Source organism: Malania oleifera, chromosome 8 (genome assembly GCF_029873635.1).
Source record: "Malania oleifera isolate guangnan ecotype guangnan chromosome 8, ASM2987363v1, whole genome shotgun sequence".
NCBI classification, from domain to species: domain Eukaryota; kingdom Viridiplantae; phylum Streptophyta; class Magnoliopsida; order Santalales; family Ximeniaceae; genus Malania; species Malania oleifera.
The window spans coordinates 15,212,528-15,284,616 of record NC_080424.1 but is presented as its reverse complement, the minus strand read 5'-3'; the positions used below and the strand labels follow the sequence as shown (position 1 = coordinate 15,284,616).

Here is a 72,089-nt window from a genome sequence, read left to right as displayed (position 1 = left end):
AGGTGAGGGCATTTTAGGGAATGGCTATGTATGCATATTCTGGAAAATTCTAACACTCTGGTATTGTATATATTGACGTGGTTATATGTATTTTGCTTTCCGCTGCATAGGTAGTTTATTGAGTTCCAGATTCCATAGTCCCTATCTGGTCCGTGATGATGGTTTGATTTATATTAGAAGGTATCAAAGCAGTGAAATTTTACATTTTATATATGTGGGGGGAAAAAGCATGAAAATCAGGTTGTTACACATTTACCATACCTCCATTATTTTGTGGTGTCAATTGCACCACCTAAAAAATTAGGATGAGCATATTTTTAAAATCAATGGATTGGAGAGTCTGGCAGGTGACTAATAGAAGAATTTGTATGCCTATAGATAAAAATGACGTTAGTTTTATGCATGCAAATTCACATGCCATGGATTTATTGTTTTGTGCTTTAGATTCTAAATATTTTTGTCCATGGCATGTATATATGCGAGGGTATTTTGGGAAGAGTTAGAGAGGAGGTATGGAGGATCTAAGGAAGAGGTATATGATTCTATCTCTACTTCTATTGATGATTCTTGTGTTGAATGCTAATAATGATGCATGCAATGATTCATGTGATTATTATGATATATCATGTAATGAATTTGATGTTGAGAGCATGCCTTCCTCCAAAAAACTAGAAAGAGTTTTGTTTAAAATGCATAAATTTCTAGTTAGGATATCTAAGTAGAAAACAATCTTAAAAGGTGAGAATAAAAAGTTTCCAAAGCAATTAGAAAATCTAAAAGATTATCTCACCACATTAGAAAAGAGAAAGATTAAGAAAATTATCTGCTTAGAGGAAGAAATGGATGATTATTCTAGAGTTACTCTCAAAATTAAAATATGAAAAGAATAATCATGCCAAACACTTAGAAGTAAAAAGAATCTTCTCTTTCAAAAAGGGTTCATCATTTAAGTCTTATAGCCATCGGCGAGCCTCATCTAGAGTAAATAAGCATAACCCTTCCTATGCACTTAAAGCTTGCTTATTTTGTAAAATGATGTGGCACTTTTAGTTTACTTGTCTATCTAGGAGTGTCAGAGGCTTAGATAAGGAAATGATATGGGTAATCATAGAAGCTAGTCTCTTAGGACCTAAGGAAGATTGGAATCCAATAGTAATTACATAATCACTTTATCTTTCTTTTGTTCTTAGGTTTAGTTATTAGAAGTTGTGATGACTACAGGCTCGGGAAGTGATGTGTGCTCAAAATGATTAATCTTATACTATACATTCATTATACATATTTTGTTATACTAAGGATCTAAATCCACTTCTAAATGGACAAGGCATCTTTGCTGGTAAATAATTCTAAATGCTTAACTCATGCTTAAATATAAACACCTTAAGTTAAGTCACTACCATCCATTGCACAAAGTTGAGTTTTAGGGATCCATCTTATACTATACATCATTTTACCCTAAACTCATTTTTCAATTACAAAAGCCTTAATCAAAGTTTAGTCATCACTTCAGGCTTAAGCACTAAGGATCACAAATGCCTATTCTACTAGTGCTAATTATAGTCATCCTTCTTGTAATCAAAATTAAAGGCATCCACTAAGGGATTCATGTTTTATTGTTAAATCAAATTATTCCCTTTGAATTTAATATACAAATCCTCTAATCTTGATTCACCTATCACCTCCATAGGAAATAGTTACCACACCATGATCACATCTAGTAAAGATTCATTTATTCATTAGTTCGTATCCTGCTCCAAATTATAATCATAGCAACAGGGTACCTTCCATCCTCCAAAGAGCTTTGTTCTAAAAATAATCATATACTCGTAAATGCTCTTTGCCAAAATAGTTAGGACATATTCACTAACACGAAAACATCTTAAATAATGTCCTGCTTCTCCAAAATACTCTTCTGAACTCAATAGAGATTAAATCTTTAAGAGTATTTATCCTATTTCGCTTCATAAGCTCTCAAATAATTTCCCAATCAATTAAAGCTTTTGAATGTGCTAAATGGCTAAGTTGATTGCTATAGGTTTCAATCTAGATGATGAAATAAAATTTATATAAACCTATGCACGAACAGTAAAACTTCAAAGCCATTATTAATTTGTGCCTCTCACACATGAAATTCATAAGAAAAGTGGCAAACGTAAGCTTATAACCCTGAAGAAGTATTGCTTGTGACTTTTTGGTCCTCTAAGCCGAAGCATTCAATGTTAAGTCTAAATCATTGAAAATCTTAGAACACTTGGTTAAAGAATTTGAAAAAAATAAGAAAAGGCATAAGTTGGATAAGTACTTAACTAAAGGGGAGCATCTTTCTCTGATAGTTATATAAATTAAAATGCTCTCATAATCATATTATATGTTTATATGCCTTTATGAATAGCACTGTAAATTACTGTCCATGTTATATTGAATGGTTAAATATATTTGATGGATGGATTGCATTTTATGAATTGTTATTTGAGCTATCTGATTGCATGCTTGTATTGAATGTCTTCTGCATGACGGATGCAGTGATGTGAATTGCATGCTGGTAGTGGATCTAGGTTGTTGATTTCTTTATATGAACTATTTATTGAAAACAACCATGTTTCAGGTACATGGTAAAATGGAAAATTATTCAATTTACAGACGGCATCCTGCCAAAATTTCGTTAGAATTTCCCAAAATAAAACCATGTGCTAAGGATGATTATGATAAAATAAATGTTAAAATGTTTTTGAAATGATGAGTGAAAGCTTAAATAGATAATCAAACTTCATCCTTACATAATCATTAAATATTTAGGGAAAGCTTACTCTAGTCTTAGAGAAAGAGCATAAAATATTCATTTGCATCACATTTAGCTTTTTGAATATTGAGGTTCTTCTGAAAACCCTGAACATCATATCTAGCTCTTAAAGACTTTATGAATAGATATGGATTGTTCTTGGGTTATGAGCATTATTTCATGCCTTAATATCTATCTCCCGATGCACCTATGCTCCCTAAGGACAACTATATTGATTAGGTAATAAACATAGTTAATAAATATTTAGTATAGTTGGTTTAAGAAATTCAAAATGATTGCTTATACTGCTTGACACTCTTAGTGAAATTAATCCTTGATCAATAAAAGCAGTTCATTGTATCTAAGCTTGAATTCAAATCTAAAAGGGGAGATTTTATAAAAATCCTAGTTCTTATGCTCACCTTACTTACAACTTAGACTCATAGATTACTGTGGCACGTATGTTTAGTATGATGAATTTCTTTCTATCCACAGTAAATCTCTAACTCACGGTATCTAGGCTCGTTTTAAAATTCATAGGAGGAGCTCTTGAAATATAAATTTCCATCTTATTGCGCTCACCCATCCTTAGTCTTAGATGTGCATTGAGTTATATTGTGGCATGGGCTTATTATAATGTTTTTATTGAATACTTCAAATGAAAATTATAATACTTTCCCACATATTCTTTAGATTTAACCATATGATTCCTACTTTAAATATTTTTTTTTTTTTTGTTTCTTTGGATCCGTATGGTTGTGATTTTGGTTTTATTATAAAATTGTATTTAAATGCTAAACCAGAAAAACATTACTTGCTTAATCCTCTTTATTAAAATTTCTTTTTCAGCAAGCATCCCCCCAGTATTTCTTTATAATATCAAAAACGGGATATATATCTTGGTGAGAAATTATTTTACATGAGACATATTTTGTTTCTTACTTGTATGCTTGAATGATGAATGTGTTGTTAAAATTGTTGTACAAATTTTGGTGTCATGAAATTTATATATTATTTCTTTTATTGCATAACTGGTTCGATAATTAAATATAAAAATGCATGCTAACTAGTTAGACCGAATTTTATGCTCAAACCTACATTTGCCATCATATGTCGTACATTTTAAACTCTAATCTTTTACAGGTCTTATGATGTGTTTTGAATCGCAAAAGTTTGTGGATATTTCTGGTCCAACAATGATTAACATGTGTTTTTATTTTATTATTTTTTTTATGAACAGTTATACTGTTGTATGTGTTTTTCTTGCAAATTTTTCAAACCAATAGTAAAATTTTTTAATGCCCATGTTTTAACTTAAAAAAGGGGAGAATTTTTAATGCTCAAATGGTTTTATAACTTAGCCTTTTTACTGATGACAAAAGGGGGAGAATTTTTATAAGTAAAATGAACAATTTTTTAATTGCCAAAAAGGGGAAAATTTTTAAATGGAAAAACATCTGAGTTGCATGCATTATGTATTTGTGTTTTATTTCTAACACAAAATGCATTGTTTTAATGTCTTCTTAATATGCTTGTGCTATATTGTCTATATTTTTAAATTATGCATATTGTAAGGAGAAGCCTTTCTGGCTGAATCCATTTTGCTCATGAGTGTTTGTCATTATCAAAAAAGGGAAGATTATTGACTTTTTGAGTCCGATTGCTGTTTAGATATTGACAACACACTTGTTACGTATGTGTGTATTCAGTATATGAATAGGTTCAGAATTCAACACACACATAAGGGGTCTGGAAATGGAAATGTGATGACCTTAAATATCATTCTTATCCGGCGTATTCCATAAAAGTTAGAAGAGTAAAGAAGAAAGAAGACATATGTATTTCATTTGTAATTGTATTTTGTTTAGATTGGTCTGTAATAATGCATTGCATGCATGATGTGATTTACTGTTCAGGATGACTATAGAAAGACCTTAGGGCACCTTAACTTTAATCAAAAATCCTTTTCATAAAAAGTTAAAATCAAACAAAGATTTTTGGAAAAAAAAACTTTGGGTCAAAATTGGGGCCAAAACAGGGCTAAAATTATTTTTACAAAGACTTCGGTTGACATTTTTAGGCTTAATTAAAAAGTCTAGGTCAACTAAACCTTCATGTTTAAATTATCTCGGTCGACCGAACTCGTCTTAAGGTCAAAATTGTAATTTCGATAAAGTTCGGGCTACCAGTCCCTAAACAATCCAAACCCTTAGCCGACCGACTTTGTATTTTGGCCTGCTTATTATACCTCAACTGACTGGCTCTGTAGTTCAAATAAGTCTTAGCCGACCGGTTACCTTGGTTCGGCAGACCGATTTTGAGCCCAGTCGACTGAACCTACGAAGGGTTTAAAATCGCCTTCAAGTGGCCGACCATCACCCTCCTTAGTTGATCGAACTCAATTGAAAATTTAAATGTTTGGCTTAGGAAGGTTGACCGGTGACACCATGGGTCAACCAAACCTCTCGGGTTGCCAAAATTTTAAGCGCTAATTGTCATTAATTTTTTACTTAATCTTTTTCCAAAATGACAAAAGTGTCCCCAACGGTCATATTTTTTTCAACTCTATAAATAGCCCCTACATAAACATAATCAGTAAGATGATTAGTTGAAAAATTCTCTCAAATATTTTTTTCATCTTCAAACTTTATTTTTCACACTCTCTTACTCTTATTCATTTCAAAATCATTTTTTAAGAGAGTTTTTGATTGTCTCCCTTACTCTCTTCATTAGCAAGTTCTTTGCTCTTGAGGATTGTTTGAGGAGTTATTTATTTGGGCATTTAGTTTACATTCAAAGCATAAATACTCTCATTTTATTTTCACTTTGAAAATATTTTTGAGAGTAAGCTTTGGGATTTCTCCACATATTTCCTTGGTAAATATTTTGTTGGAGAAATACATTCTTGCTTAGAAACCTTGTTGCACATAGAATTTTAAATGCTTGTATTTTGTTTTGTGCAAAATTATTTGAAAGCAAAACCCTAGGTTTTCCTGCACTTTACTTGAAAAAACGTTTTTGGAGAAAAATATTATTTGGGTTTAAATCTTTGAGCACTTATCATATATACTTTATTCAAAGATTAGATTGAGAAAAATACACACTCTCACTTGAGCTCAAATTCATATCATATGTAAGTGCATTGTGCTTTAAATTTGTGCACATCTGCTTTTGTAGAAGCATTCATAGTTGTTGACTTGATTGGTCATATCCCGTTTTGATAATAACAAATACACTTGGTACTGATGCTTCTACTAAGCTTGCATGCTGGTTCACTCTACGCATTGAATTGAAAAGAATGCTATATCATGATGGCGTATAATGACCTCATAGAAGATTGAAGAATGTTGTGTTTTAGTTGTACTTATATTTGTATATTCTTCATTCTGGGTTGTAATTCATAATTGGACTGTAACGCTATATGGTTTATACTAATCTACATCATGCATGATAGGACTGTATGCTCAAATGATCTTAGTTTGACCTTAGCTTCCCACACTTAGTGCACAAGAGCCCACTATAATTCATATGTCATCAGGGTTAAAATTAAAATTAAGTAATGGACCTTAGGGAAAAATCATAAGGACTTCGAGCGACCGAACCTGGCAAGTCAAATTGCCTTGGTCGACCGAACTACTGCCCAGTCAAAAAGTTGACGTGGATTTGGGCTATCGAACTCAAATGACTTGAGTGTCCACGGTCGACTGAATTTGTACTCTGTACTTTTTCATCGTCCCCGTGCGCTCGAACTTATAGTTCATTTTATCTTCGGGCGAACAAACTTGGAAGTTCAGTAAGCTGAACTCTGATTCAGACAACCGAATCTCGGACAGAATGGAAAATTGCTTTGGTCAACAAATCGAACCCTCATGCAGGCACCCGAACTTCAAAAATTACTTTTTTTGTTGTGTCTGTTCAGGTGACTGAACCCATAGCTCGGTCAAGCGAAACTCTCGGGTTGGCCAAATTTTTACCACAGTTAATTAGGGTGAAATAGGATTAATTTCTTAAACACATTTAAAACTTTTTAAATAATTTTTTGTATGTCCCAAATGGTTATAATTTTGGCCCCCTCTATATATATGAGTTCATTTGCAAAAATTAAGGATGATTAGCATTTACAACTAGGAAAAAATCTGCTCAATTTTCAAAAAGCATATTTTTTATACAAATCCCAAACACTCTTTGCTTGTTATTCCTTTGAGAAATCCAACTTCCTAAGAGTGTTATTGAGTGATTCAAATTGCTAAAACTCTCCTTATTATAGATTGATTGTTGTTTTTATTGAGAGTTGTTAGCTAGGGCTTTTCCCCTAATTTAATAAATAAATACTTGTGTGGGAAAACCCTTTTAGCTAGTGAGCCTTTGCATCTTTGTTGTAAGATTCAGCAGGCTTGTGGTTTTTGATTTGCAAAATATTTTTCACAAGCTTACATATTTTTCAAATTTCTCTTGAGCTATTATTTTGAAAAAATCCTATTTGAGATATTTTGAATACTCTAATTGGAACACTTTGAAACTTGTGGTGATTGATTTACATTGATACTTTGTTTCAAAGGATGTTTGGAAATACACTCTAGGACTTGATTGCACATCTATATCAGATTGTGTGTTTAGCACACGTGATTCACACTGAGCATATTTACTATCATCTGTGCATGCATAATTATTTGGACTTTATTGTGGTACATATCTGCTTGATTAGAAGCACTTTATTTGTATGCAAAAAATTATACCGATTGTTGTATTCCAGGCATGGGCCTGAAGAGGGAGACTTGCCTTTATAAAAGTCTTGGACTGGCTTCGACTCAATTAGGAAAGCTCGGTGCACCATCCTGGTAAGGTGTAGTTGTAGGTTGAGATCAGCCCCGTTAATTGACCTAGTTGTAATCGGTGTCACTCCACCTATGAAGTGAGCCTTAGTGGAATCCTTGTGCTTGTGAGCCAAGGCGAGGACGTAGGCAGTATTGGCTGAACCCCAATATCATATTCGGTGTCACTTTTACATTTCCTGCATTATATTCTACTTTGTGGTTGATTTAATTTTCCTGTTTAATATACTGCATATCAAATTGACACAGTATTGTAACTGGTTGAGAAATACTAAAATTGTGGTGCATGTACTGAAAATTGTTTAATATATCATATATGTAGTTTCATACATACTTAGACTGCCCCTATGTTGTGTAGTACTATTGTTGGATTAGATGAACCTAGGAAGAATTTTTAAATCTCCAATTCGCACCCCTCTTGGGATTTCACCAAAGTCAACAATAGCTGTACAAAAATATTTATATCTTTGTATTCTCGACATGTGGTCGAAAGAGGATTGCACTGGCCTGTAATATGCACCGGATATACTTAGATCCGGTTAAGAAAGTCCCGGACTGGTTTAGACCCAGTTAAGAGAACTAGGAGTACCTGTCCTGTAAACTGTAGTTTTAAAGGTTAGGGTCAGCTCTGTAATGTGACCTGGGGTATTCCCTTACCCAGTAAGGAGAGGGTGTTGTATTCGGTGTCACTTCACCCGTTCAGCGAGCCTTAGTGGAATCCTTTTGCTTGTTAGCTTGAGGCGGGGACGTAGGCAAAATTGGCCAAACCCCGATAACAAATTTTGTGTCGGCTCTTTATTTTTTGCACTTTATATTTCTGCACATGTATGTTTAGTTTTTATTGTCTTGATTGCTTTACATACATGCTTTAAATATCTGCGATATCGATATATGCTTAGAAAGACCCTAAGTTGTGTAATACTAATTATGATTTGAACTTAACCTAGGAAGAAAATTTTAAATACCCAATTCACCCCCTTCTTGGGATTACAACAATTACATTAGAGTTATCTCGATTCACCCCATATTTTGTTCCGGATGAATCAAAGAAGGCTCGGAGATTTGAGAAAGACTTGAGTCTGAGGATTTACGAGTAGGTGGGGGCATTTCAAGTCCAGAACTTCTCTAAGTTTGAATTAAATTAATCTGCGGGGATTTGATCATATCGGGTTTTTGGAAATATATTGGAATTAAATTAAACTGCGAGCATTTGATCATATCGGGTTTTTGGGAATATATTGGAATTAAATTAAATAGGTGAAATTGATCATACCTATGTTTTTATTTAAATTTACTGCGTATATATTTATGAGAATTTCTTAGGTAATTTATGAAATTATAATTATAATTATAATTATTATGCAAATCATGTGACATGAGTTTATTTTATTGCATAATTAAGCAAATTTGGAATTTTTGTCGTGTGATGTTTATTACGTGTTTGATTGGGAATAATGATGAAATTTTTCACAAGTTTTATGTGTGATGTTTATTACGTGTTTGGTTGGGAATAATGATTAGATTTATCACAAATTTTACATCAGAAAAATGATGAGATTATTAGACTGTTGTATTGTATAAATTGCAATTATATGTTTTAAGAACTCTGATGGGCCGGATGTGGTGAATGTTCGGTACCGTAACTATGGATGAATATTAGTACAACCACATTGTTATGGAAGTGTTGGTGGTGGATAGTAGATTTGCCCTGAGTAGGGGAGTACACACATGTTTCTGGACCAGGATGTGATAGGCAAATCCACTTATAGACATAATGTTTTGATTTAGCTTTGCTCGACTAACCAAGCTAAGTCCAGTTTTCGGACCGCACAACTCGGTCATGAGGGTTAAACATGACATGCATCGGCTAAAAGGAGTTTATTATACATATTTTGGTATTTATGTGATTATGGCCTTAAATAGACATAAATGATGTTTTGGAGGAAAGTACGGATATTTATTTATATATGCGATTGACCGATTACAAATGAAATTTTTATTAAAGTAAAATTATTATTAAATTATTTTTTTACACTAAAGCTCATTTTAGTCACACACTGTTAATAATCTAGTCCTTACTTACTGAGAGTTGTCTCACCCTAGTATTTAATTCATATTTCAGGACGTACCAGAGATCAAACTTAGCAAGCTTCTGGGTGGGGTTAGAAAATATAGTTTAGGGTAAGTGTTTGTGTAATATCAGTTAAATATGTTTTTATGTTTGATATGATGTAAATATTGTTACTTGGTGATACTTATGTAAATATGGTGGTTTAGTCCTCACGTATTATAATATTTGAGGTTTTAGATTATTTCTGCTGCTTGCATAGAATTTATTTATGGAAAATCGTACCCTGGACCCCACTAGGTTTAGGGCATCACAAAATTGATTCAATTGATTTGAATAGAGTCAACATGTCAACATAAGTTAACTCGAGTCAAACTAGGTTGACCCGATTCAGGGAAAGGCTACCACGTGTCAACCACTAGAAGGAACACGTGGCGGTATTTCCCTTTTCTTTTTCTTTTTCTTTTTCTTTTTTTTTGAAAATTTGAAAGTGGTACATGGTAGGATGATGTCAACATGATGTCACCCGCCACATGGTAAGAGCTAGTTGGTGCATAGATCTTAACATGGATCGTTGACGTAGTAGAAGCAATCTAGCCGTCTAGAAAAAACACACATTAGACGACTAGGGTTGTGCTATGTCACCCCTAAACGCATGGTCATGGTTACACCATGTGTCACTGTCTGTAAGTGGCATGTGTCCCACTATCTTTTTTAAAAAAAATTAATTATACTATTTTTCTTTTCTTTTCTTTTCTATTTCCCTGAATTCTCTCTCTCTCTCTCTCACAACCCACTCCCCCTTTGTCTCACTTCGTTCTCTTCGTCATTGGCCATCACAACCACGCCCATCACTAGCAGCCTCTGTCACCTCGTAAGCCTCTCCTTTTCTGATTCTTTCATCTCACCCTCTCTCATTGTTCTATCTTTCTAACTCGATCTCTCCCTCAATCCTTTTGATCTCTCCCTCAAACTCTAACTCTCTAACCCCTTTTGATTTCTTTTTTTTTATAGGTCAACTGAAAGTTCGAGGGCAGAGAGCCTCCAACTCTCTACCTCATTCCCTGAATCCAAGTTTGGATTAATCAAAGGTAAAGAAACCCCCCTTTCTCTTTCTCATGCATTTTGTTTTTGTTTTCCTTGTTTTCTTCTGTATTTTGGTGCTTTGAGGCATTTTATCATGATCCAAAATAGGGGGCTAAGACTAACCAAAGTTTGACTATGGTTGGGTTTGGGCTTGATGGTTGGGTTAGGTTAAGAGCCCAATTGGGCCAGGCTGGTTAGGTTAAGGTTATAAATTAGATGGGTTAGAACTATTTTGATTAGGATAGGCTGTTAAATTGGGCTCAAGGTATGGGTCGGGTTTGTTTTAGGATTTTGGGCTTTAAGTAGTTAGGCCTAACTTAGAGTTGGGCTTTAGATTGGGTTGAGTCCAATTTGGCTTTGGGTATTGGTTTTGGGTTTTTAGTCTAGGTGGGTTTGGGTCAAGGTCTAAGGTTAATGGACCCAAGTCAAAGATGACCTAAGTCTTGGGTAAAAGGGTTAGTTAACCTGGACTTGGATCAAGTTGACCCGAGTCCTCAGGTCAAATTTGGGTTATTAGACATAGATTTGGATATGGGTATTCGGGTTTTGGGTTAAAATTTCAATTTAGGTCAAATACCTAGGTCTGGTGTTGAGGATTTCTATAAAATATTCATCCAAAATTTTAAGAATCCAATTTGAATTTTTAGCCTTGGAAATTACTGATTTTTTCAAATTTTGAATTTGCTAAACTATTTGAACCTATTCTTTAATTATTCATAAACAATTTAATCACAAGCTTAGAACAAAAAAAATTAAAAGAAAAGGGTAATAACCTTTTAAACCTCTAGAAGCTTTTCCACTTTGTTGTCTTTACCCAATATTCTTTTCTTGCTCGTCACCCTGAAATTCAAAGCCTAGCAAACTCCCAATGTACCAACCTTCCACCTCCACCTTCAAATTTTAATCTCTCAACCTCTTTCTGCTCTCTTTTCAGTACCTAATTCTTCTCCAAGTCTCATCCTCCTCAATTTTCTAAAGATCACTATTTATAGGCTTAGAGGAAAGCAACCCAATTAACTTTTATTGATCAATCAAATTTAAAATAGATTAATTGATCTTTTTTGTTTTAACTTGAATTTTATTTACAATTACCAATCTATTTCTAACTAAAATCTCTTCTTGTGTGTGTAGGTGCAAACATGAAGAAGCTTATCCACAATATTTTTTATTTTTTTTTAAATATTTTATTTTTTTTAATTCTATAAATAAATATTTATAAAATAATATATGAATTTGAATTGAATGATAAGAGTGATAAAATGATAAATCTAATTTTTGATATAATAGAGTCTTTGACAAAATGGAATGTTTGCCATTATTATTTCCGAATTTGATTGATTAAAAAAACTATTTAAATAGTTCAAATTGGACTTGAACTCAAATAGAAGTGAATTGACCTAGAAGCATGGTCTTAAATTTCCACAAAATTATTGAAATTTGTTGAAATTTGTGTATTCCCAAGAGGGGATGAATTGGAATTTTAAAACTTCTTCCTAGGTTAAACCAGATATTAACAGTATTTCGCAACCTAGGGTCTTTCTAAAAACAGACTCAATTCCCCAAGCAATTAACTAATCAAATATTTAAGGCATATAAAGCAGGCTCAGTAATTCACAATCATACACAATGATAAACCATAAACATTCAAGTGCAGGAATTAAATTGCAGAAATTAAAATCAGACACAAGAAATGTTATCGGGGTTCGGCCAATACTACCTACGTCCCCGCCTTAAGCCGAAGCTCAAGGATTCTATTAATTGCTCACTTAATGGGTGGAGCGACACCAATTATAACACCTTACCAGGATGGTGCACCTAATTCTCTTAACCAGGTCTAAACTAGTCCGCTGTTCACCTAACCGAGTCTAAGCAATTCAGGACTATTCACAGGGCTAGTCTCCCTCTTCTAACCATCCGTTGGTAATACAACAAATAATCAAATATTTGTGTACAATAAAAGTGGTTCTTACACTAAGCAAATATGTACCACAATAAACACAATGTAATCAATGCACTCACAAATGATAAGGAATGAAGCTCAATATGAGTTTGGGTATTTTCTCAATGTAATCTTTGAGAATGATGTATATGATAATGCACTTCAGAGATTTAAAGCCTAATACGATTTTTCTCTCCAAAAAATATTTTTTCAATAAAAGTGTAGGAGACCTTAGGGTTTTGCTTTCAAACGATTTATGCCCAAAAATATATGTATATGATCTTCGATTTAAAAACAGAGTATGCAATAAATATGTTCAAAGATCTTGAACCCTTAAAATATTCCCAACAATGATATTCAAATATTATAACTCAAGGAAGACAAGGGTTAAGCTCAACAAGATTTTTGCAATAAAACAAATATGAGCTTTCAAATATTTGCAATAAATGTGCAAGATTCACAAGCAAATAATATTAACTCTTACGAATATTTATCAAATGAAATATGTGGGAGAAACAAAAATAATACTCTCAAAATAAGATGTAAAAAATATATGCAAGATGAGAGTAAAAACAATCTTGATTCGTAAGATGAATGTGCCCAAAACAAAGTTTAAAACTATGCTCTCTTGAAAGATTTATCAAAGAAATAATGAAAGAAGAAAAAAAAAAAAGAATAGCTTAAAATAATTTTTGGAAAATTTTTCTCTCTAATCTTGTTTTTAATTTTGAGTAATGAAGGGGTATATATAGAGTTGGATAAAAAAATAATCTTTGGGAACACGGAGGTCATTTTGGAAAAAAGATTAATGATCTTTAATTAAAAATAGCCTCAATTACTTGTGGTAAAAAATTGACCAACCCAGGAGGTTCGGTTGACTAAGGACAAGGTTCAGTCGACCACTTTTATAAGTTAGGTCGACCGAGGCAAATTTGAATTACAGGTTTGGTCAATCATATCAGGGTGTTTCTGAACCCTTCATGTAAAAACCCAAACCGTAGTATGTGGATTTAATATTTGAAAGAAGGGTAAAGTGGTAATTTGGGCAAGCTTCGTCGACGAAGCTAGAGTTCGTCGACGTAGTCCCTTCTGTTCTCGTCGACGAAATTCAGAGGCTCGTCGATGAGGAGAAGCCGAGAGATTTTAGGAAACCGGGGATCCTAGGCTCGTCGACGAGGCCACTGCTTCGTCAACGAAGGTAATGGCAGACCTGTCGACGAGGACGCCAATTCGTCGACAGGGGCGGCCGAGTCAAGGGCTATAAATATCAATTTCCATTGCTTCTAAGTTAAGTAATCTCAAAATATCCTCTCCCTCTCTCTCTAGAACTTGAAGAACTCTCTCTCTCTTGATTTCTTCACCGTTCATCGCCTGATTTTTAAATCCAACGTTACTACGAGGATCAGGGAAGGATTCTCTACATTTCTAGCGAATCGGAATCTTGTTTTGAGCGTTTTCGGGTTTCGGGCTAAAATCAAGGTAAGACTCGATTTTCGTTTCTGATTTAGAATATGTGTAGTAGTACGAATTGTAAGCATGTATTATACGGTGGTTTATAGGTTTTGGAGTCTCGGTTCGTAGTTTTAGGGAGCGTAGAGTTCGTAGTTGGAATTCGGGTTAAGGTAAGGGAATTCAGTTTTTATCGGTTTATTTTTTAAATTAGGATTGGTAAGCTTGTAGGCTACGATCGTATGTATGTTTTGGTAATTTATTTGGGAAAATCTATTGGGTAAAAATACGGGATTTTCGAGTTACGATTTTCGGAAAAAGTTGGGGATTTCATGTATCATCTCTGCTTTGTTTGAAAAATTGTTCGTTTTGTTTAAACTGTATTATCGAGATGACTGTTATCCATATTTGCATAAACTGTATACTTGAAATGGAAAACGATATGATTTGTCGTAAATCAAATAAGTGTGGTATGTATGGTTGTATGTAATTGTTCCAGGTATGTTGTAAAACAGTTATGTGGCGGCTTATTACCATACGCTGATATGTATAGGAGTATAAGCTCCAAAATGATTCCAGGTTTTGAGAAATCGGCTAGTGGTGACTAATTACCATACGCCGAAACAGCTATGTGGCGGCTAATTACCGTACGTTGCGCCATGTACCAGTGTGAAAACTGTGGGCAAGAGTGTCCAGCTCTATATCCGAGGGTGTGAAATATCACTATGTATCCCGGATGGTCACCAAGGGGTGTGAGCTATACGGCATTGGCAATGTAATCACTGTGAAGTTTGGGTTTCAAGGAGTAGTTGCGTATTGGCAATGTAATCACTGTGGAACTTTGGATTCATGGAGTAGTTGCGTACTGTTGTGAGCTACATCGTATTGGCAATGTAATCGCTTGAAGCTTCGGGTTTCATAACGTAGTTGCGTATTAGTGTGACGACACTGACCGTATGTTTTGGTATTGTATGTACTGGAATGCATTTGTGAAAATAATGGAACTGTGTGGAAATGTTTTTGAACTGTATCGTATTGTATAGTGTTATATTTTGCGTAAAATAACACTGGTATGCCACACACTGATATAACCTACTTTCTTCCTTACTGAGAGGTGTCTCACCCTCAGGTAGTCGTATTTAGCATCCTAGCAATCGGAACCGGGGGTGTCATTAGCTACTGTTAGTACCTATTTAGGTACGAGATTTTGTATCCAGGTTGTCGTGATGATTTTTGTAGACACCCGGAGTATGTACGGTAATTATGGGATTGTATACCTTAGTATTGTATAGGTTCGTGTATCCTAGCTTTGTACAGACTCTGGTATGATATGTTATATAGACAGATGAAGCATTTTTCGCTGCGTAACTGATGAGTATGGATGTATATGTGTATGTGTATAGGGCATTTGTGTACCCCACAGGGTCGGACCTTCTTTTTGTATTGTATCATGTATGGTTGAATTGATACAAAGACTGGTTAAGTTATTATATTCACACCTGGGATCCATCTGCGGGTTTAGGGCATGACAGCTTGGTATCAGAGCTAACCAGGTTACTAGGTCTTATAGACTTGGTTAGGAGTGTTGATGTGTACATACCAGAGTATAGGATGTAGGAAATGAATAGTGTTGGTCGAGGGTTGTTTTGTTGCGAGATCGAGATTTGTTGGCGGTATTCCATGTTTTTCTTGGGATGACAATTCCAGTAAAGGCAGGGCAAACCATTGATAGATTCATGTCGATGTGACGGGGCAGGTTTAGAACTGTGAGAGTAATAGTTGACATAATTAGGTCTATAATTGTGTTAACTGTGTACGATAGAGGAATTCTAATCGATTCCTATTCTGTTTTCATAGTGGAGCCCAAGGATAATAACTTAGAGAGTGGCTCTGAGGAGACGGCAAGCGATGAGTCTCCTTCTGTGTCTCGTGGTTTGGCGAGACAGGTGATCCGAGAGATTAGGAGAAGTGTTAGGAGACACGAGAGCTCTCCTACTAATGCGGGATGTACCATTGAAAGGTTCACACGTATGCACCCTCCGAAATTTATGGGAGGACCTGATCTGATAGTGGCAGAGGACTGGGTTGAGAAGACCGAGAGAATTTTGGAAGTCCTGATCTGATAGTGGCAGAGGACTGGGTTGAGAAGACCGAGAGAATTTTGGAAGTCCTCCACTGCACTGAGAAGCAGAAGGTCTTGTACGCTACCTTCCAGCTGACTGGGGAGGCAGGGCATTGGTGGACTGCGGTGAGTCTGCTCGAGAGGTAGAGAGCTAGTCCATCTAGTATGACATGGGGCCGCTTCAAGGAGGTATTTTTCGAGAGATACTTTCCAGTCTCCACTTGGTATGCGAAGGCCGATGAGTTCTCGGGCCTGACACAGGGAACTCTGACGATGTAAAGGTATGCTTCCAGCTTTATCGAGTTGTCTCGATTTGCGTCGTACTTCGTTGTGAATGAGCACGAGAAGGCTTAGAGGTTTGAGAGGGGTCTGAGGAAAGACATCCGCCATCTTGTGGGGATACAGCAGATCCGTGAGTTCTCTGTCCTGGTGGATAAAGCCACCATAGTTGAGACCGACCTTCAGGTGTAGGATAAGGGGAAGAGGCCAGTATCTTCTGGTCCTCAGGGTGGTCCTCAGAAGGGACAGTGGAAAAAGAAGAAGAGTTTCAGTTCCGGTTATTGACAGAACACCGAGCAGCAGAGTTATCAGGGGGATCCGTCCCCTGCACCATGCGCCAAGTGCCGTAAAAAGCACGATGACGAATGTCAGCCGTTCTAGGGAAACTGCTACAATTGTGGCTAGTCGAGTCACATGTCATGGAGTTGCCAGGCATCGAGGAGAGATACGCCTGCACAGAACCAAAATCGTGGGAGTAATCAGATGCCTCGGGGAAATTACCAGGCAACCATGGCTCCGACGAGGGTTTATTCACTGACTCCAGCAGACGCGGAACACGCTGGGAACGTGGTGACAGGTACCATGTTATTGCTTTCGAATAGAGCTGTTGTTTTATTTGATTCAGGGGCAAACCATTCGTTCATATCTGTTAGTTTTGTGAAGTGTGGAGCTGAAACCAATATGATGAATGAGAGGTTGTCTGTGGTTACGCCGATTAGGAGTGTAACGATCTGTTGTAAGACGTTAGGGAACTGCCCAGTGGAAATCCAAGGGAGACTGCTACCAGCGAACCTTGTAGTATACGACATGTATGGTTTTGATGTCATACTAGGGATGGATTGGCTATTCTCCAGTTTTTGCGGTGATTGATTTTCGTAGGAAGGTTGTAGTGTTCATTCCTCCTAGAGAGCAAGAGTACGAGTTTGTAGGATCGTGTGTGCGTTCGACGCCACAGGTTCTATCTGCGTTATAGACGAGGAGGTTACTCTTGGACGGATGTTAGGGGTACCTAACTTGTGTGGAAGATTTGCCACGGGATGAGTTGAGACTCTAGGATATGCGGGTAGTCAATGAGTTTCTGGATGTGTTTCCTGATGATTTACCCGGTTTACCTCCAGATCAGGAGGTGGAGTTTGCGATAGAGTTGTTGCCTGATAAGGCACCGATCTCTAAAGCTCCGTACCAGATGGCTCCAGCAGAACTTCGAGAGTTAAAGGAGCAGTTGTAGGAATTATTGGATCAGGGTTTTATTCGACAGAGTGTTTCACCTTGGGGAGCTCCAGTTTTGTTTATGATGAAGAAGGATGAGACGATGCGTATGTGCATTGATTACCGTGAGATTAACAAGGTGACGGTGAAGAACCGTCATCCGTTGCCTCGTATAGATGATCTCTTTGACCAGCTGCAGGGAACGCAAGTCTTTTTAAAGATCGACCTATGGTCAGGGTATCATCAGGTGAGGGTTAGATCTGAGGATGTAGCAAAGACTGCTTTCCGAACCAAACACGACCACTATGAGTTTTTGGTTATGCCATTTGGGTTTACCAATGCATCAACTGTGTTCATGGATCTGATGAATAGAGTGTTTCATGAGTACCTGGATCAATTTGTAGTGGTGTTTATCAATGACATTCTAGTATACTTGAGGAGTTCGGAATAGTATGAGAATCATCTGAGGTTGGTGCTACAGAATTTACGAGAGAGGAAGTTGTATGCTAAGCTGAAGAAGTGTGAGTTCTAGTTGAATCATGTCGCGTTCTTAGGTCATGTGGTGTCTAAGGGCGGTATCTTAGTTGATCCTAGCAAGGTTGAAGCTGTAGTCGACTGGGCGAGGCCAAAGAGTGTGCAGGAGGTTCGAAGTTTTCTAGGACTGGCGAGTTACTATCGTCAGTTCGTAAAGGGTTTCTCTACATTGTCTAGACCTCTGACACAATTGACTAGGAAGGGGGTGAAGTTTGACTGGACTAGTGATTGCGAGCAGTGCTTTCTCGAGTTGAAGCACCGGCTGATTACTGCCCCAGTATTAACCATTCCTTCGGGGATGGGGGTTTTGTGATCTATAGCGACGCGTCCCTAAAGGGTTTGGGATGTGTGCTTATGCAGCAGGGTAAGATAGTAGCTTATACTTCTCGACAACTTAAGGAGTATAAGAAGAATTATCCTACGCATGATCTGGAATTGGCTGCGGTAGTTTATGCCCTAAAGATCTGGCGACACTACCTGTACGGTGTTCAGTGTGAGATTTTCACCGACCATAAAAGCCTGAAGTACCTTTTCACTAAGAAAGAGCTGAATATGAGGCAGAAGCGGTGGCTAGAGTTGATCAAGGACTATGATTGCACGATCAATTATCACCCGGGGAAGGCTAATGTGGTAGCAGATGCATTGAGTCGGAAGTCAGAACATGTAGCAGTATCTGTAGTTGTAGCTTAGCACCATATCAGACAAGATTTGGAAAGCCTTGGCGTGGAGTTGGTGTTTGGTGATCATCATGCTTCCATGGCTAGCTTGGTGATCCAGTCGACCTTGTTTGAACGTATTAAAACCGCGCAGGCTAGTGATGCGAAGTTAAATGATATTATGGAGAAAGTGCAACAGGGTTTGGCTGTGGAATTTGACATCTCTAGCAAAGGTGTGTTGAGGTTTGGGATTAGGCTGTGTGTTCCAAACAACGATGAGATCAAAAGGACGATTCTGGAGGAAGCGCATCGTTCTTTGTATCAGTACATCCGGGAAGTACGAAGATGTATTGGGATTTGCGCGAGTCCTTTTGGTGGAGAGGTATGAAGAGGGATATTGTTCGATTCGTGGAGTAGTGTCTGACGTGTCAACAGGTGAAAGCTGAACATCAGAGGTTGGTAGGGCCATTGCAGCCTTTGCCTATTCAGGTGTGGAAATGAGAGCACATTTCTATGAACTTTGTTACCAAATTGCCACCAGCACTTCACGGGCAGAATGCTATTTGGGTAATTGTGGACAGGTTTTTGTAATTTGCTCACTTTGTACCGATGAAAGTTAGCTACCCTTTGAGTAGGCTAGCGGACCTGTATGTGCATGAGATAGTAAGAATGCACGGCGTACCGGTGTCCATTTTTTCAGATTGGGATTCAAGGTTTACTTCTCGATTTTGGAAGAGCTTATAGGAAACATTGGGGACAAAGCTTACTTTTAGTACAACATTCCACCCCCATACTAATGGACAGTCGGAGAGGATGATACAGATCTTGGAGGATATGTTACGGGCTTGTGTATTAGACTTCGGTGGTAGTTGGATTCAGTTTTTGCCACTAGTGGAGCCTATAACAATAGCTTCCAGGCTAGTATTGGGATGGTACCGTTCGAGGCTCTATATGGTCGGAGGTGTTGATCTCCTTTGTATTGGGATGAGGTTGGTAAGCTCCTGAACTCGTGCAACAGGCATCTGAGAAGGTAGGTTTGATTCGGGAGAGGATTAGATCGGCTCAGAGTCGACAGAAGAGTTACGTGGATGTTCACCGCCGTGAGTTGGAGTTCGAAGTAGGGGGTAAGGTATTCCTTAGAATTGCTCTGATGAAGGGAGTGATGAGATTCGGGAAGAAGGGCTAGTTGAGCCCGAGGTATATCAGGCCATTCAAGGTTATTGAGCGAGTGGGTCCGGTAGCCTATAGAGTTGCACTACCCCCAGCACTCTCAAGGGTCCATGATGTGTTTCACGTATCCACGTTGAGAAGGTACGTGTTGGATCTATCACATGTTATCAGTTATGATGAGTTGGAAATTGAGGGTACTTTAGCATATGAGGAAGTTCCTGTTCAAATTCTGGACTGGAAGGTTCAGAAGTTGTGTACCAAGGAAATACCGTTAGCAATGGTATTGTAGCGAAATCACGCGGTTGAGGAAGCTTCTTGGAAACTGGAAACAGAAATACGTCGGAAGTATTCACAGTTATTCTGAGTAGTAGTTGGATAGTAAGGTGGTATGAGTATATATGTATGTATGTATGTATGTAATACTCTGTTATCGTATTAGTATGGGTGGTTAGTCTCTGGGAGAGTTTTGTAGTATTGTGAGGTCCCGAGACCGTGTATGTATGTAACCACGGTATTCCTTCGCCATAAGTGAGGGAACGTATGTATGTATGTATTGTATTGGAGCCGCGTATAAATGGCCGCCGTTTTCTCTGGAGTATGTATGTATGTATCATGACGGGGCTACGTATAAATGACCGCCGTTTTCTCTAGAGTATGTATGTATGTATCATGACGGGGCTGCGTATAAATGACCATCGTTTTCTCTAAAGTATGTATGTATGTATCATGACGGGACTGCGTATAAATGGTCGTCGTTTTCTTTAGAGTATGTATGTATCGTAATGAGGCTGCGTATAAATGACCGCCGTTTTCCTTAGAGTATGTATGTATCGTAATGGGGCTGCGTATAACTGGCCGCCATTTTCTTTAGAGTATGTATGTATCGTAGAGGGGCTGCGTATAAATGGCCACCATTTCACCTCAGAGTGTGTATGTATGTAGTAGTATGAAAGTGTTCGTAATGAGAGATTGCAAATTTTGAGGACGAAATTTTTGTAAGAAAGGGAGGTTGTAAGAACCCGAACCGTGGTATGTGGATTTAATATTTGAAAGAAGGCTAAAGTGGTAATTTGGGTAAGCTTCGTCGACGAAGTCCTTTCTGTTCTCGTCGACGAAATTCAGAGGCTTGTCGACAAGGAGAAGCCGAGAGATTTCAGGAAATCGGGATCTCAAGCTCATCGACGAGGCCACCGCTTCGTCGACGAAGGTAATGGCAGACTTGTTGACGAGGACACCAATTCGTCAATGAGGGCGGCCGAGTCAATGGCTATAAATATCAGTTTCCATTACTTTTAAGTTAAGTAATCTCAAAATATCCTCTCCCTCTCTCTCTAAAACTTGAATAACCCTCTCTCTCTCTTGATTTCTTCGCCGTTCGCCGCCTGATTCGTAAATCCAACATTACTGCGAGGATCAGGGAAGGATTCTCTACATTTTTAGCGGATCAGAATCTCATTTTGAGCATTTTCGGGTTTCGGGCTAAAATAGAGGTAAGGCTCGGTTTTCGTTTCTGATTTAGAATATGTGTAGTAGTATGAATTGTAAGCATGTATTGTACAGTGGTTTGTAGGTTTTGGAGTCTCGGTTTGTAGTTTTGGGGACCACAGAGTTCGTAGTTGGAATTCGGGTTAAGGTAAGGGGATTCGGTTTATATCAGTTTATTTTTGAAATCAGGATCGGTAAGCTTGTAGGCTATGATCGTATGTATGTTTTGGTAACTTATTTGGGAAAATCTATCGGATAAAAATACGGGATTTTCGAGTTACGATTTTTGGGAAAATTGGGGATTTCGTGTATCATCTCTGCTTTGTTTGGAAAACCATTCGTTTTGTTTAAACTGTATTATTGAGATGACTGTTATCCATATATAAATTGTATACTTGAAATGGAAAACGATATAATTTTCCGTAAACCAAATAAGTGTGGTATGTACGGTTGTATGTAATTGTTCTAGGTATATTGTAAAATAGCTATGTGGCGGCTTATTACTGTACGCTGATATGTATAGGAGTATGAGCTCTAAAATGATTCTAAGTTTTGAGAAATCGGCTAGTGGCGGCTAATTACCGTACGCCAAAACAGCTATGTGGCGGCTAATTACCGTACGCTGCGCCATGTACCGGTGTGAAAACCGTGGGCGAGAGTGTCCGGATCTATATCTGAGGGTGTGAAATATCACTACATATCCCGGCTGGTCACCGAGGGGTGTAAGCTACACGGTATTGGCAATGTAATCACTGTGAAGTTTGGGTTTCATGGAGTAGTTGCTTGTTGGCAATGTAATCGCTGTAGAACTTTGGGTTCATGGAGTAGTTGCATACTGTTGTTAGCTACATCGTATTGGCAATGTTATTGCTTGAAATTTCGGGTTTCATAGCATAGTTGCGTATTAGTGTGATGACACTGACCGTATGTTTTGGTATCGTATGTACTAGAATGTATTTGTGAAAATACTAGAACTGTATGGAACTATATGGAAATGTCTTCGAACTGTATCGTATTGTATAGTGTTATGTTTTGCGTAAAATAACACTGATATGCCACACACTGATATAACTTGCTTTCTTCCTTATTGAGAGGTGTCTCACCTCGAATGTACGTACAATGTTTTCAGGTCCATCAGGTAGCCGTGTTTAGCATCATAGCAATCGAAAGCAGGGGTGTCATTAGCTGCTGTTAGTACCTATTTAGGTACAAGATTTTGTATCCAAGTTGTCGTGATGGTTTTTGTAGACACCCGTAGTATGTACAGTAATTATGGGATTGTATACCTTAGTATTGTATGGGTTTGTATATCCTAACTTTGTACAAACTCTGGTATGGTATGTTATATAGACAAATGAAACATTTTCCGCTGCGTAACTGATGAGTATGGATGTATATGTGTATGTGTATAGGGCATTCGTGTACCCCACGGGGTCAGACCTCTTTTTGTATTGTATCATATATGGTTAAATTGATACAAAGACAGGTTAGGTTATTATATTCACACCTAGGACTCATCTGCGGGTTCGAGGCGTGACACTTCGTGGGTTCAGTCGACCAAGGCAAAGGCTGGTTAAATTATATATATTGATTCGGTCAATTAAGGCCAATTTGAACTACAAGGTTTGGTTGATCAAGTAGTTGGGGTGTCAGAGGTTACTGGTTTGGTCAACTGAGAACGGTGTGTTCAATTCAGTATGGTCAACTGAGCGAAATCAACATGTTGACTTCTGACCTTTTCGATCGACCGAAGCGTTTATAACGCAAATCGGTCGGTCGACAGAGCTTAGTCAAACTTTTGACTTTCTAGTCTACGGTGGGTTCGGTCGACTAAGCTAATTAATGCTGGAAGGGTTCAGTCGACCAGACTTTTAACTTAAGCCCAAAAATCCAATATTGGTTTACCGAAGTCTTTGCAAAGCCTATTTTGACCTTAAGTTATTTTAAAAACCTTTGTATGAGTTTTAACTTTTAAGAAAAAGGTTTTGAGTTTAGGTTGAGTCCCCTAGGGTCAGGTTTGGATTCCTATGGTCAGACTATGGTCATTCTGAGCTTGCCAATCCATATTATGCATGACATGCAATTATTACATACCAAAACCAAAGATGCATTTACAATAGAAATTAAATGTCTTCAATCTTCTTACTTGTGTGTCTTCATGGAATGTATCAGATACATATGATCGTGGGTTTTCTTCTGACTTCTAAGTCCCTTGATCTTATGTGTGCTGAAATTTAGACTTGTTCACATACTTAAACACACATAAGATACTTGTGTTTTGTCAATATCAAAACAGGGATCGGACTCAAAAAGTCAACAAAATACTTGTCAAAATTTTCGATTTCTATCACCCTTGAAATTGAAATGACAATCAATTTCCATCTAGTATCATTTTTGCCGAAATTTCAACAAGTCATTCGAAATTTATCGAAATCTCAAAACTTTAGCAAAACTCGTTAAAATTTTAACCATATAATAAAATTTTCTCAGAATTCGAATAAGATTTGGGAGTGAAGTGAAATTTCTCTTTTAATTTATTTTTATTTATTTTTATTGAAATAAGAAATTATTGCAAACTTATTTTTATCGAAACAATAAATTATTACAATTACTTTTGAAATTACATGAAAAAAAACTTACAATAACATTTTATTTAATTATTCATGTGTAAATTATCACTAATATTTAAATGATTTATGAATTTCATTTGTATTACTTGAATATACTATAATTATATTTAATTTTTCCATCTCATACACGACAATGAATGTATTTAATTGTAATATATTAGTCCTACAATTTACATTTTTAATCATTTTTAAAATTTCTCAAAGAATTTTATGCTTTACAACTTATTTTTATTATTTTTTCAAATCAAAATGAAATTAAATTTTTTGTTGAACATTTTGGAATTTTTTCCCGTTTTATTATTAAAAAGAAATAAAATATTAAATAATACTCCTATTGAGAAAAAATTTCCCAAATTGATGCTCACGTAATCTCGCAACTTGGTGTTGCGAGATTTAAAAGCCTAGCGAGTGACAAGCTAACGCGTGGCATGGTGGCAAAGTAAATCTCGCAGCAAGATTTAAACGTCCTTATTTTCCTTTCTTTTTCTTTTTCTCAAATAAAATCCTTCCAAAAAAGTAACATTAACATATTATATATATATATATATATATATATATATATATATAGAAAGAAGAAAAAAAATGTCAAAAAATTATGAAACACTAAAACTAGATTCAAAAATAAAAAGAAAAAAATAAAATCAATATTTTAAATAATATTTATAAAATTAATACAAGTAAAATTTTAATCGAATAAATGCTCATTTTTATCCTTGAATAAAAAAATAATCCTTAATATAACCCAAAAGATAAAAACTAAAATTTTTAATAGAATATAAATTATTTAATTTCAAAACTTTCTTTTTAATTAGTGATATAGGAACAATCTTATTGTACATGCACATTGATAAATAGTAAATAAAATTTTTAAATGACTTTTTTTTTTCTCAAATAATATATATATATATATATATATATAGATAATCATTTTTAAAAATCTAACAATATTTTTTAAATCTATAAAATGAACCTTTGATTATAAAATTAATAGTTTTGTTTAGATGGTAATCTATAAGTAGGTTGTTCCATTAGAGTAAATGAAATGAGTTTAATTTTTTGATCTAAAAAAAATAGTAATACAACATTTAGATTTTTTTTAAATGTATGGGGAGTCTTTAATTTGGTTAAACGGTTTCAGCCCGAATTACTAATTAATTAATAATTAAATATAAATTAGTAATTTTAATATATGATATATGCTAAATCTTAAATGTTTAATCTTAAAAATATCTCTTTTATTAATAAATCCTTTTATTATTAAGTTGGAATTAAATTTAATACAATAAGATTATCTATATATATATTATTTGAAAAAAAAGTCATTTAAAAATTATATTTATTATTTGTCAATGTGCATGTACAATAAGATTGTTCCTATGTCATTAATTAAAAAGCAAGTTTTGAAATTAAATAATTTATATTCTATTAAAAATTTTATTTTTTATCTTTTGGGTTATATTAACGATTATTTTTTTTATTCAAGGATAAAAATGAGCATTTATTCGATTAAAATTTTAACTTGTATTAATTTTATAAATATGATTTAAAATACTAATTTTATTTTTTTATTTTTATTTTTGAATCTAGTTTTAGTGTTTCATAATTTTTTGACATTTTTTTTCTTCTTTCTCTCTCTCTCTCTATATATATATATATATATATATATATATATAATATTAACATATTACGTGGAAGGATTTTATTTGAGAAAAGGAAAAAAAAGGAAAATAAAAACGCTTAAATCTCGCAGCATGATGTTGCGAGATTTACTCTACCACTGTGCTACGCGTTAGCTTCTTATTCGTTGGGCCTTTAAATCTTGTAGCACCAAACTGTGAGATTACGTAAGCATCATTTTGAGAAATTTTTTTTCAATAAGAGTATTATTTAATATTTTATTTTTTTTAATAATAAAACGGAAAAAAAACTCGAAAAATTTGGAGCTTCCAACGAAATTTAAGACGTTGCCTAGGAGACGAAAAGAGAAGGCCTTCATTTCATGACAATAGGACGCCCGAACAGCTAAATTCCAAAAGCAAAGTCTGCTGCAGTGGCTGCAAATGGAGATGAGAGCTCGGGAAGACGTAGGCATAAGCCAGGACATCACTCCTCTCCTCTCGCCCCTCGCTCACTCTCTCTACGATTCCTTCCTTCTCTCTCACTGCTCTTCTTGCTTCTCCCCTCTTTGCCCAACCTTTTCCCCTAATGTCCATCGTGATGCTCCCTCCCCTTCCTTTCTATACTGCTCTCACGGTTGCTCCGCCGCCGCGGCCCCCCTCCACGTTCCCACTGCCGAGCGCCACCTTCTCCTTCTCCATCCCCACCGCCTACCTCGCTGCTATGCCTCCGACACTTCTGACCTCCGCGCTGCCCTCCGTCTCCTCTACCTCTTCCAGAGCCTTGGCCTCCTTCTCGCCGGCGACAGGATCGGCGGTCTCCTCACCAACCGCAATAAATTTATTTGTCCCGAGAACTCAGATTTCGACGGTGACGAGATTGTCGCGAGAATTCGGGAGGGCGGGAAGGCTATGGCGCTCGCGAGAAGCATGCGAGACGGCGTGGAATTCTCGGGGGAGCCCGTACTGGAGGAGGCGGTACTGTGCATCGTGGTAACAAACGCCGTGGAGGTGCAGGTTAATGGAGGTCGCCCCCTCGGCATTGCTGTCTACGACGTTGCCTTCTCTTGGATCAATCACAGCTGTTCCCCCAATGCTTGTTACCGGTTCTTGTTTTCTTCGCCGGTGGCAGAGCCTCAGCAGTTATCCGGAGAGCCCCGGTTGCAGATTATCTCCAGCGGCCAGGACATTGAAAATGCTGTTTGCAGCTGTGGCGAATTAAGAAAAGGTGATATTTGTTTCCTTTATTTGGGGATTTGTTTCTTTCAATTTTAAATTTGCGGATTTTTTAAGTTCGTCTTGTCTTTCTGATTTAATATTGCGTTTTTTTTTTAAATTATCTCTACTGCATGGTTAGATGGATATGGCCCGAGAATTGTTGTTCGGAGCATTAAGGCAATTAAGAAAGACGAGGAGGTTACTATTGCTTACACAGACTTGTTACAGCCTAAGGTGTATATGCATTTCACTTTTTGTATGTTTATAATGTTGTTCATGCTACTTTTGATTTGAGTTTAACTCTACCCCGACTCATATATCCTGCAAACAAGAGAAGCAACATGGCTCGAGTCTGAGCTCCAAGAAAACCCTTTTATGCACAAGTAAGAAAAGGGTTATGAGATTGTTTGAAACTTGAGTCTAGTGAGTTGGGATTTACTTAGGAGTCCCCTTTCCTTTAAATAGACATGTTGTCAATGATGGTTGAGTAGTTGGACCCTGGAGTGTCATTATTGGGTTTCTTGTTGGGACACTTCTTATTTCGTCATGGAGAGGTTCCACCCAGACTACACAAATACCCTAAATCAATCGCCACCCACTCCTAGTTTAGTTGTTTGTCTAGATTTAAGGATGAGAAATCTTTGGATCTTTAAGCCAGACTTTTTTGGTTATTTTTGTGATGTGGGACAGCTAATGGAATTCAGGAATCAAAGAAAGAATTGAGATAACTGTCGGAGAGAATTTGAGAGAATTGTAGGAGGGAAATAGACAGAAGAAGAGAAGAATGGGGAAGAAAGAAGCTGCTAAGCAGGACAGAACAGAGGATAGGGACAGCAGTGAACAGATTATAAGCAGAACAGGGAGAGAGCATAAGGGAAAGGGAAGGAGGAAGAAGAAAGGAGGAGGAGAGAAGAGAAGAGAAGAGAGAGAACTTAATGAGAGAGAGGGAAAGATCGTCTACAATCTGATTCAAGAATGATAACTGTTTATTGTTGCATGCAAAACATGGAATAGAGATGTTTTTTATGATATATAAGAGAAAAAAAAAATGCGATTCTTGATGGAATTGAATGCTTGGATAGATGGGAGGAGTGTTGTTTTGCCATTGGTGAGGATGTGGTTAGAAGGGGTCACCTCAATAATGACTTGGAGTTGATCCTTTTTTGAGAAGGTATTAGTTGGAGACAGAAGTCTTGGATTAAGTGGATGAAGGAGGGGGATTGTAATTCCAAGTTGTTTTATAGGGTGGCTAATAAGAGAGAGGGAAAAGTTTATCAAAGAATTGGAGATAAAAAATTCAGGAGATATGGTGTGTGACTCCAAAAATATTGGAGAGGAGATTATGGACATATACTAGAGTTTGTATATTGAGATCTATGAACATAGATTGATTATAGAGGGCTTTGATTGGAGCATTGTTGGGGCGAACCTTGCTTTGTGGTTGGAGAAACCTTTTGACTTAGAGTAGGCGAGGGGGGCAGTGTTTGAGATGGAAAGAAATAAGGCTTTAGGCCCTTTGGTTTTATTGTGGCTTCCTTCATGATAGTTCGGAGGCGATTTGGGAGGAGATTATGGAGTTCTTTCACAAGTTTCATAGAATGAGGTGGTGGGGAAGAGCGTTAATTCTTCCTTTATTGCTCTTGTTCCTAAGAAAGAGTGGTCCAAGGAAGTGAAAGATTTTAGGCATGTTAGGCCAATCAGCTTGGATACTAGCCTTTAAAAAATCTTGGCTAAGGTTTTCTCTAAGAGGCTTAGAGAGGTGTTAGGGAATTACGATTGCCTTGGAATAGTCTGCTTTTATCAAGGATAAATAGATTTCAGAATTCAGATAGTGTTTTGGTCGCTAATGAAGTAGTGGAGGACGTGAAGAGGGGGGGGGGGGGGGGAAGGAGGGATGTTTTGTTTAAGCTGGATTTTGAAAAAGCCTATGACATGGTGAGTTGTGATTACTTGGATGATGTGATGGCTAGGAAGGTTTTTGGAGGAGATGGATTAAAGGGTGCTTATCCTCCATGACTATCTGTGATTGTGATTGGTCAATTGAGGGAGTGGTTTAATGCTTTACTGTGATTGAGATAGGGGGATACCTTTTCCTCTTTTCTTTTCACTCTAGTTGTTGATGTGTTGAATCATATCTTGTGACATGCTCAAAGCCTTCATGTGATTTAGAATTGTAATGTTAGTAGGGAAGAGGTAGCGGTTTCCCATCTTTATTTTGCTAGTGGCATCCTTCTCTTTCTTGAGGATAATGTTACCAAATTCGGAAAAGTTTTAACCTTAGTATTTTAAAGAAAATTTTGGGATTAAAGATCAGCGTTTCTAAAAGTGGGGTTTCCGGTTATCGGAAGGGGTGGAATTGAGTATTTCACTAATTTAGCTAATTGTATTATTCTAGAGTGGCCTCTTACTTATTTGGATCTTCCTTTTGGTGGTAATCTCAAATCTTATACTCTTTTAGGATTTGGTGGTGGAGAGAGTGGGGAAACTAGAAAGTTGGAAGAGAGTGCATTTATCTTTTGGGGGTCGCATTACTCTCGTCACTACTGTCCTTTCTTATATCTCGTTTTATTTTCTTTCCCTTTTTAGAATTCTGGTGGCGGATGGCTGCTGCCTTGGAGAGGATTATAAGAGATTTCTTGTGGTTGGGTATTTAGGGAAGAGAAGAGAGATTATTTTGTCAGTTGGGAGAAGGTTAGAAGACCTAAAAGGGGTTGGGCCTAAGGATTTTGGTGTCTGAAAACATCTCACTTGTTGAAAAGTGTTGTGCAGGTTCCCCTAGAAGGTTGGTTCCTTATGGCACATGGTTATTAAAAGCAAATATGGATTGCATCAGAATGGTTGGGATGCTAAAGGGAGTGGAAATTTTTCTCACACAAGCCCTTGGAAGTTTGTTTCTTGGGTTGCTCACTTCTTTTACCCTCCTCTTACCTATTTATGTGTTTCGAATGGGAATCTTGTTTTGTCTAGGAGGATGTTTGGGTTGGTGAAATTTCATTGGAGTGTTTGGTCCCTCGCCTCTTTAGACTGTCATCCATGCATAATGCATTGATTAATGCTCTCTATTCTTTTGAGGGACGCTCTCTCTTGCGATTTTCATTTTTTTAAAAAAATCTCAATGAGAGAGAGAGGTTGATGATTTAATCACTGAATCCTTTGTACCTTGAATGAGGAGTGACTTGAGGATTTGGTTCAGCAATTCTTGCTCTTCTCCACAAAATCCTTTCTTTCCCAATTTGAAAATTCTGTGCTCTTCTTATTTTTCCCTAAATCATTTTATCTAGAAGGATAAGGTTCCTCTGAAAATGAGGGCTTTTATATTTAAGGCTCTTAATAGGCTAATACCAACAATTTGTTGCAGATCAGAAGGCCTTTCAAGGTTATCGGTCCCAATATTTGTATTATGTGTTTGGAGGTGAATGAAACTAGTGACACTTGTTTCTTCATTTTCAAGTGGCTAAGCAGCTTTGGGTTAATCTATTTTTGGTTTTTGAGGAAAATTGGGTGATATTGCAGGCTGTTGAAGCTTTTTTATTTTGGTGCAATACAAGCTTTTGGAGGAGTAAGAAAGGAATAGTTCTTTGGAGATGTTGGTTTTTGCTCTATTTTGACTGGGTGGATTGAAAGAATGCAAGGATTTTTTGAGTAGCCTGCCCAATTCTTTTTGGTATTTACAGCACCTGACCTCCTAATCGTTTAGTGTGAGTATGACAATGAAATGGGCGTGGAAGCAAGTTCCATCTTGCAAAGACAATGAGGGCGTAAAGCATCTTCTCCATGTGGCAATATCATTTCTTTGGTCCTTTTAATAGATGAGTAATATAGTAGATTGGTAAGTACTGTCATTCTTTGTCTCTAACTAAAATTGAACTAATAGAATAATTGAAAAGGATAACGTGTAATGAAAAGCACTCTTGGGGTCGAATTCAAATAGTAGAGGCCTAGTGGCAGTGATATGAGGAACATCTTGAGTTCCTCTAAGTTACTTCGATATTGATTTTCACTTAAACTCTAGAACTATTTTGTGTACAATGAAGAAGGGAGCCATCCCTCCCCTACTCAAGATATGAGTCAGTGTAAAGCTACAACTCCGCTAGATAGCTTTTGTTCCTCGGGAACATTTTGTGGCATAGATATTTTTTTCTCCATGTTTGCTTCAATTCTTTTTTTTTTTGTAACCATGAAGGTTAGGAATTTACCAAAGGATACCTTAAAGGCACATTTGGTCAGATGAAGTCATGAAGCTTCATTTGGTGCTTCAGTAGCACCTCAAATGCTTTATCTAAGTTTGAGATGTGCCAACAACTCTTATAAGCTTGTCAAGGGTGTGTGCCTCCATGTTCCTTCTGATTTTTTCTTTAAAAATTCAATTTATAAGTTTGTAGTCCCTGATTTTAAATCTAGATGGCATAACGTGGTAGTAGTATGTTCTTTTTGTGATGAAAAAGATACTCTCTTTGTCCTTAAGGCACATGATGGTTTAGTTTTAGCCTAAAGATGCATCCTTGAAAGTTAACAAATCATGCCCAGAGCTAATATCAACCAAATCAATCTGGGGAAGAGGAAGCTGTCTTTTGGGCAAGCTTTGTTGAGGTTTTGAAATCTATGCAAGCTTGCCATTTTCTATTGGCTTTTCCCCACCACGCAGACAACATTGGAGTGCTAGTTCAAGTAGCTTATCTCCCTTTGAAGTCAACTTTGAGGGGCTTTCAGACTTCATCAATTGCCTTGATGCATTTAGGAGTGAATGTTTGCATCTTTTGTGTCACTAACCAATGCATATGACACTTGGATCAATATCGAGCATGTCCTATGAGGTCCATGTGAATACATTAACATTCTTTTAAAAGAAATTCACCAGCTCTTCCTTTTTGAGTGTTGATATCTTGGACAAAGGATGTTGGTTCTTATTCAATTTGCTCTTATTCTTTTCATGGGGAGCTTCTCTTCTTTACTGTTCAAGCTCTTGTCATTTCAAGATTTTCAATTTTTAGGGCTTTGCTTTTGATCTTGTTCTTCTTTAGGGTGTCAAGGTATCATTGCCTAGCAATCAATTGTGTCCATTGATCTCTCTAATACCGTGCCTCGTGGCAACTTGATGACAATATGATATATTGAAGTAACTACCCTAAGGTTGGGCTGACCTAAATGATATTGTATGCTGAGAGGGTTCTATTACTTAGAAATCCACCATTTCGTTGTCATTTCTTTGGAAGGTTCCCATGATACTAGTGAAGAGATCATTCCTTGATGTTGTACTACTTTCCCTGTAAATTTGAGGAGCAAGGTTGTTGCTGAATGGGCTCATGTGTTTTGAAGGTATTCCAGTATAACATGTTTGTTAAATTGCGATATGGATAAGTACCCTCTTTACTCCATGCTTTGCTTTTATTAAGGTTACAACTAGAGTATCATTACAAGATAGTTGTAGTTCTTTACTAGGGAATGATTTGACTGGTCCTTGTGGAAAGCTAGGGAGGTGTTCTTTCTTCATTTTCATGACAAGCTCATTGGTTTGTAGATGTGGGAATAGAGCCCTCCTCCTAGATGTAGTGTCTTAGCCCTCCTGATGTCATGTTACATCAATGGTTTCCATCAAATTTTTTCTTCATCATCACCATGGTCTAAATTAGACCACGAAATTGTTGAAATTTCGATAGTGTCTTAGCCCTCCTAATGTCATGTTACATCAATGGTTTCCATCAAATTTTTTCTTCATCATCACCATGGTCTAAATTAGACCACGAAATTGTTGAAATTTTGATTGAAATTTCTGATTCACGTCACCCTTGAAATCATGGTTGTCAAATCAAGATTTAGATCGTGAATCGAAATTCCAATTTTGGGAATCAAGAATCGAGAATCGACTTGAATCATAAGATTCAATGAAAATTTCCAAAATCAATTAAACTGACATGCATATATTGATATACAAACAAGAAGCAAAATAGTAAAATATATTTACATTTTGACAATAAAAAAAATCATATTTCATGTGTATGCTTTCCCTAAACCAATGAAAACATCGGAATAAGTCAAGAATGTTTTTTAAAAAAATGAACTTTTGTGCTATTTGAGGGAAGGAATCAAGAAAAAATAATACAAAACTGAACTTCCAGGTTTTATTAACAATAAAAAAAATAGATTTCATGCATATTCTTTCTCGAATTAAAAAGAAAAATACAATCAACCTAAAAAATAATAATTGAACAAACTACTTGAAAAACCAACTTTTGAATCTTCAAAACACAATGAAACATGAGTATCGCCTGTACCACCATAGCCAATGAGTCTACTCCTTCTAAGTGGAGAACATCACACCTCTCTAAGAGTGAAGAAATGGTTTTGTGAGGGCAACATTAGACCTAAAGTTTTATTTTCTCCTCTTTCCTAGCACAAAACTGGCGTAGACAAGGGATGGAGTGTAATAGTATAAAAATGAAAGAATCGTGTGAAACGATAGATTCAGACCGATTAGTTAAATTCACAAGGCGAATCAATAGATTCGGCAACGATTCGGTAGCAAGATTTGAATCAATTTGGTGTGGAATTGATACAAATTGTATGGAATCATAAGATTCTAACAATTGTGCTCTAAGTTGAAATGGCAGTCAATTTCCATCTTGCATAATTTCCATCAAAATTATGTGTTATGAGAGGATACATGGAGGATATGTATATGGAGACATGTATGAGTTTGGGGAGATGATCTTAGACTTCGCTATGTCATATGATTTTATTACAATGAATACTTGCTTTAAGAAGAAAGAACACTTACTAACCTTTAAAAGTGGACAAAATAAAAGTCAAATATATTTTTTCTTAACTAGGAGGATAGATAATTTATTATGCAAAGATTGTAAAGTTATCCCGGGTGAAAGCTTAACCAAACAACATAGAATCTTAGTGTTAGATATATGTATTAAAAAATGGAAGAGAAAATATAAAATAAACCAGTGTAAGAGAATTAGGTGGTGGAACCTAAATAATGGAGAAAATATGATAAAATTTAAAGATAAAATGATCAAAGATGGTGATTGGACTATAGTGGATGGGATATATACAAATACTCTTTGGAGTAAGATAGCTAACTATATTAAAAAGATAGCAAAAAAGATTTTAGGTGAATCAAGGGGAAGAGTCTCAAATAGCAAAGAAAGTTGGTGGTGGGATAAAGATGTCTAAAAAGCCATAAAGACAAAAATAATTTGGTATAAAATGCGGCAAAACTATAGAAACATGGACAACTTTGAAAAGTATAAAAAGATGAGAAAATATGCAAATAGACCGTAAGTGAAGCTAAACATAGATTATTTAATAACTTGTATGATAGATTAAATACAAAAGAAGGGGAAAGAGATATATTTAAACTTGTTAAAACTAGAGAAAGAAAGAGTAAGGACTTAGGTAATGTAGAATATATAAAAAGTGAGTATGATATTGTCTTGGTTAAGGAAGAAGACATAAAAGAAAGATGGCAAAGTTATTTTAGTAAGCTGTTTGATGAAAACCAAATAGAAGGCTTAAACTTAGAATTGACAAATGAGGAAAAGATTGAAAATATGAGGTTTATTTGCAAAATTAGAGTTAACGTAGTTAAGTTTGCACAAGATGAAAAATGAAAAAGCTATAGGACCGGATAACATCCCAATTGAAGTTTGGAAATGTTTAGGTGAAAACGGAATTATATGGTCAACTAATTTATTTAAAAAAATTATGAAAACTGAGAAAATTCCAGATGAATGGAGGAAAAACACTTTAATACCTATATACATAAATAAAGAAGATATTCAAAATTGTAATAACTATCGTGGAATTAAACTTGTAAGTCATATGATGAAGTTGTGGGAAAAGATAGTTGAACAAAGGTTAAGACTAGAAATGAAGGTCTTAGAAAATAAATTTGGTTTTATGCTTGGGAGATCTACTACAAAAGCTATATATCTTTTAAGAAGATTGATGGAAACGTTTAGTGAAAAGAAGAGGGACTTGCATATGGTATTTATTGACTTAGAGAAAGCATATGATTGGGTACCTAGGAAAGTTCTATGGTGAGTTTTAGAAAAAAAAAAGGGTGTATGTAGTAGGTGTACTGATATCATTAATGATATGTATGATGAAATATTGACTAGTGTGAGGACTATAGATGGAGAGACTAGAGAGTTTTCAATCACAATAGGTGTACATCAAGGATCTGCCTTGAACTCTTTATCTTTTTGCTTTAGTGATGGATCAACTGACTAAAAGTATCCAAAATGAAGTTTCATGGTGTATGTTATTTGCAAATGATATTGTACTGGTTAATGAAACTAGGGGCTGAGTAGAGGCTAAGTTAGAATTATGGAGAGAAGCTTTGGAATCTAGAGCATTTAAGATAAGTAGAAATAAGACGGAATATATGAAATTTAATTTCAATAATAGTAGGAAGAACATTGGAGACAAAGTTAAATTTGACGATGAAAAAATAAATAGCACTTTTAGATTTCGATACCTTGAATGTATCATGCAAGCTGAAGGAGAAATTGAAGAGGATGTAACACATAGAGTTAGAGATGGTTGGGTAAAATGGAGAAGTGCTTCTAGTGTGTTGTGTGATCGGAGAATACCCTCAAAATTAAAAGAGAAGTTTTATAGGACGACTATAGACCAGTTATGTTATATGGATAAGAATGTTGGGCTATGAAGAAACAAAATATCCAAAAAGTAAAAGCTGCCAAGATGAGAATGCTTAGATGGATGAGTGGTATAACACTCAAAGATAAATTAAGAAATGAACATATTCGCGGTAAGTTAGGTGTAGCTCCTATAAAAGATAAGATAAAGGAGGGACAACTTAGATGGTTTGGACACTTGTAACGTAGGTCATATAGTGCACCACCGAGGAAGAGTGAGTTAGTTACTGTGAGGGGTAGTAGAATGGGTAGGGGTAGACCTTATATAACTTGGAATGAGATATTAAAGATTTAATAGCCTTGACTTTGTCAAAAGAAATGGACTATGACCGCATAAATTGGTGAAAAAGGATTCATGTAGCCAATACCACCTAGTGGGACTTAGGGCTTGGTTTTTTGTTGTTGTTGTTATAATTTCCATCAACATCTAAAAGAATCATCTGAAATTTATCAAAATGTTGAAATTTTAGCGAAAATTTTCGAAATTTTAACTATGCTGTAAGATTTCCTCGGAATTCAAATGTGAAAAGTAAGGTGTAGTCTCAAGAGAGGGGGAGGGGGGGTGAATTGGATTATAAAAAATTTTTTTAATTCCTTTTGAGATTCCTTAACCTTCTTTTATTTCTTTGAGCTAATTTTTGACTTGTTTGTTTAATTCTTTAATCACTCAAGAACTTAGTTCTTTTAATTCAATTAATCAACACAACTATGTAAACAACCAAGCAACCAAACCAATCATTCACAATTTGAAAACAAACAACCAAATGATTTGCCAAGCACAAGTTACCTGCAGCACAATTTAGATTGATGGAAATTTGCAAGATTCAACACTCTTTGAAATATAAACACAAACTACTCAATATCAAATTTTAAAACATTCAATCATAACATAGCTTTTGTTGTCAGCCCTGGATATAAATTTGAATTAAGTCCTGTAGTGAATGATAATTTGTGTTTGCTGATGTGAAGCCTTATATTAATTGATTTGCTTAATATGATATGTAATATAAAATCCAACACAATATTCACACTCTTCCCTATTCAAAATTCAAATAAACTCTCAGTTAATTTATCTTTGGGATGTTTAATCAAATAACGTACTCCCGTATGATTTCCGCAAGATATGGTTTAACCAACGTACTCCCTTTCGGTTTCTGTAACCCAAATCAAAATTAAACTTTAAGTTTACTTGATTCCCAAATATACGTAGTATATATGATTTTCAATTTAAACCATCCACGCAATTTAAATATGTACTGAAAATGAAAAGTATGGGAAAGAAAGAGTGAGACGGAGATTTTTACGAGGTTCGGCTTATACCTAGCCTATGTCATCGTCTTTGGAAAACCACTAAATGATTCACTAAACCTGTTCCTTTGACGGGCGGAACAATACCTTTATAACACTCCTTGATTAAGGCTAGAGCCCGCCTTCTCCAAACGATGTCCCCTCGTTCGGTCACTCCTTACTTAGGTTAGAGCTCGCCTCTCTAAGCAATATTCCTTTGCTTAGCCAACGATCTAAACAATTCTTGGAATCGTCAATCTACAAGAAACACAAACAAAAGATGTGTACAAGAATTTGCTCCTACAAAGAGCTGATTAGTACAACTGTTATAGCACAATAATATACTTCAATAAAATTCAGAATATGGAATTCAGATTGAAGCTCTAGAGTTGTATCACCGTATGATTCTTTTAATAGATGAAAGAAGTAGTAATTAAAGCACAATCTCAGTGAGAATCAACAAGACTTTTAGCAACTTCGTGCAAGATGTGAGCAATAGAGCACTTTCAAAATTTCAGAATGCTTTAAGAGAGTATGAGAGCTGCATTGATTTCTTGGTGTCTAAATTGATGAACCTTGAGGGTATTTATAGATGAAGAAAGACTTCTTGCTTGTTCCCAAAGTTTACTTGGAGTAGGGTCCAAGTTGTAAATTAATGTGGGTTTCAATTAATTTAAATTTCAAAAATATACCCGTTGAGAATTTTGAAAATTTCCGCGAGCCAGACGACTGTGAAGTCACTGGCAGTCGTCTGTCCATGTATAACGTTCATATTTTTCCAGACAGAAAGGTGGCAGTCGGCTGTCCTTATATTGGCAGGTCGTCTATCACTAGAATAATTCAATTTTAAAACAACTCAGTTGGGTGGCAGTCGTCTGGCGGAACACACACAGATGACTCATTTGTTTCTAGCAGGTGTCTATCAATTACTTGACAGTCGTTTGTCGGGCTTCTGACTTCAGTTAAAATCATCTAAATTTGCCAATCGTCTGTCCATAAACAGACAGTCGTTTGTCAGTTGGCTGTAAGTCATTTTTTTATTTCTCTCTCTTTTGTTTAATTAACCTTGAAATTTTAACTTCATTTAACTTTTGAAAAACATGTTCCAAGGTTCTAAAAACTTCAGATTTCTAAGTGTCTTTGCCTAATGAGCTTCAAAATGAAAAATTCATATTTGAATTAACTTGAAGTACTTACAAAGACTTGTCCTAAAGACCCATTTGACTTTTCGCTGCTTTGAGTTCTCTTTGTCTTCTTTGCTGAGCCTCAATGATCCTGAAATATATGTGAGCTTTCATCAGGTTCTCTTTAATCCTCATGCTTTCATGATCTTATCTTTAAATCCATATTTCAAGCTTGATATAATCATTCTTCTTTGAAGTACAAACTTTCATGAATTCTTCTGAACACTTGAACTTGCATTCATTATTGAATCCTGAAATAACATCACTTGACCAAATATGTTAAGTTCTACTTATTTGTTAGCATCAAAATAAGATGTTAAACCTTGTAAGGGCAACAATCTCCCCTTTTTTGATGATGACAAACAAGAAGCAAAAATTGGAGTGAGCCTTAAAAAGACTCCCCCTTTCAATAAGCATATTCTCATCAATATTTGCAATATCAAAATTAATTTCAAAAACTCTTTTAAAATTATACTCATCACTTCATAAATTGGAGTTTATCAGTCAATAACAAATACTTCTCCTCCTTTTGATATATATTATGTTCATGCTCAATTTTTGCTATATCATGCTATCATGGTTAATTTTTTCTTAAACACTTCTCCCCCTTTTAACATCAATCAAAATAGAAAAAAAATAATTAAGTTCATGTAAAATCACATTTTGAGCATATCATCAAACATGCGTATCAAACATATGAACACACTCAATTTATTATTTTTCAATGTAGCATGTGTAGTGTGTTATAACATTCAAGTATATGAGTTGTAATTTCATTACTAGCAGCTTTTTCCTTTAGACAATATTCAAGATTTCAATTGTTGATTTTATGATACCGATTTAAAATTGAATTCATGATATCTATTTAAAATTCACGATACCAATTGAGAATTGATACCAATTGAAAATTTAATTCATGATACCAATTGAAAATTCTCTGAATTGATTAAAGGGAAACAATCATAATATAAGCAATATAACATAACGCTCCCCCTGAATTCAATACATTCAGTTTTGTTGTCAATTTTGCTTTCATTATCCTATATTTCAAAACATTGATTCACATAATGTATCAAATATCAATATAATGCTAATATCATCAATGTCACTCCATGCTCATAGATATAATCATACTTGTCATGCTTAAAAAAAACAATTGATCTTTTAGATTGTGATACCAAATGAGCTTTTTTTTTTTTTTTTTTTTTAATTTAAAAATTGTGATACCAATTAAAATTTTAAAAATGTGGTACCAAAAATATTCATGGATACCAAAGACTTTATACATACCAAAGTCATTATCACATTATACACAGCTCATGGATACCAATATAACCATTATCTCTCATAGCTCATGGATATCAATATAAAAAGCAGTAAGTCTATCAATGTAATTCATCAATAGCATGCATGACCAAGAATTAATCTCATATCAAAATTCATGCTTATACTCAATAATCTCATGCTCAAATTTTCAATATAGTGAGCCATAAATTTTCAATATAAGTCAAGCATATCATGTAGCATATCATATAGGCATGTAAGCATATAGCATCTCATATAGGCATTCATTCTCAAACTTATCTTAAACTCATCTTTAAGTTTTTCTATTTTAACTAGTTTGTTTGTTGATCATGAATTAAGTTACTTTCTCAATTTTTAAAGGGAATGACTTAATCAATGGAGTTTTTCATTTATGAACTATTCTATCATCTTGCTACCCATACTTTCTTGGGTCTGGTAGGTTTCATAAAGGATGTTTCTTTTACTCTCCATATTTGTTTAGTTTTCACACATTTTCTCTTAAATGGACATTCAAACTTTATATGCCCCTTTTTCTTACATTGATAGCATATGGTGTTAGTGTAAGCATTAAAGGATGTGCTTGCATTATCTTTGGAGGCTTTTGAGAAATAACATATGTAAAGATTCCTTTTTTTTATATTTTCAATTCCATTAAATCTAATCCCTTCTTTGTTTAGAGACATTCTTTGGGAGCCTACCATTTTGTCCAAGTTTGTTTTTCCTTTTGTAAGGTTATAAATGATCATTCCTTTATCTTCAATTTGATTCTTGAGCTCATTTATCTCTTTATCTTTCTTGTCATCAACCTTCTTTTGTGATTTCTCTAATTCTAGAGATAATTTTTGATTTTATCCTCTAATTCAGAAATATATATATATCTTTCTCATATACCGTAGAGGATAGGGATCTAAGGTCTTCTATCATTTTTTTATTCTTGCATTCTAATTCTTTGATTTTCAAGTCTTTTTTCTTTTCAGCAAGATTTTTGGATTCTAACTCCTTTGTCATAGCTTCATTCTTACTTTCTATTTTCTTGATTCTTGAATTCTTTTCTCTTTCAGCATTTCTAAGTGATTATAACTCTTTCATCATTCCTTCATTTTTGTTTTTCAATGATGAGTTTTGTTTGGTTACTTTGATCAACATCTTATGTACTTTGAATAAGTCATTTTGAAGTTTTTCATAAGATGACATACACTCATCATTGGATTCATCACTACAAGAATTATTTGAAGATTTAGATGAGGAGCTTTCCTCATCGTCCCAAGCCATAAAGCACGTATAAGCAACCTCTTGGTCACTTAATTCATTTTCTGAACGAGTTGTGCTCATCATGTCCCAAGTAGTGGCTTTCATGGCCTTTTTCTTTTTGTTCTTAGACTTTTTCTTAAGTAGAGGACATTCTGGTTTTAAATGTCTAGCTTTGTTGCAATTATAGCATTTAGGAGTTTTATCCTTTGATTTCTTGCTAATATCTTTTTCTTCTGATTTGGTATCTTGGTTTCTTCTTTTAAATTTGTTTCTCCTTCTTAGTATCCTTGCTAGATTTTTAGATATGAAGGCTTCTTCATCTTCATCCATTTCACTACTTGAGTTTTCTTTTAAGGCTTTAAAGGCTATTGAATCTTGGGCTTTGGTTTTACCATTCCTTTCATTTATTGCCATTTCATATGTAAGTAGAGAACTTATTAACTCATCTAAGGAAGTGGTTTTCAGATTTCTTCCTTCAGTTATGGCAATGACTTTTGGTTCCCATTTTGGTGGCAGCCCTCTAAGAATTTTCCTAATCATTTCATAAGTAGTGTAGGTTTTTCCTAGTGCATTTAGGGAATTTATTATTTGAGTGAACCTAATGAACATATTAGTTATGGATTCATCCTAAAAACTTCATATTCACTTGTAAGCATATTGATCCTATTATTCCTAACATCTATAGTGCCTTCGTAAGTGATTTCAAGCTTGTCCCATATTTTCTTAGCTGATTTGCAAGCCATTACTCTATTAAATTCATTGGCATCTAAAGCACAATATAGAACATTCATAACACTAGAGTGTATTTACAACATTTTATAATCTCTTTCAGTCATGTCTTTCTTTTCCTTAGGTATTTGTTTTCCATCTACTAATGTGGTAGGAATTAGATCACCATTCGTGACAACCTCCCAAGCTTTCCAATCCATGGTTTGAAGGTATATTTGTATTCTCTTTTTTCAAAATTTATAGTTGTGTCCACAAAAAATTGTGGCCTAGTTGAAGATTGTCCTTCTCCAAAGGAAGCTACGCCTAAGTGAGCCATTAGGATCTTTTTATAGCTAGTAATTAAGATTTGCTATAACCCCGCTCTGATACCAATTGAAAACTAAGGTGTAGTCCCAAGAGGGGGGGTGAATTGAATTATAAAAATTTCTGTTAATTCCTTTTAAGAATTCTTAACCTTCTTTTATTTTTTTGAGCTAATTCTTGACTTGTTTGTTTAATTCTTTATTCACTCAAGAACTTAGTTCTTTTAATTCAATCAATCAACATAACTATGTAAACAACCAAGCAACCAAACCAATCATTCAAGTAACCAAGCCAATCATTCACAATTTGAAAACAAACAACCAAATGATTTGCCAAACACAAGTTACCTGCAGCACAATTTAGATTGAGGGAAATTTGCAAGATTCAACACTCTTTGAAATATAAACACAAACTACTCAATATCAAATTTTAAAACATTCAATCATAACATAGCTTTTGTTGTTAGCCCTGGATATAAATTTGAATTAAGCCCTGTAGTGAATGATAATTTGTGTTTGCTGATGTGAAGCCTTGTATTAATTGATTTGCTTAATATGATATGTAATATAAAATCCAACACAATATTCACACTCTTCCCAATATTCAAAATTCAAATAAACTCTCAGTTAATTTATCGTTGGGATGTTTAACCAAGTAACGTACTCCTCTATGGTTTTCGCAAGATATGGTTTAACCAACGTACTCCTTTTTGGTTTCCGCAACCCAAATCAAAATTAAACTTTAAGTTTACTTGATTCCCAAATATACGTAGTATATATGATTTTCAATTTAAACCATCCACGCAATTTAAATATGTACTGAAAATAAAGAGTAAGGGAAAGAAAGAGAGAAATGGAGATTTTTACAAGGTTCGGCTTATACCCAGCTTACGTCCTCACCTTTGGCAAACCACCAAAGGATTCACTAAATCTGTTCCTTTGAAGGGCAGAACAATACCTTTACAACACTCCTTGGTTAAGGCTAGAGCTCATGTAACGATCCGGCCCTTTACACGGACTCAAGTATCACTCACATACATCAAATACCTATACCTGTTCAAGATATGGAAACAACCCGCCCTAAACAGGGACATACGGGTGTAAATCATACATAATCATGATGTAAATGTCGCGGAAAAACATAAACATCCATTGGGATTACTACTAGCCTTATACCAGAGTTCACTAATACATCCATAATTTAAATACATTCGGATTTAGAGTAATCGTCATATTACAACCTTCCAAAAAGGACTTTCATCAAGTTTAGTACAAAATTTAGATGCTTACGTAAGCTAACCAAAATAACCTCCCTAGTCCCTTTATCTACTAGGACCGACGCACGGACGGACCTGAAAACAAAGGTTGTAAGATAGGGTGAGACACCTCTCAGTAAGGAAGAAGGAGTTACAACAGTGTGTGACTGCATACATGCATATTTTCATTCAACATTTGGAATATAAATCAAATTTTTGCAATACAGTAATGCATCAGGTATATCATTATTCATATTACAAAATTCTCACATCTGTCTTTCGACCATTTAATGATTTATTAGATGACCAACAGCAAAATATCCCTATAACCAGTTGTACCCCGTGGCTCGGGTTGTGCACTGGTACTCGTCCAATGCCCTGTTCGTGCAGACACTGCCGAGTACCTACATACGATCCAACTGCCCCCATTGGCCCAATGTCAGCCAATGGTTTCACCCTGCTAGCCGACCATCTTGGTACCCACATCGTTTAATACGTGTGGTTGCACGTGTACATCTAGCTACGATATCGTGCCGTATCATATAACTGTGGTTTCATTTCACCCTGCAAAGAAAGTATTTTTCAACCCTCCCGGGACTCTCAAGCTGTGGTTCCGTGTATCATAAATTCAATTTATACAAATATGATTTTATCTCCCATAATTTATATCAATAGTATAGAAATAATCCCATCGGGTTCAAACCAGCGTCTTTCCACTCAGTTTACCCCTCTTTGTTTACTGATGCGGCTCGGTGTATCATTAGCCTCCGTTTATCACATTGTCAGTATAACAAATTGGAATTTCATTCCCATATTCTACATCAGTAGTATAGAAAATACATTCATTTCCATTTCAACATATATCACACAAGTTTAATACAAAAACCCGCTAAATGATAGAAATTCAATGTACATAGTTTAACTGAATAAATAAAGGATTCGAGCCTCTCCTACTATAGTATAAACACAAATAAACAATATTTATAAAATTTGGAGATCACACATTGAAATCCTCGTTTTTACCAAAAACCGTAAAATCGTCAAACCGGCATTTTTACTCGATAGAATTTCACAAATAAGCAGTTAAATCATAGATAATAACATAAACTAGCTTTTTAGCGGTTTAATTTTCCAAAATAGTTGTTGTAATCAAATTCCCCTTACCTTATACTCGAAATGAAAGTTCGTATGAAAACGGTCCAAATCGACAACTCGAGATCCCGAAAACCTAAAACCACAGAACATAACCTTACTATGTTTTCTACTGCTATCCAAATATCCAATCAAAATTAGGATCAGATTCCTACCTCGATTCTTGGGAAAACCCGAAACTCTTCGAAACGATGATCCTATCCACTAAAAGTATAGACTTTCCTCTTCTGATCCACGCAGTACCCTCTGTTTTTGGAAACGGATGACGAACGGCAAAGGATCTTAGCGAGAGAGAGAGAGAGAGAGAGAGAGAGAGAATAAGAGAATGAGAGAATGAGAGAGAATAAGAGAATTTATAAAATAAATCCTAACTTAGCCCTTAAGTAATCTAAATAAATATCTCCTCCAAGATATTTATATATAAATATCTTAAAATATCTCTTTCCAAAATATTTTCTCCAAAATATCTTTTTATTTATTTATTTATTTATTTTATTATTATTATTATTTATTTATTTATTTATTATTATTATATTTTTTTTCGGGGTCGGGTTATTACATCTCACCTTCTCCAAATGACGTCCTCTCGTTCGGTCACTCCTTACTTAGGCTAGAGCCTGCCTCTCTAAGCAATATTTCCTTGCTTAGCCAATGATCCAAACAATCTTTGGAATCGTCAATCTACAAGAAACACAAACAAAAGATGTGTACAAGAATTTGCTCCTATAAAGAGCTGATTAGTACAACTGTTATAGCACAATAATATACTTCAATAAAATTCAGAATATGGAATTCAGATTGAAGCTCTAGAGTTGTATCACCGTATGATTCTTTTAATAGATGAAAGAAGTAGTAATTAAAGCACAATCTCAGTGAGAATCAGCAAGACTTTTAGCAACTTCGTGCAAGATGTGAGCAATAGAGCACTTTTAGAATTTCAGAATGCTTTAAGAGAGTATGAGAGCTGCATTGATTTCTTGGTGTCTAAATTGATGAACCTTGAGGGTATTTATAGATGAAGAAAGACTTCTTGCTTGTTCCCAAAGTTTACTTGGAGTAGGGTCCAAGTTGTAAATTAATGTGGGTTTGAAATAATTTAAATTTCAAAAATATACCCGTTGAGAATTTTGAAAATTTCCGTGAGCCAGACGACTATGAAGTCACTGGCAGTCGTCTGTCCATGTATAACGTTCATATTTTTCCAGACAGAAAGGTGGCAGTCGGCTGTCCTTATGTTGGCAGTCGTCTGTCACTAGAATAATTCAATTTTAGAACAACTCAGTTGGGTGGCAATCGTCTGGCAAAACATACACAGATGACTCACTTGTTTCTGGCAGCCGTCTGTCAATTACTTGACCGTCGTCTGTCAGGCTTCTGACTTCAGTTAAAATCATCTAAATTTGCCAATCGTCTGTCCATAAACAGACAGTCGTTTGTCAGTTGGCTGTAAGTCATTTTTTTATTTCTCTCTTTTGTTTAATTAACCTTGAAATTTTAACTTCATTTAACTTTTGAAAAACATGTTCCAAGGTTCTAAAAATTTCAGATTTCTAAGTGTCTTTGCCTAATGAGCTTCAAAATGAAAAATTCATATTTGAATTAACTTGAAGTACTTACAAAGACTTGTCCTAAAGACCCATTTGACTTTTCGCTGCTTTGAGTTTTCTTTGTCTTCTTTGCTGAGCTTCAATGATCCTGAAATATATGTGAGCTTTCATCAGGTTCTCTTTAATCCTCATGCTTTCATGATCTTCAGGTTTTATCTTTAAATCCATACTTCAAGCTTGATATAATCATCATTCTTTGAAGTACACTTGACCTTGCATTCATCATTGAATCCTGAAATAACATCACTTAACCAAATATGTTAAGTTCTACTTGTTTGTTAGTATCAAAAGAAGATGTTAAGCCATGTAAGGGCAACAAAATGAGAGACTTGGGAGTGATGTGAAATTTCTATCTTAATTTATTTTATTTATTTTTATTTAAACAAAAGATTATTACAGTTCCTTTTGAAATTATATGAAAAAATAAACTTACAAGTTACAACAACATCTTACTTAACCATTCTTGTCTAAATTATCGTTGTTTGTATAATAAATAATATTTGAATGATTTATGAATTTCATTTGTATTAACGAGATATGTTTAATGCACATTATCTTACAAATACGTTTGATACACATACTATATTACAACGTTTTCCACCTCAAAAAAAACATAGATGTATTTATAATATGTTAGTCCTAAAACTTGCATTATAATGTCTTTTTACCATTTCTTAAGTTTTACAAAGAATTCCATGCTTTATTATTGATTTCCGTTATTTTTCAAATCAAAATTTCCGTACTTTTGGAGCTTCGAAATTTGAGTCAAAATTGAAATTTAAGACCTTGATCATCACGGGCCTCCTTTCTTCTTACTGTCAATCAGGTTGTCCTATGTGCCGTTGTGTCGATAATCTTGTCAAATGAATGCCTCTATAGCATTCTTTAAGTGATGGCAATCCCTGGTAGGGGTGTAATTGGTTCCTTCCGGTTCAGTTTCAGGCTAAACCGAAAACTGAACCGAGAAAATCAGTTCTCAAAATTGCAAACACCACCAAACCAACACGTCAGTTTTTCCCAAAATGGTTAATGTGGTTATCCGGTTTGGTTCGGTGTTAAACCGAATGTCCAGATGGCAAGGAAAAACAGGTTAAACCGAATGTCCAGGTGGCAAGGAAAAACAGGGTCATAAAATTTTTACTTAAATGTATACTACCTGAAGCCCAAGCCCAACATGAAGGCTTTGCATAATTTGCAAGCCAAGCCCACTAATGAGCAGGCCCACAAGCAAGGCTGGGATGAGCAATTAAGGCATCCTAAGGCAGTGGCTTTTAAAAGGAACCCTGGGGCTGACAATTTCTTGAACTTTTGATGTGGGACAAACATCTCCCTACTACCAAGCATGCAGCGCTTTTCTCTTGGCCCCACTTTAACTTCCCAATTCCCATTCCTACATCTGAAGATGATATCTTCCTAGGTCTCCTTATAACTATATAAACCCCCTACCCACAGGAATTCGTCCACCGCAATGCACTTGAAACCATTGTTTGGAAGGATATCGATAATTAGAATGTAATAATCTTAAAGCAGAAGATTTATTTAATATATAAAATTAAAATGCAATCAATTTTAATTAATAAATATAAATATTTACAGATCTGAAAAGAAATGGTAAAAAGCAAATAAAATAGAATATTTAATGTATAAAATTTAAATAATACATGTGTTTTGGTTTTCAGTTTTTTTGGTTCGGTTTATTTCTAAAACCAAAATTGAAAACGAAAACTGAAACCAGAAAACCGAACTGAAATGCGAAACTGTTTGGTTCTTGGTTTTTCGGTATTTTGTTACACCCCTAGTCCCTGGTGGCATGCCCATAATCTTAGCAGAATTGGTGTAAGCTATCTGGGTGCTGGCATGCCACTGTCCTTAACCCAGGTGCATTGGATCTGACCAGAAAAATTTCAGGTGTCCATTATATTTGCTCCCTAGTATTTAGTTGAGTAAAACGCATGAAACACTTCTATAGCCTTTTCTTTCATTTTTTTTTCCTGCTTCATTTTCTTCTCCACAGATTTTTCCTTCCTCTTTCTTGTTCTTTATCACCTTAGTTTCACACCTTGCTTGCATTGTCTCCTCAATACTTCTATTCCTTCTGTGAGAGTTGAGACAATTTCTTAGGATCTCTTGTAGAGATAAGCTAAAATTGGACTGTCAGAGACCATACATTAGGGCTCCATTTCTTACATAACATTGTGTGGATTTGACTTCCTCATTCATATTCAGTATAATTTGTAGATGCCACATTGAGTCAATTATCAATGACACCCTCCTAGTTTCCCAGTGCATTAAAAGAAACTTCAATGGCTGCAGCCTAAAAGATGTAGTTGCCTCTATTCAACTTAATGGAGGCTATGTGAATTTACTATTGAAAAGGTAGCATAACAAGTCTGGTACTAGTATGCAGAGCACACAAAACACAAGCATGAAATGCACTCCAAAGACTATCTTTTGCTTTTTGCTGCACAGAAATTATCAACAGAATGTCACAATCTGCTCAAACTGTTACTTGTGTCTTCTAAACCTTGTTGGACAATTTATTTCACAAAATTATAACACAAAAGGTAAAGAGCAGTGGGTCTTCACATCACCAACTTAAGACATATAACTTAATGAACTATCTTGAGAAGGGTTTATAGTCAAAATATGAATAAGAAGAAAGTAAGACAGTGCAAACAGTCTGTACTTTCCACCACGAAATTGCAATAAATCTCAAATAACAGCAAATCAACCAAATAGAAAAACCAAGCATGAAAGAACCTTTCCCACACCAAACAGCACAGAAGCTGCTGAACAGATTCAAATTCATAGAAGTTGAAAATTGAACATCAAGATGCATATAATGATTAGGTTTAATGGACTTCCAAAGGGCTTCAAACTCTCAAGTCAACTGACCTACGTTTACTGCATCAAACCACCCTAAACTGGGCATTTTTGGAGCCCACCCTGTCAGTTGTTTGTACAGTGCTGACATCAGTCCTAACAGTTGCTTATTTAGGTTTGCCTCTGGTTCACTTCCGCAGGTTTTTGATAATGATTTAGATGAAGTTGGTCAAGACAAAGATGGGAAGTAGTAGGAGAAAAGAGGAGGAAACTATGACTATGGTGATGATATGATGATGATATCTGTTCTTGCTCTATGTCACGTTATAATATAAAATACATGATAAAAGTAATTAGTTGTTTTCTTCTTCCCTCCTTTATATTTTTATCATAACTACAGCTCAATTACAAATAGCCCTCAGATAATCTTCATAACATCAATAATATATTAATAAGATAGAACTTTTTGTATTGAGACTCAGTGGTAGATGTGATTTGTAATGAAATTATGAAACCGGACTCTGGGCACTGACCTAAAATGAATATATCTGAATTGAAACAGAAGAAGAGAGGAGGAAGAAAAGTAAGAATGGAAGAAAGAATAAGGATTTAATCAGTTAAAGAGAGAGCTGCTGGACATTCCAGATTTTATTCGTTTTTTTTTTTTTTAATAAACATAGAGAAATACAAAAGACTGAAATACCCTCTAGAATCCAGGTATTTCAATATCTCAAAACTACCCCTGTAGTCATGCACTTTTCAACACTCCCTGTCAAGTAGCAACATACTAATCATCCATGCCCATCTTGGAAAAAAAACGGTTGAAACATTACTGTAAACAACAATTTTAGTGAATACATCACCCAATTAGTAAGAATAATTAACAAAGGGGGTATTGACAATTTTGTGCGTCATAGGATCTCTGGCAAAGTGGCAACCAACCTCAATATTTTGGGTCTCTTGAAACATGAGTTTGCTAGCAAGATAGATGGCCGCTTGATTGTCACAAAACATATACATAGGCTTGCTGACAGCAAAACCGAGTTCTTGTCTTGATGACTTAAGCAACATCATTTCACAAGAAGTATGAGGCATGCCTCTATGTTCTGCTTCGGCACTAAAGCAGGCCACAGTTGTCTCTTTCTTGCCTCTCCAAGTGATAAGATTTCTCCTAAAAAAAGCATAAAAAACAGTGGTTGACCTTCTATCATTATTAGATCTAGCTTAATTTGCATCAGACTTACCAACAAAGGAAATATTAGGTTGAGTTAATGACAAATTAAGCTTGCCAATCAGCCTTCTGTCATAATGTTTATCATCAACATCCTTTCCATTCTCACTATAAAGTTCTGCTTTAAGCGTCCCAATTTTTTCCAGTAAATCTAGAACATACTTTTGTTGAGATAAGTGAAAATTTTTTTTAGATTCCTAACAACCTTGGTGCCAAGAAAATATCTTAGAGCACTCAAATCCTTCATCATCGGGACAATAGTGTTACCACCTTTGTTTTGACAGAGGATGGATCCTCATGATCAACCACATTTATTTGATTGCCTTCTATGTTGGTCATCACTGAAGCACAAAAGCACCTTCTTCATTCAACTGTCTAATATTCATAATTACATCCCATTACCACTCCGTTGTTTTATGAATCCCTTCTCATCATAACTCATCCAAGCTCCTTTCAATGAGAAGCAACTTCTTTTTCTTATTCTTTTCTTCTTGTTCTTCTTCTTCTTCTACTACTACTACTACTACTACTACTACTACTACCACTACTACTTCTATTTGGTACTTTTTTAGATTTTAATAAAGGAAGGTAGATTTTGTGAATATGAACATGACTGATGGATTCTATGTAGAAGCTGCTTTGATGGCTTAAGCTTTCATATCTTTCGATTTTAATAAAGGAAGGTAGATTTTGTGAATATGAACATGACTGATGGATTCTATGTAGAAGCTGCTTTGATGGCTTAAGCTTTCATTTCTTCCTTTTTGTTTTCTTCTTCTTCTTTAGCTTCTCTTGTCATTCTCATTCTTTGAATATTACATAGGCAGACGGATGCAATTGCCAATTTTCTTGGACTTATTTGCCCTTTTGGCCCTTTTGTGGTTCATGTGATAGGCACTTGTGGGAACCCTGGATAATGGAGCAAAGCAGGGGTAGGTTAATCATTACTTTTCAAATTGTGGTGCGCAAAGAGCATTCAACACAGACCACATGGGGGTAAATTGCATTTACGCACCTCCCTCGATGAAGGCATCTCTTTTGGATTGGTTTTTTGTTTTTTGTTGATGATGTTGCTGTTAAATAAAGATCCAAAGAAAATGATAAAAATGGCTTTCAAAGGCCCGCGAAATCCTTCATCCATCGCTCCAAGGCTTGTGAAATTCGTCTCAAGGATGATTTGCAACTAATGAAACACGGCACTAGGTCTATTTCGGAGTACACTCGAGCCTTCAAGGCTCTCTGTGCTCAATTGACACAGGCAAGTACACTAGTTCCTCTGAGGTATCAGCTTGGAATTCTTGAGTTTTCCATGGTACAAATGATTCTCACCTCGTTACCCTGTTTTTCCGACTTGGTGCCCAAAGCCGAGAGCTTTGAGCTCTTTCAAAAATCATTGGAACTTGCTTGCCCCGCCCACTGCGTCATTCACTGCTACCCATCGCCACCTTGCAAAGACGAACCCAAGGTCCAATTTCAACCGCACTCAGTAAGGCCAAATTGGCGGCTATGGACGAGGACAAAGGCGCTTCTCCTCTAGACGCGTTTCCGTGTTGCCAAATATGCCGCATGGAGGGTCACTATGCGGATCGATGCAGCAAACAGTATGATTGCCATGGTCATGCCTCTGAAGCTCAGCTTGCTGAAGCCCTCACCTCCTCATGTTCCATCTTCAGATATAAGGCATTGGATTGGTATTTAGATACAAAAGCTTCGGCCCACATGACTTCGACTCGATCCAACTTGGATCAGTCCATTTCTTATACGGGCAAGAATTTTGTTATTGTCGGGAATGGTACGTCCCTACCCATCACCCACACTAGTAAAATTTTCCCTTCTCCTGATTTTCAGTTGTTAGATGTTTTGGTTGCCCCTCACCTCACTAAAAATTTGTTGTCCATTAGTAAATTAATGTCTGATCTTCCATTATCTGTTACATTTATTAATACTTTTTTTATTGTTCAGAATCGCCAAATGGGAAGGGTGGTGGCAACTGGTAAATGAGATGGCGACATATATGTGCTAGAACGCGGAATTTATGCTTTTGTTTGTCCTCCAAAATAAATATCTTCATGCTTTGTATGATTTATGATATGCTCTCCCTGGACATGTGAATCATTCTGTTATCTCTCTTTTGAATAAAAAATGACAATTTATCTTACCTCTTTATTGCCATCTCCTTTATGTACATGTCAAATTGCGAAGAATTGTCGATTGCCTTATACTCGTAATGAATATCGATCATCCAAAGTGTTAGGTCTTATTCATTGTGATATATGGGGCCCTTCTCCTATAAAGTCAAATTTGGGTTTTGCATACTATGTTTTATTTGCTAATGATTTTTCCTGTTTCACTTGGCTTTACCCATTGAAATTAAAATTTGTCTTTCATAATACTTTTCTTCAATTTCAAAAATTTGTGGAAAATCAACATTCTGCCCATTTAAAAATTTTTCAAAGTGATGGTGGTGCAGAATTCACTAGCAAGTGCTTTAAAGCACACCTTTGTACCTTTGGCATTCATCATCAACTCTCTTGCCCATATACACCCATCCAAAACGGTCATGCCGAAAGGAAACACCGTCATGTGACTGAGACAGGCCTGACCCTCCTTTTCCATTCTCATGCTCCTACTCACTTATGGGTTGACGCTTTTAGCACTGCTGCTTATATCATCAACCATTTGTTCACACCGCTTCTCGGAGGTAAGTCCCCTTTTGAGCTTCTATATGGTTCCTCTCCTAATTATGAAAATTCTCATCCCTTTGGTTGTCATGTTTATTCTTACTTATGTGATTACATGACTAAAAATTTTTTCCCTCGTAGTATTCCTTGCATTTTTATGGATTATAGTTCCTCTTACAAAGGGTTTCGTTGTCTTGACCCCACCACCTCTACACTTTTATATTACTCGACATGCCCAATTTGATGAGAACCACTTTCCCTTCCAACATATTTCCCAGGCTCAACCATATCCTCCCTCCACATCTCAAAATTTCTGGAACCTAGTCTTCCCCATACAAACATGCCCATACCTTCTCCTGCACCACCTTCCCTACATATTCCTCAAACCGGATCCATCCCGTGTATTATTTGTTCTGATTCAGTGGATGAGTCTTTGCAGGCAGCTAATTCTCATATAGGTCCATCTCTGCCATAGTCAGACCTCCGACTGGTTTTTCCTGAGCCCAACACTGAGTTGCCTATCATTGCCCGCACTCCTATTGTAGAGCCCCCATTAGGCTCCCATCCTATGCTCACATGAGCCAAAGCCGACATTTTTAAGACCCGTCACCCGGCGCATTTCAGCCTTGTGAAATCCTCTGGACTTTTTTCTGCTCTTCTTGCATCCACTGAGCCAAAAGGATTCAAATCCGCTGCTAAGAATCCTGCTTGGCTTGCCGCCATGGACAAAGAAGTCCAAGCCCTGCAAAATAATTGTACCTGAATTTTGGTTCCTCGACCCGCCAACACCAACATTGTGGGTTCCAAATGGGTGTTTCGGACCAAATACTTACTCAATGGATCTATCAAGCATCTTAAAGCCTGTCTTGTTGCCAAGGGCTACACATAGGTACCTGGTCTTGACTATACTGACACCTTTGGTCTTGTTATCAAGGCTACCACTGTCTGTGTTGTTCTCTTTCTTGCTGTGATAAACAAATGGCCTTTTCGCCAATTTGATGTCAAAAATGCGTTTCTCAACGACCATCTCATTGAACATGTTTGTATGGAACAAAATCCTGGGTATATTGACCCTCGCTTCCCTTATCATGTTTGTCAGTTGAAGAAAACTCTCTATGGCCTAAAGCAAGCTCCTCGCACCTGTTTCAGCGTTTTAGCTATTTTCTCACTCAACTTGGTTTTTATTGCAGTCGTGCAAACACATCACTCTTTGTTTTTTATAAGTAGTTTGGCATGATCTATTTGCTTCTCTATGTTGATGACATCATTATTGTAGGCAACAACTCATCTCTTCTAGACAGTTTTACTTGCAAGCTCAATTTTGAGTTCGCTACTAAGGACTTGGGTTCTCTCAGTTACTTCCTTGGTCTTGAAGCTACATCCACCACTGATGATCTTCTTATCAGTCAGCTGAAATATGCACGGGACATTCTCACATGAGCTCAGTTACTTGACAGCAAACCAGTCCACACCGCAATGGTTGTTTCCCAGCACCTGTTTGCTAATGATCCTTTCTTTTGGGATCCCACGCTTTACAGATCTCTCGTTGGTGCTCTTCAATACCTGACTATCACATGCCCTGATATTGCTTATGCTGTTAACTCTGTTAGTCAATTTCTACATTCTCCGATTGAAGACCATTTCCTCGCTGTCAAATGTATTCTTCACTATATTAAGGGTACACTGCATTTTGGCCTCACTTTTCATCCATCTGCTGCTCCTGGTGCTTTAGTTGCTTACTTTGATGTAGACTGGGCAGGATGCCTTGACACTTGTCACTCTACCTCTAGTTATTGTATTTATCTTGTCAACAATTTGGTGTTTAGGAGTGCAAAGAAACAACCTACTGTTTCTTGCTCCAGTTGTGAATCTAAGTCTCTCACTGCTGCCGAAATCCTTTGGCTCATGCATCTCCTTTGTGATATCAAAGTCCCTCTTCCATAGCATCCTCTTCTACTTTGTGACAACAAGAGTGCAATCTTCTTGAGTTCCAATCCCGTTTCTCACAAGCAATCAAAGCATGTTGAGCTAGACTACCACTTTCTTCGTGAATTTGTTCTCATTGGCAAGCTTCGCACCCAATATGTGCCTTCTCATTTGCAAGTTTTCGACATCTTCACCAAAAGTGTGTCCAGACCTCTCTTTGACTTCTTCCGATCCAAGCTTCACGTTCGTTCAAATCTGACGCTCAGCTTGTGGGAAGGTGTTGAGGATTCTCTGCCTTAATTCTAGGAGGATATTATGTATATACTTTTTTTTGTCTATCATCTCATTAATAGGGAATTGATATGTAATTATTCAATGTAATCTTTCAATTAATATAAATACACAACACTCACCACTTTAGAAGTGTGGTGGTTTTCAAACCTTCTCAACTATGACTATAATGATGATATGATGCTTGTTCTATGTCACGTTATAATATAAAATACATGATAAAGCTAAAAAAAGAGAGATGACCAAAGTAATTAGTTGTATTCTTCTTCTCCCCTTTATATTTTTATCATAATTACTGCTCAATTACAAATAGCCCTCAGATAATCTTCATAACGTCAAGAATATGTTAATAAGATAGAACCTTTTGTATTGAGGCTTAGTGGTAAATGTCATGTGTAATGAAGTTATCAAACTAGACTCCGGATGCTGACCTAAAATGAATATATCTGAATTGAAACAGAAGAAGAGAGGAGGAAGAAAAGTAAGAATGGAAGAAAGAATAAAGGGCTTGATAAGTAAAAGAGAGAGCTGCTGGAAACATGAGTTTGCTAGCAAGATGGATGGCCGCTTGATTGTCATAAAACATATACATAAGCTTGCTGACAGCAAAACCGAGTTCTTGTATTAGTGACTTAAGCAACATCATTTCATAAGAAGTATGAGGCATGCCACTATGTTCCACTTCAGCACTAGAGCAGGCCACGGTTGTCTCTTTCTTTCTTCTCCAAGTGATAAGATTTCCTCTAACAAAAGCTTAAAAAACAGTGGTTGACCTTCTATCATTATTAGATCTCGCTCAATCTACATCAGACTTACCAACAAAGGAAATATTAGGTTGAGTTACTGTCAAACTAAGCTTGGCAATCAGCCTTCTGTTACAGTGTTTATCATCAACATCCTTTCCATTCTCACTAAAAAGTTTTGCTCTTAGCGTCCCAATTTTTGTCATTAAATCTAAAACATACTTCTGTTGAGATAAGTGAAAAAAAATTTTAGACTCTTGGCAACCTTGGTTAGAGCCCTCAAATCCTTCATCATCGGGACAATAGTGTTACCACCTTTGTTTTTACAGAGGATGGATCTCCATGATCAACCACATTTATTTGATTGCCTTCTATGTTGGTCATCACTGAAACACACGAGCACTTTCTTCATTCAACTTTCTAATATTCATAATTGCATCCCATTAGCACTCCGTTGTTTTATGAATCCCTTCTGATCATAACTCATCCAAGCCCCTCTCAATGAGAAGCAGCTTCTTTTTCTTCTTTTCTTCTTGTTCTTCTTCTTCTACCACTACCACTACTACTACTATTTGGTACTGTTTTAGAATTTAATAAAGGAAGGTAGATTTTGTGGATATGAACATGACTGAGGGATTCTACCTTGAAGCTGCTTTGATGGCTTAAGCTTTCATTCCTTCCGTTTTGTTTTCTTCTTCTTCTTTTGCTTCTCTTGTCATTCTCATTCTCCAAATATTACACAGGCGGACAGATGCAATTGCCAATTTTCTTGGACTTATTTGCCCTTTTGTGGTTCATGTGATAGGCAGATGACTTGTAGGAGCCGTGAATAATGGAGCAAAGCAGGGGTAGGTTAAGTATTACTTTTCAAACTGTGGTGCGCAAAAAGCATTCAACACAGACCACATGGGGGTAAATTGCATTTACGCACCTCCCGCGAAGAAGGCATCTCTTTTGGACTCGATTTTTGTTTTTTGTTGATGATTTTGATGTAAGTAAAGATCCAAAGAAAATGGCAAAAGTGGCTTTCAAATACAAGAAACATGACTTCATCATTCGCTAACTTCGCGTTTGGTTTGCAGAATTGGGAATTGAAAATTAAATCAAGAGCATGCATAAATCAAGTGACAAATTAAATTCCATTCCATTCCTACCTGCCAAACGTGTAGTAAGGGCTTAGCTAGGCCCCTTGCTAATGAAGTCAAAGAATCCGCATATCTTGGAATGCGTATTTATCTTATAATGTGCATTTATATTATGGTTTAATTCCGTTCTATGGCTTGACGTACCTATGTATCTCATGGGAATATTAGTCCAAACAATCTTAAAGAACAGCATCTTGCCTCAAAGCTTACAGACAACACAACTTCCTAATATAATATCATAGAAAGAAGCCTAGAATCCTACCATTTGTATGCTATGTTCTGTCAATATTCTTAGTAACCTTAGTTTTATTTTCCATCTAGGATTTTTGTGGGTTTTCATTGTCTTCAAATTGTTTGTTGACTTGTTTGTTTCTGGGTCAATTTCTTTTATCCCATGCCTTTTAAAAAAATAAAATAATAATAATCTATTGTTTTGAACAGCTAGTTCTGTGGCGCTGATCTTGTTTATGCCCCCATTTATATTTACAGGCAATCAGGCAGTCAGAGTTGTGCTTAAAATATCGGTTTAACTGTTGCTGTAGGCGATGTAGGGCATTGCCCCCAGCTTATGTCGATAGTGCTTTACTGGTAAAAAGTTTCACAAAATGTGGACATAATTTGTTGAATTCAATGTCAAGATGCCTTATGAAGCATTCAAGGAGATTCTAACAGCAATCATTCGAGTCAAAATCTTTCTTTGCAAACTTTATGTTAGATTTAGTTTCTCTTGCTTGTTTTCTGCATATATAGCATTCGCTGGTGAATAATAATATGAAAGGTCCTACTTTCTCATCCAAGTTATGAAGTGTTCCACGTAATGAGGGTATCAAATTGTTCTTGTTTCTTGAGTTTTACCCCACTCCCTAAGATAGTTGACATATCTTGTTTTTCCTCTTCCAATCTCTTTTGATCCAGTTAGTGTGGTCCTATAATCATCTTTGTGCCCCTCGAAGCCTCATGGTTGTGCTATGCCTATCTCTATATCATAGATGGAACTGGAAGAAAATGTTATTGTAAACATCAGGATTGTGTTGTCCTCCTTTTATTTTCTTTTTTCTTCTCTTTTTTTCCTTTTGTGTTAATTATTTGTCCGTCAGTATATTTCAACTATTGTTCCTGAGCATTCTTGGTTGGTTGGCTGGTGTTGTCTAAAATCTAACCATGACACTGCAGTCAACATTTTCATCTAGGTCTAACTCCTCCAATCTGTATTTAACCATAACACACCACACCTAACCATTTTATTCCATCCCTTGGAGTTCGAAGCTAGTGATACCCGCACACACATAAAGAAAATGAGAGTTTAGAACAAATATTTACACTTTGGCAATTCTCCTGTCTAGGATGTTGTTGCTGTTGATCATGATTGTACCAACTTGAGTTCAGATCACACCTGCCACAGTGATGTGGCAATTAGAGAACTGGCAGATTACATGGATGATGCCATAACTGAATATCTCTCTGGTGGTGATCCTGAATCTTGCCGCAAGAAGCTTGAAGACATTCTTAGTGAAGGTACCCTTGATGAGCAGTTCAAATCAAAGAAAGGAAATATGCTGTTAAATTTCAAGTTGCGTCCCTACCATTATCTCTCTCTCAATGCATACACGACACTGGCTTCTGCATATAAAGTCCATGCGGGATATTTGCTGGCATCTCATCCTGAAAAGAATGGCCGTCAGTTGGAAGCTTTCAACATGACCCGAACAAGTGCAGCATATTCACTGTTACTTGCGGTTGCAACCCACCACTTGTTCCTCTCCGAACCTTCCCTGATTGCATGTGCTGCCAATTTCTGGACAAATGCAGGAGAGTCCTTGCTGAGTATTGCCAGAAGCTCATTGTGGAATTATTTTGTGGAATGGGATTCTTCACTTTTGAGTCATGACTGTTTCAACTGCTCATTGACGAGCAAATTTAGCTCGAGTTTGGTTTACAATGAAGCTGAAAATTCAGACCTTGAGGACATATCTAGGGAGTTTCATAATTGTATTACAAAGATTGCACCAGAGATATGGAGTTTTCTGCGACATGGTTGCCATTACTTGGAGACATTTAAAGATCCTACTGATTTCAGCTGGCCTGGCAAAACAGCAGATGCTTGGAACTCTTCTATTTCAGGTGGTAGGACTGGTGGAGGATATGAACCACTTGGATACTCCAACCAAGAAAGGGTAAATCTATTCAAGCTAGGGGTTCATTGCTTACTGTATGGAGGCCATCTGTTGAGCATTTGTTATGATGGCCATTCTTATCGGACCCGTCACATTGAAAATTTTTTGCATGAAGAAACTAAGCGGGACTAAATTTTTTTCATGAAGAATCTTTTATATCTCTGGTAATTTAGTATGTGGACTGCGTAAATTAGAATGGAAATGACCAATGCAAGACAAACTGGTCAAAACTTTGGAAGTTTGGGCCTTGTTTATTTGTGAAAAATATTTTTTTTAAGAAAATTTTTTAGTTTTTCAAAGAATATAAGCGTTTTAGATTATTTTTAAAATTTTCGCGATTCATATTAAAAAGATGGAAAAGCTGACTATTTTTTTATTCTTTATTTTTAGGTTTCAAAATAATTGCAAAAAGATAATTGTTTTAATTTTTTAAATTTTATATAAGGTCTTGACTTTGGATTTGTGTGGATATAGAAAAAAATCCTAACATGATCCATACAACTTAGAGTTCATGTAACTTAAAGATTCTAATTTCATGTTTCATGTTAACATATAGGGGTGTATTCGATTCAAGCTGAGCTGATATAATGAAATACTTGAATTCGACTTGACTTGTAAATGTTAAGTTTGAAGCTCGATTCGAACTTGATCTATCTCAAGATATTAAACTTGAACTCGCTCAATTAAAAGTTTTTAAAACTCTAGCTTAACTTAAGCCCAACTTGATTATAAATTAATATTTATATTTGTATAAATATATATATTGTACGTATAATATTAGATATGTTTATAAATTATGTTATATGACTCATATAAGATAAAAATAATAAAATTTAAAAGCTCAATTAAACTCGCAATTGGACTTTACTACTATTATCAAGTTTGAATCTAACTCTTTAAACTACTCAAATAAGTTGAACTTGTCTCGAACATGAGTATAATCAAGTTGAGTTAGGGGACAAGTTAAGTTTAAGTAGCTTGTGAATAGGTATGACTCATTTACACCACTACCCACATATGTATGATAAGAGTTAGAAATCTAGAATAATAATGAAAAGATGTTTTTCAAATTTTTTATATAAAATAAAGAAAATTGAAAAATAAGTTGGTATTTTTGCAATTATTTGAAAAATTGGAAATGTAAAAGTAAAACTTCTTTCACAAGTAAATAATACCAAAATTGATTGTTCATTTATTTTATACGAATGTTATAAAAGTAAGAATTTAACTAATTTTTTAAAGAAATAAAATGAAAAAATAAAAACTATTTTTAACAACTAAAACAGTACCTTAAATATGTGCGCCATAAATAGAGTATGCTCCTTGTTTTTATTTCTTGGCATAGGCATGTATTTCTTATAAATTATTTGTTAAGTGCTCTACTACAAAAAATAAGATTAGGGCAAGAGGTAAAAATGGAAAGAGAAAAATCGAGCAAACGCCCCCTGATTTTTTTTTTAAACAACATTGCACTTTTTGAATTCTTGAAAATTATTGAATTCAAGAGATATCACAGATAAGGAGAAACGCAGAAAACTAACAAAGGAAGAAGAAGGGATTGCGCAAAAGGGAGTCGCAGCTTTTGTATTTCATTTGCATGAGAAAACTCTGTACAAAAGAATTGATATATAAAGGAAAACAAAATAACAAACTTGTAGCCTCACATGCATATACAATTGGAATAACAGAAAGGGAATAATTCTAAACCAATCACGTGGGATCCTCTCTTATACTCTCACAGTTTCCAAATTCTGGTCTCTGATGCGTTGCCAAATTCTCCAGAGCTGGCGCATGACATGGCCTAGGAGTTTGAGCTGGTAAGGAATGTTGACTTGATGCTTGACCATCCTCAATTCGTAATAGCCCCTGCGAGATGGAGAGTAGACATTTTCTACTCCCATCTTGGACATATGTGGAGTGAAGAGGCTATAGATTTAATGAACATATCTGCAATTTGCGAGCTACTGCTGACATGCCGAGTAACCAAACTGCCATCTTAAATTTTTTCATGAATAAGATGACAATCTAACTCAATATGTTTTATGCATTCTTGGAATACAAGGTTTGTAGTAATATGTAATGCAGCCTGATTATCACATAAGAGAGGGGCAGGTTGAAGATGAGGGACTTGGAGATCATTCAAGAGGTAACGAATCCAAGTCAATTCACAGCAAACCATTGCCATGGCTCTGTAATCTGCCTTGACAGAGGACCTAGAGACAGTGTTTTGCTTCTTGGACCTCCAAGAGATCAAAGAAGAACCAAGGAAAATACAATAGCCAGTTATAGACTTTCGGCTATCAGGACATAAACCCCAAGCACTGTCACTATAAGCCTTCAATTGTAAACTAGAATTTGAGGGATAGAAGAGACCTTGACCAGGTGCTCTCTTGATGTATCTGAGACCTTGTGTGCTGCATTTAAATAAGGGAGCCTTGGAGTTTCCATGAACTGGCTGAGAAGTTGGACAGAATAAGAGAGGTCTAGCCTTGTGATGGTTAGATACATCAATTGACCAACAAGTCTTCTATAAATGGTAGGATCCCCAATAGGTTCTCCTTCATCCTTTTTCATTCAATGCTCCCTTAAGTTCATCAATAGATCTTATGTCATTACTGGCCATAATTATGTCATAAACATAAACTAAGATTGCAGTAAAGGAACAATCAGAAACTCAAGTAAACAAGCTATAATCAGCTATAGATTGAGTGTAACCATGTTGGATGATGAAAGAAGAAAGTTTGGCATACCATTGCCTCGAATCTTGTTTTAGGCCATATAAACTTTTGAACAACTTGCATACCTTTATTTTATCTGATGTGGGATAACCAAGTGGCATTTTCATGTACACTCAAGATCACCATGAAGGAAGGCATTGTTGACATCAAATTGATGTAAGTACAAGCCTTTGATTGCTGTCAATGCTAGTCAACCCCGAATAGATACTATCTTAGCCATAGAGGAAAATGTTTCATGATAGTCTATACCTTCTTCTTGTGTGCAGCCTTTATAGACTAATCTGGCCTTGTATCATTCAATGGTCCCATCTGCATTGTATTTTATTTTGTAATCCCACTTGCATCTGATGACCTGCTTACCAGGAAGAAGATCAGTAAGAACCCAAGTTTTGTTCTGTTCAAGAGTCGCAATCTCAGTCTGCATAGCTTTCTCCCAGTTAGGATTCTTAATAACATCATGATAGAAATAAGATTCAATGTCTTTAGTGATAGAGATGACAAAGGTTTTGTGTTGAGGTGAGAGATTATCATAAGATAAGGTGGCACAAAGAGGAAAGGGACTACCTGGACCTGCAGGTCCTTGTTCCTTGTTGGACTCCTGTGTATAAGAGAGAGAGCTAGCAGAACAAGCTTGCTGGAATACGAAGTTCTTAAGGTAAGATAGTGGTCTTCTGGTTCTGGTAGATCTCTTAGGGAGGTGAGGATTGTTTGTAGTGTGGTCTAAGGTCTTAGTGAAAGGTTGAGTTGGTCTTAAAGACTGGCTTGGTGTGGTTTGTAAACTGTTAGGTTCTGTATAGTTATCGACTGGAGTAGGAGGGTCCTCATAGGAGAAATCTATTATAGTAGGCTAAGGAAAGGGAAGTTAAGTAGTAGGGACAAGTGTGATTTCTTCAGATTTGTAGGGAAAAGTATCCTCATGAAAGGTAACATTCCTTGATATAAAAACCATTTTGGTTTTGAGATCTAACAATTTGTATCCTTTTACCCCAAAGGGGTATCCCAAGAAAACACACTTTTGGGCTCGGGCATCAAACTTGTGTCTATTATTTGAAAAGGTTGATGTAAAGGCTAAGCAACTGAAGACTCTGAGGTGTGTGTATGTAGGCTTGGTTTTGAAAAGTAGTCCAAAGGGAGTCTTGGAATTTAAGATGGTAGATGGGGTTCGGTTAAAGAGGTATACTGTTGTTAGAACACAATCACTCCAGCATTTAATAACAAGTCCACTTTGGAATCTTAAGGCTCTTGCAACATTTAAAATGTGCTGGTGCTTTCTTTCAACTATGGCATTTTGTTCAAGGGTCTTAACACAAGTTCTTCGGTGAATGATGCCTTTTTCATGATAAAATTGTTTCAGATTAAACTCCTTTCCATTGTCACTTTGAATGGTTTTGATTTTGGTTGAAAACTGAGTTTCTATCAAGACACAGAATCCTTTTAATATAGAACTTGCATCATATTTAAACTTCAATAGATAAACCCAGGTGCATCTACCGAAATCATCTACTATAGTGAGAGAGTATTGGAAACCATCATAAGAAATTTCATTACATAGTTCCAAAGATCACAATGAATGAGTTCAAAACAGTGTTTGGAATTGTGTTGACTACTAGAAAAAGGAAGTTTGTGAACTTTGGCCAAGGGACAAATAAAACAAGGCTTAACACTCAGTGAGGTTTTGCAGACATGTTCAATTTTGAGGAAATCTAACCTAATTGATGAGGGGTGCCCTAAATGGTAGTTCCAAAGATCAAAGTCTTGGCGTTTGGTAATGACAGCTGCTCTTGGTGGTGTGTTGGTGAATTTGGACAAGGCTTGAGTCAGAGATGATGGAGAAACTTCATTTTGCGACAAATGGTATAACCCATTCTTCACCTCACTCATTCCAATTGTGCGCCAAGTCAAAAGGTCCTAAATAAAACAATTTTCAGATAAGAAAATGAGACAACACTTCAAGGTATGAGCTAGTCTCCTGGCAGATTTAAGACTGAATGAAAAATATGGGACACAAAGAACATTACGAAGGACAAAAGTTTTTGTCATTCTCATTGTGCCAATGTGAGTCACAGAAATGCTTTTCCATTAGGCAAGGTTACATAATATGAAACTTTAGCTATTATGGTGGTGAAGAAATAGGTTGCACATATCATATGATCTGTTGCACATGTGTCAATTATCTAAGGAACAATTGAAATATATTTGGGCTTGGTGGTGTAAACTGAGATACATAGAGATATACCAGAAAACTGAGGAATGTGTGCATTATGAAGAGTAGTAATAGCGGTTTGAATAGAATGAACCGAGGCTTGACTGGCCTGTTGGAGCATGGCCATCAGTTGCAGATAATGCTCTTGGGTTATAGTGCCTTGACTCTCATGATTTCCTTGTTCTGAAACAGGTAAAGGAGATGCTAAAAACTTAATGAGCATATGAACTAGTGGATGGAATCTTACCATGGAGTATGTGCCCTGGAGGGTAGCCATGAAGTTTATAACATTTCTCTATAGTATGACCAGGAACATGAAAATGATTGCACACTGGTTTACTAGGGTTGGCTTTAAAACACCTTTCTAGAGAGTGACCATGAATCTTACAATGAGAGCAATAGTATTTGTCACGTCTCTGTGAATTGCTTTGAGGTGTGAACTTCCTGGTGCCATCCTTGGCTAGAAAAGCAAGTGGTTCAGTGGGAGAAACATTATAGGATATTTCTCTACGCTTCTCTTCTAGTTGGATAATCGAATAAACCTCATTCAAGCTAGGAAAGGGTTTAATAAGTAATATTTGAGCCTTTAAACCTTTGTAGGAGTCATTGAGTCCCATTAGGAACTTCATTATCCAGTCCCTCTATTGATTTTCAACCACTTTTTTCTAGCCACCACAGCTACAGCTAGGGACAAATTCATAGTTCCTCAGTTCATCAAGTAGAGTTTTCAACTTGGAAAAATAACTACTCACAGAGTCTTGTTGTTGCATCAGGACAGCTATCCCTTGTTTGATTTCAAAAATCCTCGGGGCATTTTGTTGCACTAGATGGTGCTCAAGCTCCACCGAAAGCTGATGCACCGTTTCTGCATAAAATGCGCTACATTTGATGTCAATTGACAAAGAATTTTGCAACCAAGTAATGACAATACCATTACATCGAAGCCAATGATCCATCAGGGGACTATTAGGATCAGTTGGCTCATAAATGCTACCATCGATAAATCCCAACTTGTTCTTAATACGCAAGGCACACTTCATTGACCTCACCCAAGGATGATAATTGCTGGAATCCAGCACTTGTAATGACCCCAAAAATGTATATACGATTAAAGCATAAGAATAATATTAAAATAAAAATAGTCATTAAATTAATATCAATACGAAAGTGTTTCTCTATTAGGATCCTTAATTCCATGATTGATTTTAAGAAAAACCTTGTCTAAGCGAGTGCTTAGAGACCATTGCGGCTCAGTCGCTTCCTCTCCCTGGAGGTCGGCTTGATCAAAATATAATTTCATAGGATAAATAGAGTAAATGCAGAGGATGTAATGATTTAAAAAAATTAATTAATTAAGTAAATTAATTAAAAACTAATTAAATGGGAGTGTCGGCAAGCACTCCCATTTTTTTTTTGTTTCCCCCACATGTATTCCCATCCCCATCCCATACCTCCCATCCCATGCCCATTCATTCATTTAAAAAAAAATTATAATTTCATCTCTCTCTCCACATTTTTATAAATTCCATTTTCTTCCCAAAAATTTTCCTATAAATAGGAAGCTCTCAACCTTCATTTTTCACAAAAAATTTCCAAAGAAAGAGAATAATTAGTGAGTGAAAGAATTAGTGGTAGAGGGAGAACTTTTGTTATACTTAAAATTCTCACTCATCCACTCTTTTCAATCTCATTTTCAGAGATATTCGTTGTGACCGTTTCACAAGGTTAAGTAAGAATAAGTAAATTTTGATCATGTTAGCTATTTTTCATAAAAATTTTTTGAGTTTATTTTTTATGCATATTTAATTATACTAATTTTATTTTTAATATACTTGCGTTATTTTTGAGTTAAGAAACCCCTTGGATATTTGACAACATTAATTTCTATTCAAGAAAATATTTTTTACACGAAAATCGTGTGACATGAATTTATTTCTACGTTGCATATTTCACAAAAATATGAGTAAAGATGACATGAGTTTATTTTTACGTTGCGTATGTCATGAAAATATGAGTAAAAATGAGATCTTCATGATATTATTTTAATTGCATAAATTATATAATAAAATGTTTTCAAAACTCCTTATGACTTAGAGAATACAGAAAATTACGAATGTTCGGTACCGTAGCCTAAAGTTTAAATAGACCAGAGTGTACTCACACTATTTACAGAGTGGTTATATATGGTAGTGAATTTCTCCTGAATGTACACCTGGTTCCGAGTCAGAACTTAATAGGGAAAATCTCACTTAATGATGATGTACGTTCATTTAGTTTGGTCGGTCAGCCAGCTAAGTCCAGTCTTCGGACCGCTCAACCCAGTCATGGAAGTAAACATGACTTACGATTAACAGACCTAAGGGAGGTTTTTACGGTATATGTGTATATATATATATATATATATATATATATATATATATAATTACGTGTACATAACTATTGATGATTTGAAGGAAAAGTATATATTTATGTGAATATGACCATTTTTGTGCTTAAATGATGATATGAAAGAAACGTATAAAGAAAAATATACACATATATAATTAAGTATTATAATTACATTTTTAAAGTTAACAAGTTTAATTTAACAGTTGTAGTGTATAATTATAAAATTTTACTGCTATAGTTGATGTCAAATGTTTTATACAAAATTTTTAAATTTACATTTATTTTAAATGCAGCCTTGAAGTTTTAATATTAAATGTTATTTTATGAAATTATAATATTATGAAAGCTCATTTTGGCCACACACAAATAATAATCTTATTTACTTACTGAGCGTTGTCTCACCCCAATCATTATTTTACATTTCAGATAATTCTGAAGAGTATACCAGAAATCTAGCATAGCAAGTGCATGAGCGGGAATAGAAAGAGTCGAGTAGATTAAACATTTAGCAAAATACAATTTTAGAATATGTTTGTGTATTTTAGAATTTTAAGAATGTTAATTTTAATAGTTGAAATATATATTTGTAATAAAACTAATTAGTGCTCTGGTAATAAAAATAATTTAGATTTATTTACTTTCATCGAAAAATTTATATTTAGTAACCCACTCGGGTTCGGGTCCTTACAATTGGTATCAGAGCCTAGGATATAGGTTCTACAGACTCTAACAAATAACTCTTACAAGAGCTTAGGCATAAAACATGATTTGGGTAGGATTGAATAGTTTAAGATATTTCTTTTAGTCTGTTATATTATTATGCGTTAACAATAGATTTATGATTTTAAAATAACATTTGATCATTGTTTAATAATGGATCCTAAAGATAGTAACATTGGAGGAAATGCAATTAACGTGAAGGCTTCCAAGGACAGGTAACAATCTTATATTCTCTAAGAAAAATGGTAATATTATTGAAGACACGTCAATTAGTAAAAATATATTATGTTTGTAGAAACACGTACGCATATTGATGATCCATAATTAATTTTTAAATTAGGTACATCAACAAACAAAAATTTCATATTCGTAATATATAAATATAATAATATAATAATATTCTATGTTTATTTATTTTTGTTGTTATTATTTTGTTTTCACTTAAAATATTTACAGAAAGTAGCACCGTAGACCCTATTGGGTTTGGAGGTGCTACACATACAAATAAATATGAACAAACGGTTTGTTCTGATTTCTGATTCTACCCAAAAATCCCTTAACATGTGCAAGTTAAATATATATATATATATATATATATATATATATATATATTCTTTCATTACATATTGAATTCCCATCAAGTATCCAAGTTTGATTTAGGAGTACAAATTTTGATGAAATCTTTAATTGCAATTTTGTATAAATTTATAAATATTAATTTTACTATATTATATTTAAAAAAACGAGAATGATATAGGATATATATTTTTATCTTATTTATTATTTGCAAGCCGATTATTTACTTTCACGCACTATAATAATAATAATAATAATAATAATAATAATAATAATAATAATACTTTAATATTTGGAAGTAAAAATGCCCAGATGTGGTGAAGCTTGGGAATCTTTCTTAATAAATGATTGCCTAATAGCTTGGAATGTCTTCTTTATGAATGAGGTCAAACTAAAGAAAAGACAAGCCTGATGTGGAATTTTAAAAGATGGCAATGAGCTTGCATTAAGGCTATATAAAATTGATTGAACTTGAATGCAAACTAATGCATATTTAAACAATTATTTACTTAAATCCAATATTTTTATAATCATCTGATTTGATTCAATTCCCTAGCCTATTGTTATGAATATGAGAATTGACCATAAATCTTTCTCTAGTTTTATAGCTTCTCATTTAATCAACAATCAAATCCGACCGAGATCCAACAAATTTGATTTGTTCAACACAACTATTTTTTTTAAAAAAAGTATTATTGTGGGCACACGTCAATTAGTTTAAATATATTACTGTAGAAACACGTACACAAATATTGATAATCCATAATTAAATTTTAAATTAGGTACATCAATAAATTAAAATATCATATTCATAATCTAACCAAATGTATAAATATAATAATATAATGATATTCGAGGTTTATTTATTTTTTGTTGTTGTTATTTTATTTTCACTTAAAATATTTACAGGAAGTAGCACCTTAAACCCTAATGAGTTTGGAGGCGCTACACGTACAAATAAATATGAATAAACGATCTGTTCTGAAATCTAACTTTACCCAAAATTTCTTTGTGTGTGCAAGTTGGATATGAATATGTACTTTTATATTGCATATTCAGTTCTCATCAATATATTCAAGCTTGATTTAGGAATATAGATTTTGACGAAATCTTTAATTTTAATTTTGTATTAGTTTATAAGGAATTAAATACAATTTAAATGTTACTATATTATATTTAAATTCAAATAAAAATTCAAGTTCATCATTCAATTATCGTAAGCTTCTTCTTCCAAGATAGTTAAAGAAATTAACCAGTCTTGACTAGGGTTGTCCACAGTAGTATATATTAGAGTAGAGTTCCTTATACAAAAATGTACATTGGTGGCTTAAAGTAACTTAATAAATAAATAAATAAAATAAAGTCTCATGGGTGTAAATCATCGGCTGTAGCTCACTTTTTTCCGAAGTAAGGCCAGGGAATGAGACCACTCGGGCAAAGTGGGGGGGGGGGGGAGGGGAGAGAAATTTGAAACCGTGACCTCATGGAGGTACGACTTGTCCCCTACCACTAGGCCACCCACCCAAGTGGTGACCTAAGGATGAGATTAATTATAGTTAAAGCATTAATAAAGATATGGAAACATGAACATAACCTTGATTCTGCAAATTTCGCAATACGCGTCGCTAGCTCGATTTCCGCAACACACATTACACTCCTTCAATTTTTGCTAAACACATCGCTCACGGCACGCATCGCTCTCCCTCGATTCTCTCAATACCCGTCGCTCTCCCTCGATTTTTGCAAAACGCGTCGCTTGCAGCATGTGTCGCTCTCTCTTGATTCTCGTAGCACACATTGCTCTCTCTCGATTTTTACAAAAATGTATCGCACGCTCGATATCTGCGACACGCATCGCTCTCTCTAGATTTCCATGACACGCGACCATTCCCCTATAAAAAGGGTCTGTCCTCCTCAAACTCTAAGAAACACAACCATCTTCCATCTTGAACAATTGCATTTCGGTTAGCAGAGATTAGCTTTTCCCAACTTTCTTCTTAGTTGTCTCATTGCTTACTTCATTTAACTAAAAATGTTGCCAAATCACCCAACTCCCCAGGTTGTTGAATGCAACACTAGATCATCAATCCAAAGGTGGAAACCTAGCGAGAAACAGCTGGGGATTCTAGAAGAGGCCTTCCACAGCAATTAAAGGAAACTCCCTTTTGTGGAGCAGACTATCTTGCTTGCTGAACGACTCTGACGATATGGTTCGATCGAGCTGAAGAATGTACGCTTTTGGTTTGAAAATCGTAGGCGTAGGCAAGGATCACTTGAAAAGGCCACCACTTCAACTACTGGCCCACCAATCATCCATCTTACCTCCTCCGCCACTACTGCCCCTAGCAGTGCCACCACCATTTTCTCAACTACTCGTACCCTCATCCCTATCGGCAATATTTCGTCTATGAAACTTACAACTGTCATCACTTCAATGAGCCCTAACCTTTATAATGTCAACACCATAGTCACCACACTAAGGTTTCTAATGATGCTGGTCTACTCCACCACTGCGAACAGTTCCAATATGCATTAAGACTCGTGTATAGGCAATTGATGGCTCGTTGCGAGCATCCCACCAGAGGCCATAAGGGGAAGAGGGTAGCTCTTCCTCCCTTGTAGAATAAACGGGCGTTCTCTCCCTTTTTCCGACCCAAGCCGACGACATTGCAAGAGTTCAACGCCGCCAAGAAAGAACCTAGGCAGATAGTGGTGACACTGCTAGCACTTCAATAGATGTTGGCGTTGAGCTAAAACTTTAATTTGAGCACACACATGGGTGAGAAGGGCCAGATTTTATTTTATTTTATTTTATGCTATTTTATTTTTTTCTTTATAATTTATGAGATATGTATGTATATATATATATATATATATAACATCCAATCATTTTTCACATTTTCTGAGTTTTTCTACTTCAACCCTTATTAGATCAATGATTCTCACTTCAGTCTCCTAGACGAATATTTTGCCAAATTGGTCCTATAATAATACTTAGCCAAATCTTTCAAACCAAGAGCGCAAATATAGTACTCATTTTAAATTAGCAAATTTCGAAGACAAAATTTTAATAAGGAGGGGAGGATGTAATGAACTCAAAAATGTATATACGATTAAAGCATAATAATAATAATAATAATAATAATAATAATAATAATAATAATAATAATAATAATAATAATAATAATAATAAAAATGGTCATTAAGTTAATATCAATACGAAGGTGTTTCTCTGTTAGGATCCTTGACTCCATATTGATGTCTAAGAAAGACCTTGTCTAAGCGAGTGCTTAGAGACCATTATGGCTTAGTCGCTCCCTAGAGGTCGGTCTAATCAAAATAGAATTTCATAGGATAAATAGAGTAGACACAGAGGATATAATGATTTCAAAAATAATAAATAATTAATTAAATAAATTAATTAAGAACTAATTAAATGGGAGTGTCGGTAAGCGCTCCTATTTTTTCTGCACATGTATCCCCATCCCCATTGCACACCTCCCATCCCAAGCCCATCCCATGCTCATTCCTTCATTTTTTTAAAAATTATAATTTCACACATCTCCCCTCATTTTTATAAATTCTATTTTCTTCCCAAAAATTTTCCTATAAATAGGAAGCTCTCAACCTTCATTTTTCACAAAAATTTTCCAAAGGAAGAGAAGGATTAATGAGTGAAAGAATTAGTGGTGAAGGGAGAACTTTTATTATACTTAAAATTCTCACTCACCCACTCTTTTCGATCTCATTTTTAGAGATATTCGTTGTGACTGTTTCACAAGGTTAAGTAAGAGTAAGTAAATTTTGATCATGTTAGCTATTTTTCATAAAATTTTTTCAAGTATATTTTTACGCGTATTTAATTATACTAGTTTTATCTTTAATATACTTGCGTTATTTTTGAGTTAAGAAACCCCTCAGGTATTTGACAACATTAATTTCTATTTAAGAAAATATTTTTAACACGAAAATCGTGTGGTATGACTTTATTTCTACATTGCATATTTCACGAAAATATGAGTAAAGATGACATGAGTTTATTTTTACATTACGTATTTCATGAAAATATGAGTAAAAATGAGATTTTCATGATATTATTTTAATTGCTAAATTATATAATAAGATGTTTTCAAAACCCCTTATGGCTCAGGAATACAGAAACTTACAAATGTTCGGTATCGTAGACTAAAGTTTAAACGGTTTAGAGTGCACCCACACTGTTTACAGAGTGGTTATATATGGTAGTGGGTTTCTCTTGAGTGCACACCTGGTTCCGAGTCAGGACTTAATAGGGAAAATCTCACTTAATGATGATGTACGTTGATTTAGTTTGGCCGGCCAACCAACTAAGTCTAGTCCTTGAATTGCACAACCCTATCATGAGAGTAAACATGACTTACGATTAACAGGCCTAAGGGAGGTTTTTACAGTATATGTATATACATATATAATTACGTGTACAGAGCGATTGATGATTTGAAGGAAAAGTATATATTTATGTGAACCAGACCATTTTTGTGCCTAAATGATGATCTGAAGGAAATGTATAAGGAAAAGTATACATATATATTGTAGAGACCCAAAAAATAAAAGGAAAATTAAAAAGGAATAAAAGCAGGGTTCGTTGACGAACCCC

General features: G+C 35.5%; 1 protein-coding gene across 2 annotated transcripts; it reads left to right on the top strand.

Annotated features, from left to right (window-relative positions):
* The first annotated feature begins 26,222 nt into the window (after positions 1-26,222).
* On the top strand, positions 26,223-59,001 carry LOC131162560 (protein SET DOMAIN GROUP 41). 2 transcript variants are annotated; one of them, XM_058119173.1, is made up of 4 exons: positions 26,223-27,082; positions 27,212-27,306; positions 57,144-57,242; positions 57,998-59,001. In XM_058119173.1, the coding sequence occupies exons 1-4, from the start codon at positions 26,299-26,301 to the stop codon at positions 58,958-58,960; spliced, it is 1,941 nt and encodes a 646-aa protein (XP_057975156.1). In that variant the 5' UTR covers positions 26,223-26,298; the 3' UTR covers positions 58,961-59,001. The 2 variants fall into 2 exon arrangements, with proteins under 2 accessions (XP_057975156.1, XP_057975157.1); XM_058119174.1 differs by lacking the exon at positions 57,144-57,242 and having other exon boundaries at positions 26,225-27,082.
* Positions 59,002-72,089: the final 13,088 nt, after the last annotated feature.

What these genes read in the sequence shown, in the direction of transcription:
- LOC131162560 (XM_058119173.1), top strand. Translation starts at nt 26,299, where the DNA reads ATGGAGATGAGAGCTCGGGAAGACGTAGGCATAAGCCAGGACATCACT. An exon ending in CTGTGGCGAATTAAGAAAAG is followed by an intron (nt 27,083 to 27,211) that starts GTGATATTTGTT and finishes CTGCATGGTTAG; the next exon opens with ATGGATATGGCCCGAGAATT. An exon ending in ATGTCGATAGTGCTTTACTG is followed by an intron (nt 57,243 to 57,997) that starts GTAAAAAGTTTC and finishes TCTCCTGTCTAG; the next exon opens with GATGTTGTTGCTGTTGATCA.